Raw genomic sequence first — 68,772 nt, 5'->3', positions numbered from 1 at the left:
CAAAGCACAGCCTAACAGGGAGGCTTTGGGGCTGTTATCTCACCGGAGAGCAGTGGCGAGGGACATGGGGGCAGGTGGTCACCAGGCCAGGCCCCCACGTACCTGACCGTGGGCTCTCACAGAGGCACGTGCCTGGGGCCTTCCCTCATGCAGGGAAGGGGAGGCAGCCACCCACTGCCTCAGCTGCCCTGGTCCTCGGGGTGTTCACCAGCGCGGACTCTGGGCACCACCCCGTGGGCGTCAGCCAGATGCCCTCCGGTGCTGGGAGGCGTCAGAGCCAACAGCTCCGTGGGCTGGGAGAAGAGCCCGTGTGGCCGGGGGTTTGTGTGGAGCGTGCAGGTGTCTGAAGCAGAGATGCGGAACCCAGAGGCCAGGGCCGGGGCTCGCCCAGGGAGACACCTCTGCAGGGTCATCACGGACCTACGAGGAGGCCCCATCACCATTAGTCAGCACCGGACAGCGGCTCAGGGGCCGCTCAGGCAGGAGAGCGAATGAAGAGGCGTTAGGAGAAGGAAGAAAAGCGAGTCGCGTCCAGGGATGGGCCCCGGTGCCGGGAGCGTCCACCAGAATCAGCCAGGGGCGGGTCTGAGCACAGGAGACGTCCGCCGCGTGACCTGGTCAGAACTCACAGAGAGAAACCCGTGGCTCCCTCACAGACAAACAGCCCGCCTGAAACTACAATGCAAGAAAACGTCTGTAAAACAGCAGCCGGAAGAAAAGATGAAGTAGCCCTGGGTGACTTAGAAACATGCAGGATCTAGATGAAATTAGCCAGCCTTCCTAAATTAATCCATACAATTAATAAAAATCCCCCTAAAATAAAACACAAGGACCTGCTGTAAGCACAGGGAACTATATTTACGATCTTGTAATAACCTATATTGGAAAAGAATCTGAAAAGGAACAGATACAGATTTGTGTCTAACTGAATCACTTTGCTGTACACCTGAAAACAACACCGCATTGTAAATCAACTATACTTCCATTTAAAAAAAATTTAGTCCCCCTAAAATGTACCATGCAGCTTTTTATTGGAACCAACCAGATTCTAAAGTCCACGTGGAAAGGAAAGCGTGAACAGATGCGCACTCTGGCCCACTGGCTGGTCTCGTGAGCTAACAACCGTGATGCGTGTTTTAATGGTTGGAAACTATCGAGAGAAGAATAAGATCTCGTGACACAGGGAAATGATGAGATGCAGGTGTCCGCGTCGTAGCTGTAGTTCTCCTGGCGCACAGCCACTCTGCATGCGGACCTCTGTCTGAGGCCACCTCTGTGCCCCAACAGCAGAGTTGAGTTGTTGAGACAGAGACCTGACCCGTGAGACATAACCTCCTCCCTCTCGGGGTCACACCTGCTCTGGAGTAACACACAGCCAGGTGTGACCCAGCTGTCCAGGGCTCCTGAGTCCTGCCACTCTGTGCCAGGCCGTGCCAGGCCCTGGGAAGATGAGGGGCCTCCCTGCCCTGATGAGCTGACCTTCCAGCCAGCAAGAGAGACAGTAAAATGTGCCGTGGGGCGGCTTCTGGATGGGCAGCCGGGCAGTCTCTCTGAGGGAGAGAATCCTAACAGACTCCTAACACAGTGGCGGACGCGAGCCCAAATAGCGTCTGGAGGGTGGGTGCTTTGGGAGGCGGGAGAGGCAGGTGCAAAGGCCCCGGGGCAGGAACCTCCTGGAGAACGGTGCAGTCAGAGAGGTGACCCAGGGCTCCCCAGACACCACAGTCACCCCCCTGACAGGGATGTTCTGCGGGAGGAGGCGGGGAAGGCACAGAGCTGGACCCGCAAGAGGAGCTGCTAAGGGGCAGGACCTGGTGCAGGTCCAGGCCAGGGAGCAGGTCAGACCTGGAGAATGTGGGCTTTGTGTTGACAAAGACCCTCCTCTTGACCGAGCCCCAGACAGCCTCCCGGAGGCCTGTCCTCCCCTGGGCCTTGTCCTTGGGCCCTGCCTCCAGCCTGCTGAGCCCAGAGGCAGTGACATCCCCCGGATCAGTTAGGGGAGGGTGCCCCCGGCCCTGAGAGCTGGTCACTGTCCACACCCGGTCAGAGTCCTTCTCCCACGCCCTGACATCTGCTCCCCGGCCTGCCTTCAGCAAGAGTCCCCCTCCCCTTGACGTCTGGTCTTCTAAGCTCCCACGCCCACCCCCAGCCCCGCCCCTTGGCTGCAACCCCCTCGCCCTGCTGGGTGCGGGGGGCAGCCTGACCCCTCCCCTGCTGCAGGAGTCCTGAAGGAAGGCTTCCTTCCTCACGGTTTGAACAAGTGTCGGGGTGATATCTTCTCTAATAGCGGCCCCCCCACCGCCAGTCTCGCCCGGCCCCGCCAGGTCTCGGCGCTTTCTGACCGTCCTGAGACCACAGCCCGCGTGGAGGGGGGCCCGTGCCCCGGACAGCGCCAGGGGCCAGCCTGAGACGCGGGGCCCCCCGTCCTATGAGCTGCAGGGCCTCCGATCGTGGCACCCGGTCCACGAGGGCACCCCCTCCCCGGCAGGGCCGCTCGGCCCGACCTCATTAATCTAACGCGCGCTCACGCGTCAAAGTGCGCGGCGATTGCCTGTAAAAATGACCTGGCTGCTAATTAGGCTGTTTATAACGTGTTTCCCTGGTCGCTAATGATAATTAACATGCAAATTAGCTTGGGGAGGGGAGGCTCTGGGGCCCCCAGTTCATTACCACGTTAATTACTGTTTGCATACTTAAGCATCGCAGATATAAAGGCGGCATTTAGCCTAATGGGCAGGATGATAATTACACCAACGACATTTTGAAAAGTCATTTAGCTGTGTTATTTTTCTGTATGATTAATGATTTCGTGCCTGCTTGATAAACTTCGTTAGTTCAAACCAATATAGGCTCCTACACAAACCGGCCAGCAGGCCTGGCCCGTTAATCTCTCCCATCCCCTGATGGCTACAAAGTTTTCTGAGGAAGAGGAAAAAGGCAAAGGAGAAAGTTGGGCGGCTCTGGGTGGGGGGGAGTGAACTTCCCGAACTTCCTGCTTTTGAGGAGCTGGTTCCCCGGCAGCTGCTCTCACACCACGGCCTGTTTACCGTGCTGAACTTGCAGCGATCTGGGACGCGGGGAGCCGGCCCCACGCCTTCCTTCCTTCCTGCCGTCCCTCCTCCTCTCCTCCTTTCCCTCTCTCCTTCCCTCCTTCCTCCCCTCCCACCTGTCAGGTAGGTGCCTGCTGCCCTCCTGCAGCCAACACTCCAGCAACAAAATCCAGCAACAGACAAGTGAACGGGCAGTGAGGCGGGCAAGGGGGCAGAGGGAACAGGGGGCTGTGTTAGATGAAGGTGGTCAGAGAAGGAAGTGAGGGAGGACGTGTGGAGGAAGAAGGGCGGCAGTGCAAAGGCCCTGGGGCAGGAACGGGCTTGTCAGGTGGGGTGCCAGGGCGGGGCGGGCACAACTAGGGGGCCAGTGCGGCTTGGCCAAACGACCCTGGGTGCTGGGGCACGTCCCGGGGGCAGGAGCTGTTGATTTAGGGGAGCCCCGGAAGCCTCCCTGATAGAAAGGGGGGCTGCACATACATCAGCCTAGGACCTCAACGTCGCACACCTGCTCCTGCCCAGACGGGCGCTTCCTGCACAGCAGCGCCCCGAAGGCGGAGGCGTCCTCGGCAAGCCACAGCCCCTGTCACTGAGATTAGGAGACAGGTGGGCAGTGGGTGAGGAGCAGCGGGGACGCCTCCCCTGCTGCATTATTGATGGAGGGATGGTGCTCGGCACAGGTGCGGCCCCCGTGCCAGCCTGAGGGCTGCCGGGTCTGCAGGAAGCTCAGGGCCAGGCCAGCGGAGGGAGAGGTCCAGTCCTGCAGGGGGTCAGTGGAGAAGGGAAGGGGCCCAACGGAGGGGTCTCCCCTCCCAGGCTCCGGGCTCCAGACTCCAGAGGACGGTGCGGCCTGCAATGCCTGCCCATCTGGCAAGAGGGATGAGACGCTGAAATTTCATCTGGTGACGACCAGGCCCCGGTCCCCTGCATCCCACTGTCGTCTCCGAGGCTGTTCTGGTGTGTTCCGTCACTGCTCCACAGGTGAGCCTCCGGGGCTGGGGGTGGGGGGGGGCATGTCCTGAGCCCTGGCTGTCCGGGGGCCCTGGGTGGCTCATGTACCCTGGAAGAGGACCCTGGGGAGCCCAGGATGGTGGAGTCGCTGAGCCCAGAGAAATCCGCAGAGCTGCTCCTGGCTCCTGGGGAGAGTGGAAAGCAGCCCTGAGAGCCCAAGGTCCGCTCTGGGGGGTTGGAGCAGTCACAGGCTGCCCCCTTCCACCGGAGGTTGGTGGAGACGCAGGGGGCCCGCCTCCTGGTGCCTGGGGAGGGGGCAGGCACATTGGAGGCCGCTAGGCTGGGGGGTCCCAGGCGAGCTGCCAGGGAGACAGGCGGGGGGCTGCATGGGCCCTCCCCTCCCTCGTGTGCAGGGGGGACAAGACCGGCTCGCCTCTGGGGTCGTGCCGAGGCCCCAGCTTGGAGCCCTGCCCCACTCCTGGCAGGGGAGGTGGCTCACAGGCTTCGGGAGGCGCAGCCCCGCCCCCCGGCCCGGTGGGGGGCAGCGTCTGAGCCGCTGGTCCTCCCGGGGCCACAGTGGGGTCGGCGGGCCAGGCTACGGCAGGAGCGGGACCAGGCCTGGCACCCACCTCCCGATTTCTGGGCCCAGCGCTGGGATCAGGCCTGACCTTGGGGAGGCAGGTGCAAAGGCCGGGAGTGGGCCCGGATGGGTAAACGCACCTGCTTTTGTGGAGGTGATGGGTAACTTGATGCCCCCCAGTCCCTCGCGGAGAAGCCCAGGGGAGGGGCTCAGGAAGCTCCAGAATGAGCTTGGGACAGGCCCAGGGAGCTGGTCCCCGGGGAGCCACCCCACTGCTCTGTGACTTTCTGCATAAAGGGCCCAGGAGCGCCCAGCACACCCCACCTCAAAGGAGGTAAAAGCCACACAATGCAAGGTCGGCTCCAAGGGTATCACCAACCGTCCCCTTTCACGAACTGCTTTCATTTCCAGCTTGTCTGCTGTGCCCCTGCTCACAGGGAAGGCAGTTCTGGACACGGGGGCTCAGTGCCCTCTCCAGCTGGCGGGCCTTTCTCCCAGTCAGGGGTGTGACTAGGACGGCATCTGGAAAGGGACCACACGCTCCCGTGGGACCGTCCCTCGGGGAGGGCAGCGAGGCGCTTGAGGGGACTGGGCGGCACCCCTAAACCCACCCGGATCTGAGCAAGTACTCTGGGGCAGCTGAGCAGGCAGAACCCACGTCCTCATGGGGGAAACGGCGCTCGGGGGCTGTGGGCTCGGGGCTGCTTCTCGCCCCGGCCTGGCTCTGCAGGGCAGCCATCCAAGCGTGTTAACACTTAACACCGCTGTCACGACGACACCCCGTGTGCCCCTAAAGCTGCGGATGGGCCACAACTCCCCACAAAGGTGTGGCCTGGCCCGGCCTGGCCCGTCACGGGTTTGAGGGCACAGCACTGGGAAGGGCAGGTGCGCTGAGCCAGCTGCATCCTGACACCGGTCAGAAATGGCGAGAGCCCACCGCAACGGAGAGGAAGCGGCTTCCTTCTGAGTTCAGTTGTCACACCGGGGCCTGAAGCAACACACGTCTGCGCACAGGATACCTGCGCCTGGCCCAGCATCCTGAAGGTGCCCTGGGGTTACCTGTATCCAGGTGGGCCGCTCCCAGGTGGGGGCTGCGATCACAGCTTCCAGCCCACTGAGGCCACTGGGCTCATCTGGCCAGCGCCCAAGGGTCCGTGGGCACCGTGTGCCTGGGCCGAGGCTCGGGGGAGCCACCGGGCTGATGTGATGGTGACCGTTACACAGCAGCGCCGCCTCCACGCCCCAGGCCCTTCCCACAGCCCCTGACAGCCCCACACCATTACGGCTCTTGCCTAATTAGGGTAATAAAATGAAAGTAATCAAAGCCATGGAAATCCCTCAATAAGCTGTCACCACTGCGGGCTCACCCTTGCTCGCTCGGGTGTTGTGCCTTTGTGAATGTCAAGGAGCTAAAGAACGGGCCAGAAGCAAGACAGGGGCCGAGCCCTGCCGACCATGCCTGCCTGACCCCTGCAGACCTTGAGCCCAGACCCTGCCTCTGCCCATGGAGCCCTCCCTAACAGGCACGTGGGCCACATCCCAGGGGCTGGACCCTGGGGGGGTGGGACGTCAGAGACACAGCACAGCCCTCCCCTGCCCCTGCCCGCCCTGCCTCACAGCATCCAGTGCCCGGGGACACTCCACCGGGTTCCCTGAGCCTCACAGACGACTGGGACTTCCCTGGCGTCTGGGAACCTTGGCATCTCGAATTGGGAGGGGCGTCGCCCCCAACAGGACCACCCCTCCAGGGCCATGCAACTCACCTAGCTCCCCAGGGCCGGGCTCAGTGTCTCAGACCTCAGCGCACCAGCCCCGCCCTAGCCACGCCCACCTCGGCTGCCTCCTCCCGCGCATCCCCTGGCGGCTGGGAGGGGGTGAGTCCTCACATATCCCCCCCTACAGTCAGGTGCCCCTGGGCCAGCAGGTGCACGTCCCAGCCCCTTAGGGCCACCTTCTGGGCCGTGCCTGAGGAAGGCACAGGCCCTCCGCTCAGGAGGGGTGCTCATGCCATTGTGGGGAGGGGGGCTGGGGGGTGCTGGGGTGCAGACAAGGGTCTGGGCTGCCTGCCCAGCTGGGAGAGTAGCCTGTGGGGAGGGAGACCCAGGGCCGGTGGGAAGACCCACAGGAGCCCAGGTGGACGGGACGGCTTGGGGCCGGTTTCCTCGGAAGCAGTCTGCAGGGAGAGGGGCACAGGCCGGCAGAACAGGGCCCGGAAGCAGCCTGGCAGAGTTCTGGGGATGGCAGGGGCCTTCCTCACCTGCGAGGGCGATGGGGACGCGGGCGAGGCTAGCCCCAGCTGCAGGCAGCTCCTCCCCGGCGCCCGGCGGCCCCGTACCCCCTAGCGCCCCCGGGGCAGAGCCTGGTCCTGGGGCGGAGGCTGTCCCCGCCCCTCCCTGCGCTCCGGCGGGGGCAGGGGGGCAGGGCACAGGGGGGCAGGGGGGCAGAGGCAGGGTCGGCGGGGCCCGGGGCGGGGCGCAGGGCCCCTGGGGCGGGGTCCGGGCCGGGGCGCGCCGGGCCGCCGGGGGCGCCGCTGAGCCGCCGGGCCGCCGGGGTGTTGACGGTCTCCCGGGAAACGGAGCCGCCCCGCGGACCCCGGGCCCCCGGCGGAGCGCATCCACCGGCCCTCTACGCGGCCGCCGGCGAGGGTGGGTGGCGCGAGCCTCTCCTTCCCCGCACGCCGCGCAGCCCCGGAGCACAGGCGAGTGTGAGCGCGGGTGCGCGCTGGGGGGCACCTGCGTGTGCCGTGCGCGTGCACACGCGTGAGTGTGCGTCTGTGTCTCAGCGTGTGTCGGAGCGCATACACTAGGTGGGGCTTGTTTGCCGGCACTCTGGACCCAGGAGAGAAAGGGCCACGCGTGATGGGCTCTTCAGGTCAGAGGGTTTGGGGACAGGGAGCACGTGGCATGGCGGGTCCTGGAAGTGACCTCACCTACTGAACCCCCGGTTTGGGCCCACGTGGCTCCCCACCCCCACGCAAGAGCCAGCCAGGGGCCCCTCACCACCCTGGCAGCCCCCCCACCCCGCATTGCCCGGAGTGGGGGGTGAGCAGGGCTCCGGTCCGGAGGCTGGGTGACCAGTGGACACTCAGAGCCCTGAGAAGGCACCCGGGACGCCCGTGTGACCTGGATGATGGGAGGGGGTCCACCTTCCCGAGGGTCTCTGTGCTGGGAGGGGCAGCAGGTGGAGCGAGGGCCGGGGCTCCTGCGCCCTCAGGCCACCCAGCTCCTCCCCAGAGGGGTACTCAGGGCTCAGCTGTGCATCGAGGGCCGACCGCTGAGCAGCGTCACGGTCCCATCCTGCAGAGGGGGATGCTGAGACCTAGAGACAAGTGGTGGGCTGGGGGCTTTGCCTGGGAGGCGTGCCCCAGCCCTGTGGAGATGCCTGCATGGCAGGACCCCAGATGCCCCCTAACACTGCATTCACCTGGTCTTCACTCAGGGGTCTCAGTGGGGAGGGGCAGGGGTCCTCTCTGGAGCAGGGCTGGGGGGCCATAGGGCAGGTGGGCTGGGAGCCACCTGTGCACTAACCACGCCCCTCCCTCCAGGTGCTGCGAGGACCGGACATGGGCGCATCAGAGGTGAAGCCGTGATGTCGGCCCAGGAGCTCGCGGCCTGCCTCTGCCAGGAGGGTGACCAGCACCTGGCCCTGGGGGAGACCCAGCTGGCCACCGCCTTCTACCTGGCTGCCTTCAGCTGCCACACCCCCTCGGCCCTGCGGAGTGTCCGAGCTGCCCTGGCCGAGGCTCGGGGGTCACCTGTAGTGGCCACCCTGGAGGCCTGGTGCCGAGGTGACAGCCAGATCCCAGCCATCCACTGGGACGGCATGGCAGTGGTCTCTCTGACGGGGACCCTGGCCTGCGCCTTCCTGGCCACCCTCTGCCCCGACCACCCTGCTGCAGCCCTGCACTCACTGGCTGGCCTGCTGGCACGTGGGCAGCACGGGGAGGTGGTGCGGCGCTGCGGGACCCTGCTGGACGCTCACTCCCAGCAAAGCCTGGAGCTGCGGCTGACCCGCGCCCTGGCCTGGGTCCTGTCCGGGACACAGGGGGACGCCGGGGTGGCCGACTACCTCCAGGCCTTCGTGGCGACCACCGACCGGACCGTGGCCTTCGTTCACACGCACCAGCAGCCCTACCTCCCCGTGCTGGTCAGCACCCTCCAGGACTACATCTCGAGGTGCCAGGAGGCCGGGGACGGCGCCAGCCAGCAGGAGACCGACTGCCGGGGACTCCTGGCAGCCCTGGACCCCGGGGACACCTGGAGCAATGCCCCGTCACCCGAAGACCTGCTTCACCGTGGCAGGTATGAAGACTGCCGGGTGGCCTGCAGCCGGGCCCTGGAGGCCACCTCAGCGGGCAGCAGACCCCAAGGTAGGCGTGCCCTCCACAGCCCCTGGGGGCCAAGGCGAAGCTTGCTCCCACCATCACTTCCCTGCATGGTTAAGTCCTGCTTATGGTGGGTGTGGGGGTTGTGCTGAGGCTGGGGACACCACAGTGACAAGGCAGACGGTCCCCTGACCTTCCAGAGCACCAAGGAAAGAAGCAAAACAAAATTCATGCTTTGAAAAATGGACTATGTGAGGTGCTGCTCTAGCCTGACGGTCAGGGAGGGCTTCTTGGAGGAGGTGTCATTTGAGCTGAGACTGAAGGATTTCAGGCGGCAGAAACAGAATTTGAGAAAGAACTGGGGATGTCCGTGCCACTGAGGGGCGCCAGCATGGCTGGCGGGGGCCAGGGCAGAGGGAGACGGGCGGCACTAAAGACAGTCGCCACAGCTAAGCCTCCTGGCCTCGAAAGACTTTCGATTTTATCATCAGCTCAACAGTAAGCCACCGGAGGGTTTTAAGCTGTGGAGTGAGGTGCTGCGAGTTGCACTTTTCAGATTTGCTCTGGCTGCTGTGCGCCGAGTGTGCCACGGGGGCCAGACTGAGAACAGAACCTGCTGCAGGCTGGGACGCGGTCTGGGTCTGAGCTCTCACGGAGTCAGAAATGACAAGGCTGTGGCCAGATGTAATGATGGGGAGGGGGCATAGGGAAGGATCAGGAATGATTTTAAGAGTTCACCTTCAGCAACTGGACTGCAGGGGACAGGGAGGAGCGGATAGGAAAGAGGGCATCGGGGCTGGAGACACCCCCAGTTAGAGATGCCACTCTACCAGGCCCCTTCGCTGGGTCTTCCTTCTGGTGGGGGTGGTTGGAAGCACCCCCGGCCACACGCCAGCCTGCCACTGCACGCCCAGCTCCCTGCCACCTCCCGCCTCCCTCGCACATGTAGGGGTGGTTAGGGGCACACGGAGTGTTCACAGAGGCTGGAATTTGGCCCCCGGCTGCCCTAACTGCCCACCACGCTGCACACGCACCCCCACCCAAAGAGGACCCAGCAAAGGGGACAGGAGGACAGGAAGAAGCAGGAAACTCAGGAGCCTGCAGGGCGTTTGCAAGATAAAGAGCTGCATTGCTCAGAGCTGCCTTCCTGTGGAGGGGGCGGGGCGTGTCTGTGTCCCCTGAGAAGGCTGTTGGTGGCCCCAGGGTGAGAGGGGGACCAGAGAGAACTGAAAAGTAAGCCGGCAGATTTCTTTCTGGAAATATGCCAGACCAGATACGCTGCAATAAATTACCTTAAAATGTTCAACTGAGTCACAAAGAATCCTGAGGAGGAGGCCCTTGGTGCCTGAAGCACAAACACACGGTGGCCTGTGAGCTGGGGCTGCTCAGCAACTCCTGGGGTGGAGGGGCTCTTCCAGTTTAAGGGCCAGTAAAGTTCCTGCAGAAATCCAGAACCCCCAATGCGCTGCAGTCTCAGGAAACTGTTCTAGAAAAACTGCTCAGGATCTCCGCAGTGGTCCAGGGGTTAAGACTCTGTGCTTCCCCTGCAGGGGGCACGGGTTTGATCCCTGGTCTGGGAACTAAGATTCTGCATGCCATGCTGCGTAGCAGGGAAAAACAGAAGGAGAAGGAGAAGAGGAGAAGGAGGGGGAGGGGAAGGGGGAGGGAGGAGGAGGAGGAGGAGAGGGGAAGGAGAAGGAGAAGGAGAAGGAGAAGGAGAAGAAGAAAAGAAAAACTTTGCTCCCCGCTCCCTAGAGACTGCCATTAGCTTGTCTGTCCTGCCCGGGCTCTGAGAGCCTTCCCTACAAAGCGCTGCATTACTTAGGCCAGAGTCACTTCTGTGACTGGGAGTCTCCTTATCACCCACACTCGCACAAGCACGGCTTAGCATGTGAACAAACAGATTTTCCTATGACAAGTGCTTCTAATCCCAAGGTTACTTATCCAGAGTCCTCGGAAACATCTAACAAAGCCTTCCATATTGGAGGATATGCTCAGCTCTTCTTAGTAGGTGGACATACAGGGACACTCAGTGTATGAGGACAAGATACAGAGCAAGAGAAGCTTTAACTTACATTTCCCAGGGGCCTTGGTCTCCTGCCTGCTTATCCTCTGAAAGTTCCCAGGGCAACCGTCTCCTGTTTGTTCAAGGTTTCTCATTAAGAACGACTGGGGTAGGTAAGAGACATAGCCCTGGTTAATACAGCTCCACTCAGTGTGGAAACAGAGTTGACTTGGCTTGAGATCTGCTGGGATCAGCAGAAAACAGTGGAAGGGACGCCATGTGGTTCTGGAGGCCAAGCTCCACCTCCCTCCTCCTGGAACATCCCCAGTGCCATGCAAGGAGGCACTAGTGAACCACAAGGGCACACACAGGGAGGGCAGCTCAGCCCCTGGCCAGCACCAGGGCCCCAGACAAGTGAGTGAGGCCACCTCACACCCTCCTACCCAGTTGAGCCACCAGATGGCTGCAGCCATGGGAGTGATCCTGGTAAGACCAACAGAAGAACTGCCAGCTCACCTCAAACTGAAGAATTGTGGGCAAATAGAAACAGGTGTTGTTTGAAGTTGCTAGGTTGTGTGGCAGCTTGTTACACAGCAATAGTAGCTGATACAACTGCATCCTGAGTCAAAGCATTGGTTTTTGACACATCCTTTAGCCAAAACTGAGTTAAATAATACAGGACTTATAGTGTTATGTTTCTGTAATAATGTAATTTACTACATTCATTAATGGAAGAAAGAAGAATATAATATCATTGCAATAAAGTAGGGAAAAGTATTTTATAATATTTAACATCTCCAAAATTTAAACAACCAGGAATAGAAGAAAACTTACTTAATTGAAGAAGATAAAATCTATCAAAACCTACCAAAATAATCATACTTAATGGTGACATTTTAGAATCAAGAATGTGGTGGCTGCCCACTCCCCCATTTATCCATCATTGCACTAGACATGCTAGCCAATGCAATAAGGGGGGGGAAATGTAAGACTAGAAAGGAAGAGATAAAGCAACCACTATTTCAGACAATATGATTAGCTATGTAGAAACTCCAACAGAAACAACAAAACTGCATCAGATATAGGAATAGAATTTAACAGGAGATATAAAAGAATTTGTGTTTATAGACACAAGCAACAAAGAGAAACTTTATGGTTTTAAAATACACCATTTAGTGTAGCAAAAGAAAATAATTTATTTCAACAAGTCATATGACTTAATGGAGAACACTATAAAACTTTATTTAAAGAGAATAAATGATACCTATATAAGCAGAGAGAAAGTCAAAGTCCATTGATACAAACATTTGAGATTATAATAGAAGAGCAAAGGACCAATAATAGACAAGACAAAGAAGAATGAGCAGGAGCAGAAGGAGGGGGAGGAGGGGGGAAAGAGGGAGAGGGAGGGGGAGAAGATGGAGAAGAAGGTGACGGTATAAGGATTTTCTCTACCAGTTAATACAAAGCTAATCAATACAAAAGGATATTGTCTTGAGGGATAGATAGACTAATAAAACAAATTAGAGAGGTTAGAAATAGACCTATATTTGTCTGGAATTTATATGTGAGAGATAGCATTGCAAATCTATAGGGAAAAAGGAGGACCATTATTCAATACATGGTGCTGATTCTCTACCTCAAATCATGCAAAAAGAGTACATTCCAGGTAAATTATGTTAATAGCTAAGTTTTACAATTTCTAAAAAAAATGTGAGATAATATCTTAAGACTTCTGTGTACAACTGGGCTTCTTAAGATACAAAAAAAAAGTGGAAACACTAAAGAACAATTTGATACATTTGATTAAATTGAAAATTTTAAACTTCTGTTTTGCCCATAACTATGGAAAATGAGAGGAGAATCCACAAGAGGGAGAAAATATTTGCAAAATATTCAGTGGGCAAAAGATGAGTACCTAGAGTATTTGAAGAATTCCTATGTATCAATAAGGGAAAAAAATTCAGTACAAGAATTGGCAAAAGCATTTCCCGAAAGAGAAAACACAGATGGCTAATAGACATGTGCAAAATGTCCAGCATCAGAGTAGTGATACAAATGCACCTCAAAACAATGAGACACCACTTTCTACCCACCAGACTGGCAAGAAAGTATTTTTAAATAAATGAGCCTCACCAGCAATCAGGAAAATGAAAATCAAAACAACAATGGGGTAGCATTATAGCATTTTATATCTCCCACCACCAGACTGTCAAAAATCTTACATCTAACAATAAAAGAGTCTGGCTTTCAATATTGGTGAAGTAGCTGGACTACACTGCGTGTCCCACAGATAATTATAAAATTAGAGCTAAATATAAAATGCAAATATTTGGCAACTGAACAGTGACTAAATGCAGGCAGAAACTGGAGACTGACCCCTAAAAAATGAAGACTGTACAAGGTGAGATTTGCGGACTTGCAGCTTTTTGCTTCCTCAATCCATGTTGTATCTGTGTGGCACAGAAAGTTGCTATTTTACTGGCTTGAGATATCATATGACAGAAGTTGGAGATGAGAAAAGTGGCTGTGAAGTTAGAAGGGAAATCCTGAAAAGGAGAGAGCCACATTCAAGGGGGAAGGGAGGTAAGACCCCAAATCTGTGCATTAAATCCACTTAAATCCTCAGCTGACCACCAAACTACACACACATGGGAGAGACTGGGTGGCCTGAAAGAGCAGCAACTGGAAGCTGCAAGATCTAAATGGGGATTTCAGCTGCTGCACACTAAAGAAGACAGAGACTTTGGACCTTGATCCTGGCCAATTTAACTGCCTGCCAAAACAAAATCCAGTTCTCTTCAGAGGAACATAACTGAACCCAAAGTCTCTACAAAGAAACAACCAGAAGTCTAGTGTACAATTTTTAAAATTACTAGAGATGCAAAGAAACAGGAAAATTAAAAGTGAGCCACAGCCGGGAGAAAAAGAAGTCAACAAAAATCGACCTCAAGATGATTCCAAGGCTGAAATTAGCAGACTAAGGACTTTAAAGGATCTGTTATAAATATATTCAAGGACTAAAGGAAAATATACTCATAATGAATGAACAGATGTGTCATCTCAGTAGATAAGTGGGAACTATTAGAAGGAGAAGGAGAAGAAGGGGAAGAAGGAGGAGGAGAGGGAGAAGAAGAAGGAGAGGAAGAAGGAGAACCACCAAAGGGAGATTCTAGAATTGAAAAACACAACTGAAATGAAAAACGCAGAACATATTGGAGACAGCAGAAGAGCCAGTGAACTTGAGATAGAACAGAAATGATTCAATAGGAAGAACAGAAGGAAAATGAGCAGAACCTTGGTGACCTGTGAGACAATATCTGGAAGTTTAAGGTGTGCAGTTGAGGTCTCAGAAACAGAGCAGAGAACACACTTCCATGTGGGGAAATAATACCTAGTCCCCCAGACCCCATGGGCTCTCCATCTGCTGCACCTCCCTAGGATCCGTGACCTAGTGCAAAAACCAGGGATACAGTTGTTTTCTTCAGGACTTAGTCACAGACAGGAAAGGCTCAAAGTGTGTTTAACTTTGGCCACCAGAACTAGACTGGGTGACCTTGCTGTTGGTTGGCTGGTTGGTAGGTCGGTCTCAGGGTGGACGATGCCTCTTTTACTTGGCTGTGGGCTGTGATATGACACTTACCCACAACGGCAACAGGGCAGGGCAGCAGCAATTTTGCTTCCACGCAGACATGAAGGTTATTTGCCCTCTCCTGTTTCAATGTCAAGGACTGTTACTGTCGTGGCTATTGAGTTAGGTTGTAAGGAGAAGTTCTGAAGGCGTCTGTGAATAGGCACTGAAGTGGAGTTTACTGCCACAGCACTGTGACTTGCCATGCCCTGAGAACTCCCCTCCCCTGCGGCACTTTCCTGACCTATCATACAATAAGGGTGGGCACCCGTGACCTTGAGCTCCTACCAGCACTGAGATTTCTGTGATTCTCTCAATGGTGTGCCCCTGCCTGTTGGGGATGGGGTGGCTTGGCTTCCTTTTCCAGCCAGAAAGCCCCCCCTTCACGCAAGCACGTTTACGTTGCTCATAGTATAAGGACGTGGAGGTGAGGCGGTGGCTGACGGGAAACCTCACTGAGTAGCACACCCACTGGTCCCGGTTCCAGGCCTGCACACACAACTCCACGTAACCCTTGAAGCCCCGTGAATGAAGACCGCCATCACTCCCACGATAAAGCAGAAAAGAAAACCGAGGCGTGGCAGGATGCAGTAAACCCCCACGTCCGCCACTCTTTAGGCAGCATTGGGTGCCTCATCCCTCTGGGCTGGAGCTGATGGGGTGACCTCATCTCAAAGAGGGAAGCATTGGGTCCCCCTGCAGCCAAAGAAGGCATGAAACAAAGATGCTGTGGTGACAACTGGCCCCTAAGAGGTCACAGGCTCAGAACCTCAGCTGTGACCTGCTGTGTGTGGCGGGGGCGGTTCTCAGAAGAGGGAACTCAGTCCTAGAATCCATCACTGAAACTGTCTGTCGGGGATGTTGTGACCACATGTGCAGGTGGGCTGGGCTGGCTCTGAGCCCACGTGGAGCGCAGCGCTGGGGCGGCAGGCAGGGAAGCTGCCCTCCCTGCTTGCCCCCCCCACTTCTGAGCCTGCTCTGTCACTGATGGGCTCGGGGCCTCCTGCCAGCTCCCATCCTTCCGGTGCCATGTCCTGCGCTACTGGGAGGCTCGAGGGAGTAACCATGAGCTGCTTCAGAGGGTACCAGCACCGGAGGGTGGGGGTCTACAGGCGGCTCCCCTGGAAGATGTGGCCCAACGGCAGGACCGACGCCTCTGTTCTCTGCGCAGGTGAGCGTCTGGCCACTCTGCTGGTCACCCGCGCTGCTGCGACCTTCTTCCTGGACAGCGGGGCCCAGGACCTGCTTCGGGACCTGCACGAGGCCTTCCGTGAGAGCCCCTCAGGGGCACGGAGGCAGTTCGAGGCGGTTCTCTCCGCCGGGGACCGGGAGCGCTTGCGGGCCCTGGTGCAGGAGGTCGCGGACGTAGGCTTCGCCCACTTCCAGGAGACCGTGCGGAGCCGCCCCGAGCTCCGCGAGGACTCGGGCCGCGAGCTGCTGGCCCCGGTGACCCGCGCGCTCCGGGTCCTGCGGCGCGTGGCACCGCCGGGGGCGCGCCCAGCACTGGGCGCCCGGCTGGCCGAGTGCCTGCTGCTGGCCGGGGACGCGGCGGGCGCCCGGGCGCTGTGCGAGCGCTTGCTGCGGCCCTCGCGCACCGGGGACTCTGCGGGGGACCGCGCGGGAGACGGTGCCGGGGACCGCGCGGCCCTGCGGGCGCTGCACGGCTTCTGCGCGCTGCACGCCGGCGACGCGGGGCGCGCGCAGGAGGACTTCCAGGCGGTGGTGGAGCTGGGGCCGCCGCACCCAGGGGGCTGCGTGCGAGCCCTGTGCGGCCGCGGCCTGCTGCGTGTGCTGGCGGGCAGCGCCTTCCTGGGCGCGCTGGACTATGTCACCGCCTGCCGCCTGCGGCCGGAGGAAGTTCTCCTCGTCACCAAGGCCTACGTGCCCTGGAACCAGCGGGGACTGCTGCGGACCGTGCTGCGGGAGGAGGGCCGCAGGATGCTGCAGCGGAGGCCGGAGCCGAGGTCCAAGAGCGGGCCGGGCCGCCGGAGTCAGGCCGCGGAGACGGAGAGCCGCGCTGCGCAGGAAGGGTAAAAACTAGCCCCGCGCGCATGCCTGGGGCAGCTGCTCCGCTCCGGTCTCCTCCAAGGTAGCGGGGGGGTGTTTCTCACTACTTTACAGATGAGTAAACGGAGGCAGGCAGCTGCTAGGTGATTTCCCTAAAGCACTGGTGGCAGTTTAGCGCTGGGGCCCAGAGCTTAGGACTCTCGGTCCCAGGCAGTTGGATGCATTATGGACTTAGCTGTCAAAGAAAATTAGAAACAAAAAATGCGCATGAAAAAATAGAGCTTACCCATCAGCTTACCATTAGCATTTCCTTGTTGTTGTTTCTCTTTGTGCGTATAAAATAGTTCACAAAACTGCATCTGTGCTCTATGTGCACATATGCCCCGCCTCTTTTACTCACTAGATCATGAAATTTCTTTTGCTGCTACACGTGTTTCACGCGCAGCCCAAGAGCTCATCCTGTGAACGAGCTGTGAGCCCTTCCCAGAACATCTGCTCTCAGTTGTAACGCATCCCGGGTACCATCCAGTCTGTGCAATGTTCTGCCCCAAAGATGGAGACAGAGGTGGAGCTCCTGGGTCAGAGAGCACAGTCCCCTGTGAGGCCCTTGACTTCGGAGCTGCCCACCTGCCCGTCAGGCCATACGCTCCAGCCCTGATGCTCCTTTTGCAAAATTCTTCGCCAGCCCAGCAGACGAACTTGCAGCTGTTTTGATTTGCATTTCTCTGTGGTTGCTGGGAGGTGGCAGGAAGGTGTTTCAGCAAAGCTAAAAGCACTGAGCTGGGGGGGTGGGGGCCTGGGGGGCGTGTTTGATGTCAGCCCCTCGCCTACACACACACACACACACACACACACACACACACACACACACACACACACACGCTTCTTCAGCCTCCCGGTTCTTTAGTTTGCATTGCTTTGATTAGATGGTGAGGGGGACCTTTCTTGTAGGAGGATTGGGGCCCTTTACACCTGTTTTCTCCCGGAACTGTCAAATTTGAGGCTCTGGCCCCTTTTCCCAGTAGGAGCTGATTCTCATTCCCGAGGGGGTACCGGGATCCTTCCAAGGGCAGCCTGTGTGTCACCCAGCTCCGCCTACAGCACACCTGAGCCCTGCAAGGCCAGCGTTGTTATCCTGTTTTTGCAGAAAATAAAACTAGGGCAGAATTGACTGGAGGGTCAGCATACAGCCTCGATTCCCCATCTGTAAAATGCCTGCCCCACAGGGTGGGGGAGGATGGGGGGTGAGGGCCGAGGGCTGTATGTCGGAAAGGGCCGCCATGGGCTCTGGGGACAGCGTGCGCAGGGGTCCTCTCAGCAGGGACCTGGTCTCTGAAATCCAGCGCTGCCTGGACCAGGTGCAGGGGGATAGGATGTGCCCACAGCCTGCCTCCTTGGGCAGGTGAAAGGGGTTAGGGAGGGGTCAGCTCTCAGCCCGCTGCTCTCTCCACAGGGATGCCCACGGTGTGTACCAGCTGGCCACGCTCCTGATGGAGCTGGACACGGAGGATGAGGCTTCGCGCCTTCTGGCGGCCGATGCCCTGTACCGCCTGGGCCGCCTGGACGACACCCACAAGGCCCTGCTGGTGGCCCTCTCCCAGAGGCCTCAGGCGGCCCCTGTGCTGGTGCGGCTGGCCCTGCTGCAGCTCCGGAGGGGCTTCTCCTACGACGCCAACCAGGTGAGGGGGCCCCAGTGGGCCATGGCTGGGCAGGTGGAAACAGGGCACAGCTCTGTGGAGGGCACCAGACCTCCACTGGCCCTCACTCAGCGCCCCACCGTCAGACTCGGAAGCAGGCGAGCTTGTCCTAGCCCTGGTTCTGCCACCTCCAACAGGTGCCTCGCCGCTCTGACCCTCAGTCTCCTCCTCTGTGCCCTGGTCTCTCAGGTTCTCATGAGGATGAGCCGTGGCAGGCACCCCAGGGCCCAGCAGGGCTCCAGCAGCAGGGCTCTGTATCTGCTTTTCTTATGTTATGAAGTAAAAGGGCCATGGGTTGAGGGTAAGCAGAGCTCAGTCCCAAATCTCCCAAGTAAACTAGGCTTAGAGGGGACCCCGTCCTGGGGTGGGGGGCCAGCAGGGGAGCCCCAAGGCTTACGAGGGCTCCCTGTTGGAATCTGAGCAGAAGATCGTGTTCCAGGGGGACATTCAGGCTTTGGAGCAGGGCTGTCGGGGGTTCTGGGCTCCCTATGCTGGGCCGTAGGGGAGGATGCTCTGGGACCTGCCTGTCCTGCCCTGGGACCGGCGTCCACACGGGTGCAGCCGGCAGGGGCAGCATCGGGTGGGCCTCTGTGAAGTTATGTCTCCCCAGGGGTCTCACTCCGCCCAGAGCAGGGCTTTTGCTCAGCGCCTTCTGAAGGACTCCCTGGGCCCTTTGTCACTTGAAACCCCGCCTTCCCCAAACTTCTGAGACCTGCGGTGCGTGGGTCCCTGAGGCAAGATCTCAGCCTCCAGGTGACAAAGGAGGCAAGGTTCAGTGACACTGGGACCGCCCCCCGCCCCACAGCTCCCGACACGCAGCAGAGGAGCAGCCCAGAGGGGGCCCCACACCTCCTGACCCTTGCTCATGGGCGACCCGCAGTCCCTGCCCCCTGTGAGCCATGCCCTGGCGTGCCACGCCTCTACCAACAGCATCCCTGAGCCACACCCCTGCGCTAAGGATGAGGGTGGACCTGTCTGCGGGTAGGGGGGAGGACAGGGAGGACTGGTAGTGACACCCCCGCCCCTGCAGCTGGTGAAGAAGGTGGTCCAGTCCGGGGACACAGCCTGCCTCCAGCCCACCCTGGATGTCTTCCGCCACGAGGACAGGCAGCTGCTGCAGGGCCACTGCCACGCGAGGGCCCTGGCCATCCTGCAGGCACGACCGGGTGGGGCCGAGGGCGGGGCCCACACCAGGGAGGCCATCGCGTACCTCTCTCTGGCCATCTTTGCCGCAGGTAGGAGCCACCCGCGTGTGACCAAGAATATGGGGCAAGGGGAGCCTCTGCCATGCGGGGAGGGGGGTGTGGTCAGGCGCCAGGGGTCTGAGCATGTGCCTGGTTCACGGGTGTCGTGCGCTCCCTGGTCGCCCGCTGCAGGCGAGCATGCGAACACCAAGAGAGTGCCCAGCAGGCTGGGACCCGAGCTGGGACCCTCCCTGCAGCCCGGGCTGCCACCCCACACAGCCAGGGCCCTGAGGGAGGGAGGGCCAGACTCAGCTCAGGCCCTTCTGCAAGCCCAGCCGCTCTCCCTCCATGCAGGGAGGTGAGGGCCCACTCCCCTAAGGCCTTCCTAGGAATAGTGGGGGCGGCTCTACGTGTGAGCGCCTGGTCTCCCCACTCGCCCAGCCAACCTGCCGTGCCCCTGCCCCCCCGGGCACAGGAGGGTCGAAGGGTCAGGCCTTCTCCGCCTGGCACCTGCACGCCTGCAGCCACTCCGCAACCGGCCCTGTGGACCCCCCCACGGCTCGCCCCTCCCCTGGCCTCACCTCTGATGCAGCTGCAGTGCCCCCTCCTCGCAGAAGCCCCCTCTGACGGTCCACCAGCCCTCCCAGACACCACCGCTCCTGGCTGGGCTCCCTGTGTCCCTCAGCCGGGCCCCAGGTCACTGCAGACTGCTCCCTGGTGTGTCCTGGTGCCCAGCGGTCTGTGAGCTCCCTAGGTGACCCCAAAGCTGGTATACCCCCTGCCCCCACACGTTTCACACCGGGACAGGTGCAGTAACTGCTGGATGAGGGCAGACACACTGAACCTGGCTGCGCCCAGCCGAGGTCACATCCTGACCCCACACACCCTTCCTCCAGGGGGTCGGGCAAGTGAGTCCCTGCTCACCCGCGCCCGCTGTTACGGGTTCCTGGGCCAGAAGAAGACGGCCATGTTCGACTTCACCTCTGTGCTCAGGGCTGAGCCGGGGAACGTGCAGGCGCTGTGCGGACGGGCACTCCTGCACCTGGCCCTGGACCAGCAGCAGGTACCGGCCCCACCCTCCCCACCTGGAGCTGGGCAAGTGGGGTGCTTAGGGGAGGCGCTGCCCTCCTTCTCAGCCCCCCAGGAGAGAGGAAGCAGGGCCAGGCCACCTGGGCGAGAGACAGCCCTCAAAACCCCACACCTGCCGGGGCTCACGGGAGACTTGCCGTCACAGCCCCAGTTTCAGGGAGTCTTTTCCTTTCATCTGAAGAGTCCCCGTGCCTCCCAGCTTCAGTCAGCGTGGATGGATGTGCAAAGTCTCCGGGTTGCTACGGAGAGTAATGAGACCTCCGCTGCCCTCTTGGGGGCCACGCTGAGCTGTCTACACAGGGCCCGTGGACTCGGGTGGGCAGCACGCGGGGGCGGGGGTGGGGGGCAGTCCATGGCCAAGCCCGGGGCAGGTACTTTCCACAGAGATGTGCCCAGAGGCAGCCACAGCCAAACAGCCCTGGACAAGGGCACTTCCCAGCCAAGAGCAAGGTCATTGGTGAGTCATTGAAATCGATTGTCTGCCCTGTTTGCTGGGTCAAAGTACAGCCCAGAGGTAACCAGCCTGCCAGGTTTCTGAGTTTCTTAAGGGTGGGAGTCCCAGGAGACAAGGAAACAGGATCCAAGATTCTACTGGAATGAGAGCATCTCAGGATGGGGCTGCTGCGCGTCAGAGGGCCTGTGTTTCCCCCAGAGGCACTGGCAGCCTGATTTCTGTTCCAGCCTGAGCGCACACATGTGGCTGGGAGCTCAGCCCTCTGCAGGTCCCTTCCTGTGCTGGGAAAGCACCTGTGGTTCTCAGGGACAAGCCTGTTTAGCAGAGATGGGATTGAGCAAGGAGGGCCCGGCGGCAGGAGGCGAACTCCTGGAAACTTGCCTCTGGGGGCTCTTGACATGCCAGCAGCTGCTCTGAGAGGAGCCTTGAAAACATGTCTCCTGCCATTCTGTCCAGGGCAGCTGGGCACGTGGCTGGGCACGTCCGCCTGGATGTCCGAGAGTCGGCACGCGGGAGCAGGGGCAAGCCCACCCCATCATACCCATGAACTTCCTCCTCCTGGAGATGGGATGAGGCCAAGTGCTACGTGCCCTCTGGCCCATCACCAAGAGAGGAGCTCTGAGCCAGCCTGGTGGGGCCCAGAATCCAGAACCCTGCTCTCCCACCTCTAACTTTCTGAGCAAGTCCTGTAACATCTTTGAGCCTTATTTCAACATCAGTAAAATGGGGCGGGGCGGGGGGTGGTTCAAGGCCATCAGATGCTCAGCCTTGAGAGGGGAGGGTGCTTACTCAAGGCTGTCAGATACTCAGCCTGCTGCCTGGTCCCTAATGAGGGCTCTGTAGGTGGCAGCTGGAATTCCCATGAGCCAGGACAGAATTGGGCTTTTTCCCTGCAAAGGTACCCAGCTGATCAGGGTTACCACTGGCCAGCACCAGGGTCAGGTAGGGCCCAGGCCATGCTGCAGGAAGGATCAGAGAAGACCATCCTTCCTTCCACCCATTTAAGGGCTCCGTCTCTCCAAGACCCTCATCCCCTACACACCTGTGCCAGGAGAACCCCATCCCTGGACTTTAAAAGTATCTGAGCAAACTTCCAGTTCTGGCTAGGAGACTGTAACTGGTATTGGGCTGCTGAAAACAAATATCTGAATAAAATACATGACAACTGTCTTCAGACCCTGAACAACAGGCAGCAGAGAACTGCCATCCCTGAGAGTAGGGAAACCTCACAAGGGGAGCCCCACGATAACCTGACTTTCTGCCTGGGGATCCTTTCCTGTTACTGCACAAGTTGGTGAGGCAGTCAGCTTGCTGAGCTCAGGAGGCAGAGACAGGGGTTCCAGTAGCTGGAATGTGCAAGGAAGGACAATGGAGAAGATGGGGCTGTGCAGAACAGTCTTCATGGGGTTCCAAGTGGGTTCTTCTCTGAGCCTGGGCTGCACACGCAGGGGCCCAGCAGAGCTCATGCATGGCAGGAGATGTTGGAATTCTGACCCTGCCAGAGCAGAGACCTTTCTGAACACCTTGAGCACTCAGCTGAGCCCACGCCCTAAGTAAAGTTCACATCTCAGGACTAAGTTCAAACTGAAATGGACCTGCCCTCACAAGGAACAAAGCCAAGTCTAGCAGAACCCAAATGACCCACCAGAATGAAACACGACCTCCTTTATGAGACGGTGACAGTCCAGACTCCCTACAGTGTACCGTCCACAATGTCCAGCCCCAAACCAAAAACCACTAGACACACAGAGAACCAGGAAACGTGACCAGCAATCAGGAAACTAAGTTCTCAATAGAAGCAGACCTTGAGGTGGCGCAGATGTTGGAATTAGCAGACAAGGGTGTTGAAACAGTGATTGTCAACACGTAAAGAACGTGAAGGAAAATCTCTTCAGAATGGGTGGATAGATGGGGAATCCTAGCAGAGAAATGGAAACTATAGAGAAGAACCAAGTGGAAATTCTGGAGCTGAAAAACATACCTAAAATTTTAAATTTACTGCATGGGCTGAACAGCTGGTTGGAAACTGCCAGAGAAAAGGTTAGTACAATTGAGGGTGGACCAATAGAAATGATCCAATCTGAAGAACAACATGGGGGAGTGGATTTTTTTTAATGAAGGGAGTGTCAGTGACCTCTGAGATGATTACACGCAGTCAAGCATATGTATAACTGTAGTCCCAGAGAAGAAACAATGGGTCAAATATATATGCACATATGTATGTATAAGTATTTGAAGAAATAATGGCCAAAAATTTTCCAAGAAGCTCAACAAATCTCAAGACGATAAACAGAAAGAGAACCACACCTAGGCACACCTTGATCAAATTTCTGAAAACAAAAGATAAAAAGAAGGGGCTTCCCTGGTGGTGCAGAGGTTTAGAACCCACCTGCTATTGCAGGGGACACGGGTTCGAGCCCTGCTCATTAAAAAAAAAAAAGAAGAAAAAAAAAGATAAAAAGAACACATTCAGGGCAGCCAGAGGGAAAAAGAAATATTCCATACAGTAGAACAGCAGTATAAGCAACGACTGACTTGCTTTAGAAACGATGGAGCCAGAAGACAATGGAATGGCATTTTTAAAGATACATTTTGTAACTTATAGGACAACAGCTAAAAAAATGGTAAAGAGAGGCAGGGGGTTTTTTGTTTTACTTTGCTTTTGTTTTTTGTTTTTGCCGCAGCACAGCATGTAGGATCTTAGTTCCCTGACCAGGAGTCAAACCCATGCCCCCTGAAGTGGAAGCATGGAATCCTAGGAGAGGCAGAGTTAAAAGGCCAATGGAGGAACTAAAATAAAGTACTAAAACAATTCAGTTAACCAAAAAGAAGGTAGAAAGGGAGGAACAAACACAAAACAAAGACAACGAGAGAACCAATGGGAGGGGGACCTGAGGATGACTCCATGGCTCCCATCGGGTGGCCAGGTCAGATGCAAATGCCCCACCACAGTCAGGGCTCTCCTAAAGGAGACCAGCCTCCCCCCGACCTCATGTGCTTCCACGGCCCGGTCGGGGCCTCCAGACTCCTCCCTCCCACCCACTCCAAGCGTCAGACTTAGCCCCTGGCCCTCGACCCTTCTGGTGCCAGCCCAAGCCCCTCTGTGCCATCGTGGGTTCCCTATCAGTGTGGCCCTTCTGGGGCTCCAGACCGTCTCCCCATCCAGAGCTCTGATGTGCCTCTGCCACAGCTCCACCACACCCCCTGCTTTGATGGCCCTCATGTTGGCTGACCTCAACTCCCACCCCGCGGCGGGAGGGCAGGAGCTGGGTCCTTCTGGTGTCCCCAACACCCGGGCACCGAGAGGAACAGGACACATACCCAGCTGGGACAACTTCTGCCACCCACCCTGCCCTCCTCCCCTTGCAGGAGGCTGTGGACGACATCCTCTCGGCTCTGAAGCTCAGCCCCAAAACGGCAGTCCCTGAGATCCGCTCTCTGAAGCCAGAGGCCCAGGCCCTCCTCACGCAGGGCCTCTCCTCCCACTGCCGGGCCCTCCTGAGCCAGCTGCCAGACACGGGGGCCCGCCTGAGCCACGAGGACGCCCAGAGCCTCCTGGCTGCGGGGGAAGCGCTGATCAGAATCGACGCCGGGCAGCCCAGCTGGCACATCCTGCTGGCGGACGTGCTGGCTGCAGCGGGTACGTGTCAGCCCGGATGTGGAGAACGTGGGCGTCTGTCCCCTCTCCTCCCGCCCCGGATTCTTTTCTGTAAAATGGGAGAAAGAGACTCTGGACTCAGGTCCCTTCCACCCCAAATCCCGGGACCTGTGACCTGGTCCCCGTGTGGGTCCCCCGTGCGGCTCTGCCCACCGGGAGGTGAGACGAAGGCGCTCAGGCATCCTCATTAGCACGTGCATTTATTCAGCAGATGTTTACTGAGCACCCTGTTCTAGGTGAGACTGTCTTAGGCCCACATGTGCCAAAATGTCGGTCTTTCCTGCAAAATCTTGAGAATATTTCACCACTAATTTGAACGGGGAGATCCCTCTGCAGCCTGCATTTCCCAGGCCTGTCATCAACACTTCAAGCCTGTGAGGTGCCCCCAGCAAGGCCTTTGGGACCCCCAGGGCCGCTCTGATCCCACGCAGCCCTGCTCGGGAGAGAAACAGGTCCTTGCAGTGGCCATGGTGAGGGGGCTCAGAGTCCTGCTATTCCACCTGCGGGTCGTAGAGTTTAGTGACCCCCCCCACACACACCACGTCCAGAGGCTGGGTCATCAGGTGAGTCCAGGTGACCGACATGGTGTCACTGCGCCCCTCTGCTCCCTGCTCCTTCCTTCTGGGGCTGAGCTCCTTGGTCGGACAGCCACTCCGGAGCCAGCGCCGAGCAAGAAGGGTGGTAATGGGCTTCCCGGTGGCCCCAATGCCCAGCCCCACCCTGACTGTCCTCCCCCAATCCCTGACAGGCAGCTTTGAGGAGGCCGGCGCCCGCCTGCAAAAGGTCCTGCACCCCACCCCTCCATCCGAGGCGGCCCGGGCCCGACGCGGCCTGCTCTGGCTCAAGAAGGGGTGTGTGCTGGCCGCTGCACGGGACCTGCAGTGCCTGGCGGAAACGGACACCCAGGACCTCGGCTTCCTGCTGCGTCTCCTGGAGGCCTCAGAGCGGCAGAACCTCAGCCAGGTGGGCACAGCACCCCACAGAGCCCCCAGCCCAGCCCTCTCCAGCACCTCGGGTGTGAGACCCCCCAGGCCCTAGGCTTAGGGCAGTTTTGCACCCTCCCTGTGCGCCTCATCTAAGCAGGAGGCACCTGGGTCTGGCCAGCTCAAGCCCTGACACCCCCAGAGACTTCCTGGCTTCTTTGCACGAGGTGTATTAGCCACAGCTGTCCCGGGGTCAGGGAGGGAGCGGACCCCCTCCTCAGAGCCAGATTGAGCCGGGTAGGAACACGTGGCCCTCGCTGGAAGCCCACCCCACCCCCAGGTCAGGCCAGGAGAGGCCTGTCCCTCCCAGTAAACAAGCAGGTGGGGGGGGGGGGGGGCGGGCTCCTGCCCCTGTGACCTGAGAGGGACCCTGAAGGGATGTTGGGCCTGGGCTGCTGCCTCTCTGCGTGGATGATTTTTTGTCCCACTGCTTATTTGACAAGAACGTAAGAGCAGCTTCCACCGGGAGCTGGGTGGAGCCACTGTCGGCACTGTGGCCCTCACATCTCAGGGGTACCATGGGTGCGCGGGGTGGAGTTCACTTCAGACACTTCAGAGGGTGACCCTGAGACAGGGCAGTGGGGTTGCGAGGTGGCCCTGGAGGCGAGACCACTTTGACAACAGACAGGCCAAGGCAAAGGCCTGGAGGCAGGAAAGAGCGCGCAGTGTTCAAGAAACCGGGTCAACATGCAGCTGGTGCGGCGTGCGGGAGGAGGGGGGCGCGGCGCGGGGGCAGAGCGGAGGGCGTCCCCCACGCTGGTCTGGCCGCCGGACTCCCTTCCCCTCTGGAGGCAGGAGCCGGGCAGGCCGGCAGAGGAGGCGGGGCTGGGGGAGTGGCACCTGCGAGGCGGGTTCCCCCGCAGTGGCCGCATCTCACCTTGTTGCCGCTGCTGTGGTCGAGGGGGCCGGGAGGGGGTGGGCAGGGCGGCGGCCGGCAGGGGCGGGAGGGGCTGCCGCGGGCTCCGGCGCTCAGGGTCCATCAGGGCAACAGAACGCGCACGGGCTGTGTCAGCCAGGGCCCACGGGGGAGCTGGCTACGTGAGCAGCAGGGACGGGCAGAGCCGAGGGAGCCGTGGGCACCGCGGGGGCACAGCCCCCGGAGGGCTGGGGGGCCAAGGGGCGCGCCCTCAGGACCCGGAAGGCAGGGCCGCGGCCGCGGGGCCCGGGGGCGTCGCAGGCGGGGCCTGGCCGGGGTCTCAGAGCCGGGAGAAGGGGCGGGAGGCGCCGGGTTCACAGGGCGCGGCCCGGCAGGGCTCTGTCCCCGAGCCCACGGCGGGGTCCGGGCCGCCTGCAGGCCGGTCTCGCGGCCGCAAGAATTCGCGCGACGCCGGGCAGTCGCCGGGCGGTCGCCGGGCGACGCGGGCCGACCCGGAAGTGGGGCGGAAGTCGCGGCGCCCCGTTTCCGGCGGCGCGACGCCTGCGCGGCCGGCGGCCTCGCCCCCCTCGCCCCGCGCGGTCCGGCCGGAGGGCAGACGGGCCCGCGCGCTCTCCCGGTCGGGCGCTGGGTGCCCGCTTCTCCCTGGGGGCCGGCGGGGCGGCGGCGGGGGGACCAGCGCGCTGCGGGAGCAGGGAGGGGCGGGCCTGGGAGGTGCGCGTGCGGGCCCGGGGGCTCCTGAGAGCCGGCGGGGCGAGGGAGGCCAGCGGGCTCCTCCGGGGCGGCTGCGGAGGCGGGGTCAGGCCTGGGGAGGGGGCTCCGGCCGCACTCGGGAGAGGAGAGCGAGCCCGGGGGGCCGCGCGCCAGCAGCCCCCGGGGACAGAAGCGCTGGGGTGCACAGCGCCCTCTGACCTCCGGCCCTGCCCTGCCGCATCCACGGGGGCGGAGGCCGAGGCTGAGCCCGCCACCGCCCTCCCGGACGCTCGCCCTGCCCGCCCCGGCGGGGCACACGGTGCGCCCCAGCCCCGGGTCACGCTGGCAGGCGCTGGCAGTGCCCGGGGCGCCCGGTGGGCAGAGGCTCCCCGGCCTTGACTCTGGCCCCACGGGGTCTCCGGGAGCAGCTCGTTGCTTAGCAAAGCGAGAAGCACGATAGGGGAAAGCAGAGCCTGCTTCTCTGAGCTGGGGCCCAGGAGGCGGCTCAAGGAGCAGGCTGGGCGGAGGCGGTGCTACTGTCCTCGGGGCCCAGGGCAGCCTCGGGAGGGTGGGCAGGGTGGGAGGCCGGGGCGGCCCCATCAGAGGGGCCTGCTGGGGAGGTGACTTTGCTGGGAAGAGCAGAGGGAGGGGCAGGGAAGGCAGGAGGTCTCCCAGGTATGAGGAGCTGGGCCTGCAGGCGGGGCAGTAGGGCTGTGAGAAGGGGCAGGACAGCTCTGAGCAGAGTCTGCCTGCGGGAGAGCCCGCAGGGTGGAGGGATGGCAGGGGGTGGCCTGTGGCCTGTGCCTCCTCCCCGTGCAGAGGAAGCGGGCAGCTTCTGCATAGGAACAAGCAGCAGCCGGCTATGTGGGGCCCGAGAGGGGCCTTCAGTGTCCTGGGCTGACCTGACCTGCCTCCCTCCATCCATCCCCTCTGTACAGGCTGCAGCCCGTGAAGCTGACGCCCTCCTGAACTCGGGGCAGCCCAGCCAGGCGCTGGGCTACTGCTCGCTGGCCGTCCTGGCAGGTGGCGGTAGCGCCTGTCACCTGCGCCGGCGGGCCACCTGCCTGGCCGAGCTGCAGGAGTTTGGCCGGGCACTCAGGGACCTGGACCACGTGCTCCAAGAGGGTTCGGGGGACAGTGACCTCCAGACGCGGGCGGAGGACTTCTGCTTCCAGGGCCGCCTGCTGCTGAGCCTGAGGGACGAGGCCGGGGCTGCTGGGGCCTTCGCCCGGGCCCTCACGCTGGCACCCACCCGAGCCCAGAGCAGTCTGCGGGAGCGGCCAGGCCGGACCCTCGCGGCCCACGCACTCCTGTGCCGCGCACAGCACTGCCTGGACGAGCAGTGCTACACAGAGGCCTGGACGGCGGCTGAGGGCGGCCTCCTGGTGGACCCGGAGCACGGTGGCCTGAAGAGGCTGAAGGCGAGGATCCGGAGGGAGGCCTCCTCCAGCTGCCGGCTCCACTGACCAGCACCCCAGGCCCAGCCGCGGGGCCACCCTGTCATGGTCCTGGCTCAGCCAGACCCTGGGGTGCACCCCTCCCTCCCCCTCCTCCCAGTCTTGGGGTGGGTTGGCGTCGGACAACCGGCCTCAGGAAGCAGAGGGGAGAGCTCCCTGCTTGCCTGCAGTGACCCTCCCAGGAGGCTCAGAGCCCCTTCCCTCAACACCAACCCGGTCCCCAAAGCTGGGGCCTTCTCGGCCCACACGTGGGGCTCCGGCCTCAGAGAGCCGCCCCCGTCCTGTCCCTGGCTGGGGACCTGCAGGTTGCATGGGGTTCAGGCCGGTCCCTCGTGGCCCTGGGGAGATGCTGCCAGCCCCAGAAGCCCTCCTCCAGGCGTGAAGCGGCCCTCAACCCTGGCCTGACCTTCGGGCCAGCCTCCTGCAGGGCCCGGGCCCCCTCAAGGACAAAAGTCCCAGGCTGGGCCCCAAACCCATACTTTCACGGAGGTTGTTCTCCAGGGAACCCTGTGCCTTGGGAGGGTGCTGTGGCCTCGCTCCCCCACCAAGCAGAGACACCCCCCGAGGGACCCGCGATGAGCAGAACAGCCAGGCGTCTACTTGTCAGGTCCTGGCAGAGCTGCCTGTTGGAAAGGTGCTTCCCACGAGGATTAAATCTACCCAGCCCCACCACAGCTGGCTTAGAAAACCTCTCCTGGAGGGAGTGGAGAAGCCCACCCTTGTCCCGTTGAGGTGGGTTTCAAAGAAGGCAGGTCCAATACGCAGTTCTTCTCTCTGGTTCACGAACGCAGCTGCTGGACAGGTCATGGGGTAGAGTGGGGGCAGGGTGCATTCGCTCGCGCTGTCCTCCCCCCAGACGTCCTGCCCCCGTCTGTCCACTCAAGGCCAGAGCACATCAGGCCGAGCGTGCGGGGCCCCACTCGCCGCAGCTTTCCAGGAGCTGATGCTGTTTGCAGAACCCCCGACCTGCCTGCCACCCCGGCCCCTCACTGCTGAGCTGGAAGCTGTGGAGCCAGGCCTGGACGTGTCCTGACCGAGGGGCAGCCCTCTCCCTGCGGCCTGGCCGCCCGGCCTCACCTCAGGCTGACACTGCTGGGCACCAGGACTGCTCACGGGGGGGCCTCAGCCCGCGGCTTCCTCTCCCGCCCCCCACCTTTGGGCCAAAGCTGGGAAGGTGGAGCTGAAAGCTGTCAACTCCCCGCCCCCCGAGCACACCTCCCAGAAGGTCGTCACGTGTATTACTGCTGTCTTTTTCTTCCTGGAGACTGAAGTACTCTCTTCCCGTTCTGAAAGCTGAGGCTGGGAAGTCCAAAGATTTGCACGTGGTCACCGTCAGGTTAGCTGGGGTGTCTGATGACCACTCCCGAGCTCCCGGCTCTCTGGGCGGCTTCAGCAGAAGACAGGCCCGGGGCACCTGCAGAGAGGCGCTCATCCTCCCAGCTCCCCGGGCGAAGTCTGCCCTGCCCCAGTCCTCCTGCCCACCTCCGCCTGGGCGGGAGGCCGTTCTCACATCTGCAGGCACACGTGAGGCCATTTTCCCAGCCCCCTCCCCGCCGTACACTCAAGTGGACAAGGACTCGTGGGCGCACGACAGCCTCCGTAGTAGCGTGGCCAGATGGAGCCGATGTAAATCAGACTCTCCCCGAGAACGGAGGCTGCCCCTTGTTTTCTCAAGATCACATTTCAGGTTACCAAGAAGATGTTTACGATGTGGCATAGAGAGCATTACCTACTCTCAGAACAATAAAGCTATAAATTAATTTTTAAAAATTCCCTGCGGGTGAAACAGCTCTGGATCCAAGAGGAACTCAAGTCTGGAACTGCAGAATATAGGGGAAAAAAATAGTAAAAAAAAAAAAAAACCAGTCCAGGGAAACCCCATGGGATACAGTGTCCAGAGGGAAGTTCATGCCCTGAGTATATTACTAACCAATGAAAGGGAAGCACATCCTCAACTTGGGAAGTTAAGAAAAGACAGCAAAATAGAGAAAATCAGCAGGTGGGAATTAATAACAATAAGGACAGAAATTAATGAATTCGGAATAGGAAAAAGGGAAGAATTCAAATCCAAAATACAGTTCTTCAAAAATCCAATAGATGAACCAGTAGCTAACTTAATCTAGAAAGATGGGAAAAGCACAAAGACACAAAATTTTTTAAGGTGACAAGGGCAAAATAACAGGAAATTTAAAGAATCATAAGGCGTTACGTTTCTCAACTCTGCAAATAAATTTGAAGGCCTGGATGAAAGGTGTAGGTTCCTAGGAAAACAGTATTTAACTAAATTGACTCACGGGTAGACGTAAAAGTCACACAGGACAGTTCGGTGGAGGGAAAGAAGGTTGTTAGGGAGCTTCCCGCAGAGCATCTCCCGTTCCAGATGGCGTCGGGAGGGTCTGCCAGCCTTTGAAGAACAGTCAGCGTGTAATTGCGTTAAACTCCTTCATAGCCAAGAAAAAGGAGAAAAGCTTCCAAGTTATTTTTTTTCAGTTGAAGTATCGTTGATTTACAGTGTTGTGTGAGTTTCTGGTGTACAGCAAAGTGATTCAGTTACACATATATATGTATATATCTATATTCTTTTTCTGATTTTTTTCCATTATAGTTTATTACACGATGTTGAATATAGTTCCCTTCCAAGTTCTGTTTTGAAGAAAGCATAATCTCAACTAAATGAAAGCCACACACCAGTTCCATTTACAAATGCCCAGTTCCGAAACCCTAAATGAAATAGCAACAAACCTGCATCCAACGGCACATAGAATAAAAGGATAACACACCGCGAGCCAGGCACACAGGAATGCAAGGATGGTTCACAGTTAGGACAGGTGTTCCTACAGTTTATCACAGAAATCGAGCTCAGGAGAACGTCAGTCCCATGACCCTTCCTGGGACTGTAGCAGGGGTGCAGGGCACGCGTGATAAATCCACTCCAGCATGTCACCCCCCTGTGCCTTTGGGTTCCTTCCTCTACGTGATGGGAGGGAGGACCTGGCATCTCATCTTCGTGAGCTGCAGACTACCGCTGAGTCCAGTCCACAAGCACAGTGACCCGTCAGAGTCCCTCCCCGCAGCTGGCGGGAGCCGACACACAAGATCAGAACCTCTGGCCGCGGCACCACAGGAATGGAGGCGGCCCAGCCCACGCTGCACTCCCTGCGCGGTGGTCCAACACCCCTAGACCCGATCCCCAGGGTTCTCAGTGTCCGTCAGCTGTATCTTGGCATCGTTTGGGTGGATGTGCAGTTTCCTTCTGGGTCAGACTTTGTGCTTGTCCCTGCCCTGAGCGTGCTGAGAGTGGATCCTGCTTATGGGTCTGGGGTCAGGGGGACTGGGCGGCCGAACAGAATGAGCACCCTCTTTCTAGGCACCTGACCCGCGTGAGGTTCTCGCGGGGTTTTTAGTGAAAAGGGGCTCATCTCCTCGGACACTGGAGGGGCTCAGAGGATCCCAAAGAGTCACGTTCTCAGCTTCATCTGAGCCCAACCAGACATCCCATTCCTAGTTTCACGGCCCCGTTCCTTCCTAATCAGGAACCAAACTTTCTCGTGAGAAACTTGGTGAGGCTGTGAAAGCACCAACACTCCTGGAATGGTACTACTCACAGGATCAAACGCTGTCTTTGACTTTTAGCCACGTCAGCCCTGTGCTTGTGAGAAATGAGGGACTCTCGGGGCCGTGGCTGGAGCTGAGTACAGACCTGAGCCCGCGGCGTCTTCCCACGAGAGCCCAAGCCACCAGGGGCCTCGCAGCCGCCGTCACTACATCCCCAGCCCTCGGCTCCCGAGGCCCAGATTCAGCTGTCACATCACAGCCAAGCTCGGTGGCAGCTCAGTCCCTCCTGAAGCCACCTCGCGCCACGAGTCACATCTCCCACGGCGCTCAGCCCCGCAGTCAGGCCAACCCCCAACCCCATCTTCCGAGGCGCCTCCTGGGGCCACTCCTGGTGCGGTTTGTGTGTCATCAGGGTCCACTCAGGAGGCAGAAACCACGCCAGTGACCCACACAGCGAGAATTTAATATAAAGAAGAGTTACAAGGTGTTAATTACGTAACGGGGGTAAAATAACTCCAGGGATCATGGAAGTAGCAGCCCGCGTTCCAAGACAGACCACCAGCCCCTCCACATGGGCTGGCAACTGTCACCCACACCCCTCAGTTCCCCTGCACGTGCCCCTTGCCGCCACCCCCCCCCCCCCAGGTGTTTCCCAAGCACACTGTTGTGCCAGGCGCCGCACACCTGTCCTCTCATCTGGCTCTGTGACACATCTCACAGGGGAGGGGACTGATGTTCCAGCTACCGGACTGGGTTGGGGGCTCAGTGACGGAGACCTGGGGCAGGGTCAGACCGCCCTGGCCCCTTCCCTCCTGTCCAGGACGCCCACAGCCTGACCTCAGGAGGCAGCGAGCGGGGAGGGCGTGCGGGGGCCCCCCGAGGCCTGGCTCTCATCCCAGCTCTCCAGTCGCCTCGAGAATATTTAACCTCTTCCAGCCTGTCTGTCTCCCCCAAGCGGGGCACCTCGTGCCTGCCTGGAGTGTGGGTGGGCCGCCCCGGGAGGGCTCTGGTTCCTGCCGTGCTGAGGCCCCTGGCTCCCAGGAAGGGCGTTTCCAGCTTCTCCGTCCCCTGACCTTGACCTCATCCCCATTCAGGCCAGCAGCCCAAGCAGCTTCCCGGCCAGGCTGCCAGCTCCTTGCTCTGGTTGGGTTTCTGGGACTTTGGTCGGGGCAGGGGCTGGAAGGGCAGCCAGGGGGCTGAGGAGAGCCTTGCCTGGGGACCAGGGGTCGTTTCTGGGATCTGAGGCCCCAATGTGGTGCCCTCCTCCCAGGGCGGGGGCCAACCTAAGAGGCCACCTGAGCGTGAGCTGGAATATTCCAACGGGACCCGGGGCGGGCCTTCTGCTGAGGGGATGCGTGCGCGGCTGTTTACCCCCTGACCCCTGGCTCTGTGGTCTGGCCTTGGACACCCTTACAGAGTCCAAGGAGCAAGAGAGTCCCTTTGTCCATGGGATTCTGAAACAGAAGCAAAACCACGCTGGTGACAGTCAGGCCTGAAGAAGGGACATCTGGGTTCCGACTGGGGCCTGCTCCCCCCAACTCCGGCCCCCACCAGCGGGCTGGGCTGCCTGACCGCACTCTGAAGCCCTGGGGTGCCACTGCCAAGCCCAGAAGGCCGTCTCCTCTTCCCCCAGCCGGAGCCGCCGCCTGGGGGTCAGGGTGGAGGGAAGTAGCTGAGCCTCATGCCAGCTGAATGCGGGTGTCTGCATGGGGACCCTCCCTAGCCACCCCGCCCCACCCCCATCATGATGAGCAGGGATGCCTCGTCCCCCTACGCCTCGGCAAGGCCCCCAGGACCCCCCACCCTCACTGGAGACAGAAGTGAAAGGAACCCTGCAGCCGCGGTGGTTCTCTGGTTCCGCGCTCTTGGGCAAGGCGGGCAGCGTGAGGAGAGGGGTCTGGCCTTCCTTCCCAGGAGCCTTGCGGCCCCTTTGGACCCAGGGGCCAAGAAGGAGAGAGGAGGGGCAGGAGGCAGGGCCACCCACCTCCGAGGGACGCCACCCAGCAGGGAGCCGGGTGCCTCCTCCCCCCACGCCAGACCTGGATGGAACTTGCCAACTATGAGCAGGAGGGGGTCCCCGCCTCCAGGGAACCCGCACCCGCATCACAAAGGAGGCCCAGAAGCCGCGGCCCTGCCTGGAGCCACTGCCTCCCGCCCCTGGGAGCCCTCCTGACGCAGACTCCCAAGACCTGCCTGTGGGTGGCAGCCGTTCCTCAGTGACCCAAGGTGAGCTGAGTGAGGGGCCTGCCTGCCGGCCGCCTTCCTGAGCAGTACGTCCGAGGGAACACCCTCCAAGCGCCAGCCCGTTTCCCAGGCCGTGGGGCAGGCAGCCCAGCACAGTCCACCCCCCCATCCCCACCCCCATAAGGACCCCGGTCTGTGCAGCCGGCCAAAGAGGCCTGGAGCGGCCACAGGGGTGTCTCCAGGGAGGCAGGGACCTCGGCTTCTCCCCCTCTCAGCACTTGGCTTTGTCCTCAACCCTCGATGTGAGCGTTTTTACTGTGTTCCCATCTTTTGCCACGTGAGTCCCCAGAAGCGAGCAGGACAGAGTGAAGTGGATTCCCTGGGTGAAGAGTGGACGCTTTAGCTCTGATCAGAGAAAGAAGATGCTGGTGACCCCAGAGCCACGAGTGCCAGGCGAGGCTCAGACCCGGCCGTTCACGCCCACCCTCGTTCAGCAGACGGCAGTGGACGTCTCCGGAGTTGTGGGCGCCCGTCGAGGGCCCGGGGACCAGGCGGAAGGAGCCCCCCCGCCCCCTGATGCTCCCGAGGGGGTGTGGGCGACAGAAACAGAACGACGGGCCGCAGAGGCTGAACCGGAGGTGAGGTGGGTCTGGGGGCAGATGGGGGCTGGACCCGGGGAAGGCCCGGCTGAGGGGACCTTGAGCATGGACTTGCAGGGTATGAGGGGGAAAGGCGGGGATCCAGGGTGAGAGGTGCAGAGAGCGGTGATGGGGGCCGAGGAGGCACCTGAGATCAGAATGGGCCTGGCTTCGCCTCTCTAGCTGGGTCACACGGCAGGTGATGCCAGAGGGTTGAGAGACCCTCCCCCCCCAACCCCCAGTGAGTCAGGACAGGTGTTGGTGGGTGAGAACAGCTAACCCAGCCCCGGGCGAGCTCCGGGCCGTGCTTACCTGCCTGAGGGCGGGACCGCGTCCGTCCTCTGTCCTGCAGGACTGGGCTCTGGCCCCAACATCGCAGTGTGAGGACTGAAGCTCAGCAGGGCAGCCAGCTGCCCCCCGGGGCCCGGGCACCTTTCTAGGTCAGGGCTCTGAGTGCCAACAAAGGAGGCGTACACACAAGCGCACACACATTCCCCCAGGAGCACGTGCCCTTGTACACATGCACACATGCACGCACACACGCACACGTGTGCCCTCACACGCACGCTCACACGGACAAGGGCTGCTGTCCTCACCCGACCCAGGCAGCGCCCCGCCCCCCTGCCCACAGCTGCAGCCCCAGGGGGCCTCCGCCACCACTCACCGCCTGGCTGGAATGCCTGGCTGACTGCAGAAGGCGTCTCCTCTGTAGTGACAGGGTGGGGGGAAGGCGGGAACTGCACGCCAGCCAGGTGACTGTCTTGGCCTGCGTGGTGACCGCAGCATGGGTCCTGGTCACTCTCGCCTCCCCCTTGCCCCTTGGGCTCCAGGCAGGAATGGTGAGCAGGAAGCCCAGTGGCCCAAGCCACCGGCCAGAGAGTGTCCCTGACACACCCAGGCCCACAGCTCCAGGACCCCCGCTCGGCACGGAAGCCCCAGGCAGGCTCCGCTGCACGAGCCCCTCTGCAAGTCCGGGAGCTGGGCCTCCGGGGTCCCGCGTGCCCACCCCAAGCTGCGAGCAGAGCTGCCCGGGACCACCCCCTGCCAAAGAGCAGGCTTGCAGCGGCCACCTCGAGAAGGGACTGCCACCGGGGCCAGCAGGCCGGGCCTGCCCCGCCCCCGGCACCCCGGCCCTGGGAAAAGGAGAGGAGCCCCGAGGGGCAGGCCGGGTGCGTACTTGGGACGGAGAGGGGGCTGAGCACCCGCCAGCCTCGCGCAGGGCTCCGGAGCGCCACACCGCGTCCCCCCTGCCCCGGCGCCCCACCCTGGGTGGACGCCGCCCCTGCCCTTGGCCTTGGGGCTTCTCAGCCGTGCGCCTTCCCGTCTAGAGACGTGCGATGGGAAAGCCCGAGAGCCCGGCGGGGACGGTGGAGATCGCCGGCCGCTCGGGGCAGGAGCACCGAGGCGCCCTGGAGCGGGGGCTGGTGCTGCTGCTGCTGCTGGTGACCGGCGCCCTGGTCGCCCTGGGCCTGCTCTACGCCGACAGCCGAGGTGAGCGGGGCGGCGCGCCCCCGGACCCCCGCGCGCCCGGACGCCCCGCCTGGGGAGCGGCCGGGGGGCTGCGCGCGGCCCGGGGGCGGCCGGGCGGCAGCCCGCGAGCGGGGGCACTGACCTGCGGGGGCCGGCGCCCTTCCAGAAGGCCCTGCCCGGGCACGCGCGGGCCCGAGGCTGCTTCCGCCGACCCCGAGCCTCCGCTGGCCTCCCGAGATGCGGGCGCCGCCCCCGCCCCTCCGCGCCCGCCGGCCCGGCGGCAGGAGCCCGCGCCCCAGCGCCCGGCCGGCGCCCGCACGGGGCGGCTGGGATCCTCCTCCCGCCCCTGCAGGCCTGGGTGCCGGGGCCTCCCGGCTGCCCGGGCTCTGCTTTTCGCCCAGCGGCGGGTGGGGGCCCGGCTGGGGTCCTAGGGAGACGGGGATGCCGGGCCGCCCCGCAGGGACGCCCCTACTCACGGTCCCTTCCCGTGCCCCCCAAGGCCAATGTGGAGGCGCCGGGACTGTTCCCCTCTCGGGTCAGAAGGCGGGGGAGGGGAGGCAGGGGGAGGCGCTCCCGTGCCTGCACCTGGGCACCAGGTGGCCCAGGTCAGACCTCAGCATCACTTGCTGCGGACAGGCACAACCTCGGGGCGAGTGCATCGGGTGTACACCAGCCTGGAGGTGCGGCGCCCCCCTCCTGCGGCAGGGTGGGTGGGTCGGTGGGTGGGCTCAGGGCTCGGGAGGATCTGCGGGAGAAGCCCTCCCCGCGGCACCCTCCACAATGGGCAGCACAGCCTTTGTTGCTAGAATGTTCCCTCACTGGCCGGAGCCGCCTGCACTGGGGTGGGACCCTCCGTCCATCTCTGGGCAAGGCTGTTTCTGTGAACCAGAAGCGGGTCCTGCCTGCAGATGCAGCGGGCAGCCCCCGCCCAGGGCTGCTCCCACCAGGACAAGTGCTGGCCGGACCCTGCCAGCGCTGTGATCTCTGGCCCCTCCGGGTCTCCAGTCAGGGTAGACGGGCATTGCACCTCCAAGGGCATGGGGCGGGGTGAGGGACCGCTCCCTGCTCAGAGAGCGCTGGAGAGCCCAGACCCCAGGGAACCTCTGTTCAGGCTGCTGGGCTGCAAACATCTGGTTAAGAGGCTTCCAGGGGACAGGGCTGACCCCCACCCCAGTCCTCATCTAGGTGGTACTGAGACGTGGGAGCCCACCCTAACAGCAGGGACCTCCGCCGCCCAGCCCGCCTCCTCCTCGTGTTCCCCTAAATGCAAGTGGGGTCTCTGCCAGGGCCCCTCAGGCAGGACTCCTGTGCCCCCATCCCCCGAAACGACCCACAGCCCATCTCTGCCTCAGGTCCTGATGGAGCCCTTGGAAGGGTTTATATGCTGTATCGTGATTTATTTCTAAAAGTACTTTCTCATCCACCATGGGTTTTTTTTTCCCACTGATTTATGAGTTATTTAGAAATCTCTCTTTTTAAAATTTCTAGGTGCATGGAGACTTTTTCTTAGTTACCTTTTTAAATTGGTTTCTAACGTGTGTTGTGGTCAGCAACGATGGTTTATGTGATATTGATTCTCTGGTGTTTGCTGAGGCTTGCTTGAGGGCCAAGTCACAGTAGTTTTACAAATAATGCATGGGTGCATGTGGAATGCACGCAGTCCTGTTCGGTGAAAGTGGAGATACAGACAGCGTTAGATAGGCCCGTTCAGTCAATCAAATTGTCTATATGTTTGCTTTTTTCCATTTTCTTGATCTTTCAATTATCGAAAGATGTGTGTGCTAAAACCCTGCCCTAGAGAACTATCAATTTTCCTTGTAGCTATGCCAAGTATTAATTTGCCTATTTTAAGGTTACATTATGGGAATTCCCTGGCGGTCCAGTGGTTAGGACTCCACACTCTCACTGCCGAGAGCACAGCACAAAAAAACAAAAACAAAAACAAAACACACACACAGAAAAACACAAAGCAAAACAAAACAAACAAACAAAAACCACCACATTATTATGTGAATGCAAATTTAGAATCCGTGTATCTTCACCCAGTGTGATCATGTAGTACCCGTTATATCTTAACCATGCCTTTTGCCTTAGTATGTTTTGTTTTAAATTCTGTTTTGTCTGATATGAATTAGCATTTGCTTCCTATTTCTTTTTTAAGTCATTCTTTTTTTCAAATAAATTTATTTGCTTATTAGCCGTGTTGGATCTTCGCTGCTGCACAGGCTTTCCGTAGTTGTGGCGAGTAGGGGCTACTCTTTATTGCTGTACGTGGGCGCCTCATTGTGGTGGCTTCTCTTGTTTCAGAGCACAGCCTCTAGGCACACGGGCTTCAGTAGTTGCAGCACACGGGCTCAGTAGTTGTGGCACATAGGCTTAGTTGTTCTGCGGCATGTGGGATCTTCCTGGAGCAGGGCTCAAACCGCATCCCCCGCATTGGCAGGCGGATTCTTAACCACTGCGCCACCAGGGAAGTTAACCCTGCTCTCTATTTTTTCCATTCTCTTTCTTTGAGGTTATTTTGTCTCTTTAGCTTTAGGTGTGTCTTTTGGAACCGTGTAGAGCTGGGCTGTGGTCTCTGTCTTCCAGCTGGAGGACTTAGTCTACGTGTATTCACACAGGTTTTTCTGTTGTGTTCTTTGGTGTTTCTGATGGCCCTTTCTCTTCTCTTGCCTTCTTTTGGATTGACCTAGTATTTTTCACTCTGTTTTCCTGCAAATAGCTTAAAAGTTTTATATTTCTGATCCTTTTAATGATTATCTTAGGTTTTTTGTTTTAATATTTATTTCAAAAGTTATAGGTAAACCTTTTACCAAAAATTGAGGGTTTTTTTTTTAAATAAAATGTATAGTGGGAAATACGGTCCCGCGCCCGCACTCCTGCCCATGCTGGAATTCTGCTTCTCAGAAACAGCCATGTTCATTGTCTAGTGCAGAGGTCTGCAACCCAGGGGCCAAATGTGGCCCACGGCCTGTTTTTTTAAATAAAGTTTTATTGGAACACAGCTGTGTCCACTCACCTGTGTGTTGTCCATGGATGTTATAAGTGAGGCAGAGTCTGTATATGGCTCACAAAGGCAGAAATATTTATGGTCTGGCCTTTTACAGAAGAATATTGCCAACCCCTGGACCAGAGTGTCTAAGCCTCATCTTTGGACCCTTCTCTCTTTCCTGTCAGTGTTGGATCACAGGGAGGCATTATAAGGCTGTGTTCATACCCAGGCTCCTGAATCGGACAGTCTGGTGGGGCTTGCCAGCCCCTGAAACCCCAGATGTGTGACCTTGAGAGGTTTTCTTCACACCTCTGTGCCTCAGTGTCCTTATCTGTAAAATGGAATCTAATATAGAGGCTTACTTGAGGCTTCAATGATTTAATACATCACTAGCACTTAGAAAAATGTCTGTCGTGCTATTTACGATCATGGTTAATAATAAAATATTAGATTTATCATTGACCCACTATCAAGATTGTTGTTGACATCCCAAGTGGGAGGCGGATGTAAGCCACTCAGGCTTCCACTGTCCCCGTGTAGGTGCGTCATCACCATAGCTCTACTTAGTATTTCTCACAGCTGAGCTATGAAGAGTAGTTGGGTTATGTTCTCTTGCTATTATTCAGTTTTCTTATCACTAACAGCTATCTTGTTTAAGGAGTTTCACTTTTCTCCTGCCCCTTTCTGTCTCTACCCCCCCGCACCCCCCCAACTCTACATACATGTCTGTGGGATGCTTTGATATCATCCCACAGTATTTGGATGCCCTGTTCAGATTTCATTCATTCTTTTACTCTTTGTGGTACAGTTTGAAGAGTTTGACCTAGTTAGCCTTCAGGGTCACTGGTTCCTTCCCCAGCTGCATCCATGGTGCTGGGCAGCGAGGCAAAGAAATTCTTCATCTCTAACAGCTGCTTTTTCTTTCTGATAGTTCCACGTTCCTCTCTTTCACGGTTTCCTTCTCTTTGCTGAAATTTCTTATCTGTTCACACATGTTGTCCACCTTTTCCATTAGATCCTTTAATGTATTAACTGTAGTTCTTTTGCAGTCCTTCTCTGATGGTGCCAATATTCCAGCTCTCCCTGAGTCTGGTTCTGTTGATTACTTTATCGCATGGCAATGGATTGCCTTTTCTTGCCTCTGTGTGTGTGTGTCTGTGTGTGTGTGTCTCATACATTTTTACCAAATGCTGAACATCCTGAGAGAAAAAGCAGAGACTGAGATAAACAGCATTTGCAGCCAGAAATAGGCGCTCCTGTTCTTCTGTCCGTCTGTTAGTGTGAGAGACTGAATCCATCAGCCAGCAGTCGGCTGACTTGGGGTTTTCACTGCTGTCCCTCCCCTCCGGGTGCACCGCAGACTTCACCTCCCCCCAGCTGTGAGTGATGATGACGTGTGCTTAAAGCAGTGGGCCTGGGGGCCAGAGGCTCCCCTTTATTCCTGTTCCAGCCTCAGCTCTCAGCAGTCCCTGGATGTGTGCAACACAGAGGGTTCTCTCCAAACCCCTCCCCTCCACCGGTGGGGGGCTGCCCTTGCTTTTCAGTGCTCGGCTCATGCTGGGGTGGGGGTCTCTGGTGTCCTGACCCAGTCTCAGTCTCGGAGTGGAGCTGTCTCAGTGTCCCTGCCCGCATCCCCATGACCATCAATCTTTGCCTTATGCCTGAATCCCCTGCCCCTCTCCTAGTGACAGCAGACCTCAGCTTGATGTCAGTCCAGAGTCCTGGGCCCACAGGGGTCTCCTGGGCCTCTCCCATGGGCAGAGGATTTTTACATCTGAGTCTCCTCCAGACCAGTAGATTATCACCTGGTCCCTGGGGGTGAGAGGGTTTACTATCCTTCCTCCAGCAGCTTAAACCTCTTGCTTCCCACAAGAGGAGGGTCCAGACAAGCAGGGGATGCCTTGTGCTGACACTTCGGCAGAAGCAGATACCATCCCACATGCCTGTGCCCTGAGGAGAACTCGGGGCTTCTGAGACCTGTCCCGCTCTTTCTCATTGGCAGCTGGTAGGTCTCCGTGGAAATAGCTCGTAAGAGGGTGCAAAATCCCTGTGCGCTGAGGCTCCAGCTGTGCCCCACTCACGTGCTCACTCACACTTACCTTCAAGAGTTCATTCAAATGTTCGCTGATTTCTTCTCACCTGCTTGTGTGCGACCATCTCTTACTCCTGGGTCCTGTCAAAGGTGAAACGGTCTCATCATTGCTTGGTGGCACTTGTCACTCTGTTTTCCTGGTAACCTCCTGACCTCAGGTCCTAGATGGCTCCAGAAAAGTTGTGATTTCTGTAGACTATCTGGATTTTTCCTGTTGTTAGAAAGGGAATGATGCTCTCGTGTGGCATTTGATGTAGTAAGCAGAAAGCAGAACTAATATACCTTAGTATTCAGCTAGCCAATATCTTCACATTTCTTCCAAACAATACAACATCGAGAAGAGTTTACTCTTCTCATGCTCGGTGCTGATCACATATTACTGTGGATAAGTCCGGGGTTTCTACCTTGTTTAATGTAGCCTTTCCCACGTCCTCACCAGCCCTTCATTCTCCCTGCTTCCCAGGCAGCTCTTATGAAATCGTTTTCCTTCTTCCTGAAGTACATGCTTTTGGAGCCTCCTATTCAAAGTGTGTCCACAGACCAGTTGTGTCGGCCTCACCTGAGAGCTTGTTAGAAATTCAGAAACACTGCCCCCCTCTGCCACCCCCCAGGCCTTCTGGGCTAGGAGCTGCATCTAACCCCCAAGGAATTCATCTGCACTAAAGTTTGGGAAGCACTGATTAGGACACAGCATTTGCTTGTTAACCAGAATAGCCTGGGGCAGCTGTTAAAAACTCAGACCTTGGGACTTCCCTGGTGGTCCAGTGGTTAAGATTCCACCTTCCAATGCAGGGGACATGGATTCCATCCCTGGTCGGGGAACTAAGACCCCACATGCCATGGGGCAACTAAGCCCAGGAGCTCTAGAGCCTGCACACCACAACTAAATAAATGTATTTGTACCGATGCAGCCAAATAAATAATGAATAAATAAATAGTAAATAAAATAATCCAGACCTTGGTCCCTGTCTCAGTCTGCTTGGGCCACCGTAATAAAATACCTGTAGAGGTGACTTAAGCAACAGAAATTTATTTCCCCTTAGTTCTGGAGCCTAGAAGTCCAAGGTCAGTGTACTGGCCAGTTTGCTTCCTGGTGAGGACTCTCTTCTTGGCTTGCAGACGCCAACTTCCCACCGTGTCCTCTTATGGCAGAGAGAGTGCGCTCTGGTGTCTCTTCCTCTCCATATAAGGCACCAGCCCTACTGGATCAGGGCCCCACCCATATGATCTCATTTAACCCTCATCACCTCCTCACAGGGGCCATCACCAAATGCAGTCACGCTAGGGTTTTGGGCTTCAACATAGGAACGGGAGGTGGGGGAGAAGACACATTTAGTGCATAACAGGCCTCAACCTGGGCAGAACCAGGAAATCTTATAGGCTAAGACCTCCGAATCTGTGCTATAACCAGCATGTTAGGCCTTTCTTGTGATCAGGCAGGTTTGGGGAGCATGGCTTTAAAATAATCTTTCAGTAGTAAACCTTCACTTTTGCTTGCTTGAAAATGATTTTATTTGGTACTCATCCTTCAGTGTTAGTTTACGTGGTTGCACAAATCTCGACTTAGTGATGCTCTCAATATCTCGAAGACTTAGTTTCACCATCTCTGGCTTCCATTCCGGCTGTTCAGAAATCTGGTTCAATCCAATTGTCCTTCTTGTCAGATGAACTTTTCCCTCTCTGAGCTATTTTCTCCCAGGTTTTGTACATTTTTACCATGAGGCATCTAACTATGAAGCTTTTTGTTTATTCTGCTTTGAATCTGTTGTGAGTCTTGAATCTGAGTATTAATAATATTTATTGATTTTGGAAACTTGTAGCAACTGTCTTTTCAGTGCTGTGTCTCCCACTTTATCTGTTTTCTCCCCCTTCTAACATTCTAATTACATGCACATTCACTTTTCCTCACTCTATCTTCCATGTCTTTTAGGGAAAAGTTTCCATTTCTTTGACTTTGTGTTACATTCTGGGTAAATTCTTTAGAGCTATGTTCTAATTCACTGCATCTCTCTTCAGCTTTGTTGTATCTGCCTCTTAACCCATCCATTTTGCGTATTTTCTAAAAAAAAAATTAATGTCAACAATTTCATTTTTTTTATTTCTAGAATTTCCAAGTGATTCTTTTCCAAATTGATTTTTTTTTTCAATTTTTTTGCCCTTGTTTTTAACTTTTATTCCTTTCAATTATTCAAACATACTTGGGCAATTTCTGCATCAGCTAGCTACTGCTGCCTAACAAATCACCCCAACACTCGGGGGCTTAAAACAACAATTACTTATGTTGACACACATCCATTGGTGGGCTGGGGGGCAGCTCAGCTGAGGTAGGTCAGGCTCAGCTGGGGCAGCTTTGTCCCATGAATTTTGTCCTCCTATGAGGACCAGCGAGCTCACCCCTCTCCATGCAGAATTTCATGGGGACAAGTGGAAACACACTTAGGGCCTAGGCTCAGAGCTGGAGTACGTCATTTCCACCTCATTCTGTTACCAAAGCTGCAGGGCTGGAAATATTCTCTGGCCCTTCAGGGGAGCCACTACAAAGGCATGTGCAAAGGCACAGATGCAGAGAGATGTTGAGGTTTGGGGCCCATGATGCCAGCTTCCACACATTATGGGTCAGATAATCCCAAAATATGACTGCCTGGGGTTCTAGTCCTGCTGTTTGCTGTTTCTCACTCATGGAAGCTGATCTTTGCATAAACATCAGCCCTTCTTCAAGTCAGCTTTGTCTAGGAGAATCCTTTGTCACTTGGGCTAAGTTTCCCTCCACAGAATATGTGTGTTTGTTTCCATCAGGCACCTGGGGAAGCTACCAGCCTAAAATTAATTTCTCAGCTTGAGGTTTCCTTGACCACAGGGTCACGTAAACTCACACCCCACACCTGCATGACAACCAGCCTGTGATTATCCATTTTCCAGGGAGGATGGTTATTTTCCACCCAATAAAGTTCATAGCCCTCTTTTGTTAGGGAGAGAGAGACAGAGACAGAGACAGGAAGAGGATAGAGACTGAAAAAGGAAGCAAATTATTCACATCATGGCCAACCTTTAGGAGAATAGATCTTTCAAAGGAAATATCAGGTTTTTTTTAATATAGAGAGTCTATTTGAAAATAATCAGCATATTAGAGAGGTTATTCAAGCAAATATTTTAAAAAACAAGCAAATATTAAAAAAAAAAAAAAGGGTAGACACATGTCGACTGGCTGCAAGGAAGGCTACTCCCTTCTGGACTCATGAAGGGGAGAAATATCCCTGTCTGGGGTCTGTGTGCTGTGTGTCCTGTTGATCCTATTTTAGCATTAGAATCATTTTTATTCCCTTTGTGTTAAAGGCTTGCTATTTTGCTTTTTCTCTTGCTTCTCTTCAGAAGAACGGATTGTGAATGAGAACGTGGGGGCTGGAAGTCCAGCCTCCGCCACTCACTGGTGACTGCCCATGGGCACATCACCCCGTGTGCCTGTTGGTTTCCTCATCAGGAAAATGGAGGTGGTGACCCTAACAAACGAGGTGGTGTAAGTTAAAGGGTGACATACACAAACATGGTGGCCTCATCTCATTCAGTTTTGGAAATGTTTTCTCAAGAGCCCTCTGCATCCTTGGGCAAATCTTGAGCTGTAGCATCAGATGAACTTACCCCAGGGGTTTCCCCCAACCAGAAGGTTACAGCAGCCCATGCTGGGAATGCCACAGAGGAAATGGGGGGAACATGAGCATGGAGAAGGACTGAACCTGCCTCCCCAGCGCCGGGCATTCATTCTGATTTTGTCTGACTAGATGGGAAGCAGATCAATCAGACACTGTTTGGGTCCCCACATGCCCATTCATCCTTGATCCTGTGCTTCCCTTTCTGGTCTTGGTCTCCATTCCTTTCCAGCAACATGGGCTTCCGACTGGTTGGTTACCTGTTCTTTCTGTGGGAAGACTTTCTTTAGGATTTGTTGTAGGGAGTGCCTGTGTAATGGAGACAAGTTCTCTCAGCTTTTACATGAAATGTCTATTTCACTTTCACTCTTTAACTGTATTTTTGCTGGATAGAGAATTCTAAGTGGGTAGCTTGTTTTCTTCAGGCGTCCATGCAAGGGTTTGTTCCATCGTCTTCTGACTGCCACTGTTTGTGATGAGAAGCCAGCCGTAACTCTCATTGCAGCTCCCATGAATTAACGTCTTTTTTCTCCTCTGACTGCTTTTATGAATGTCTTTTTCTCTGTAGTTCTCAGTAGTTTCACTTGATGCTGCTACGTGCTTGGGTTTCTTTGTATTCATCCTGTTTGGGATACACTGCATTTCCTGGCTCTGTAGACTTATGTCTTTCATCATTTTTGAAAAATTCTTAGCCATTATCTATTAAAGATTGTTCTGACTCATACCATCCTCTTGTGGGGCTCTAGCTACCTGGATGTTAGACCATTTACTACTGTTCCACAGACCTCAGATCCACTGCTCAGGTTTTTTCAAAAGCAATTTTTCTTTCTTTTTTTTTTTCCCTACCACACTGCATGTGGGATCTTACTTCCCTGACCAGGGATCAAACCCAAACCGCTTGAGTTGAAAGTGTGACATCTAAACCACTTGACCACCAGAGAAGTCCAGCTTTTCTAAATTTTAAAACAGCTTTAGGTTTACAGAATTATTGCAAAGAAGGTACAAAACTCATGTATACTCCACACCACAGTTTATATCATACAAGTGCAATACATCTGTCACAAGCAATGAACCAGTGTTTATATGTTGCTAGTAACCAAGTCCATATACCTTATTCATATTTCCCCAGTTTCCCCTCAGGTCCTTTTCTGTCCCAGAACCACACGTGACTTAGTTGGCAAATCTCCTTGGGCTCTTGGCTGTGATGGTTTCTCAGCCTTTTCTTGTTTTTATGATGTTGACAGTTTTGGGCTGGCCAGGTTATTGTAGAATGTCTCTCACTTGGGATTTGTCTGATGTTCAGACTGGGGTGATGTGTTGGGGAGGAAGCTGACAGACCAAGGGTACATACTTTCAGAGACTTAGCACATTGATGTCAACCTTGATCACATGGCTTGAGGCAGTGTGTCAGGTTTTTCCACTGTAAAGGTACTTTTTACACCTCCCTTTCCACACTGTCCTCTTTGGAAGGAAGGCACCATATGCAGCCCACACTTAAGGGGTGGGGAGTTACGCTACATATCCTTAGGGGAGGAGTATCTGTGTAATCTATCTAGAATTCTTCTGCTTGAAAGACTTGTCTATTCTCCCTGTTTTCTATTTATTCAACAATTTAGTTGTCAGTGTGGACTCATGGATATTTATTTTATACTTTGAGTTATAATCCAATACTACTTTATTTTGTTGCTCAAATAGTTCCAACTTTGGCCATCAGGAGCTCTGTCAACTGGTTTCTGTGCCCCTTCAGAAGTGGCACATACCCCATCTTTGTGTGTTTGGGAGTTTGGGGGAAGAGTAACAGTGTCTTACTTTGTGGCAGTGTAAGATGTTCTGGGTTCATCTTGTGTGTTTCCTGCCCAAGTTATAGAATCAATCACTTCTCCAAAGATCCCTGGTTCCTTTTTTTGGACAATGGTGTTAGAAATCAAGATCTGGGTATCTATGTGCCCATTGCTTTGGGGTTGTTTTTGCTTCTAGTCACTCTCAGCTGATGGAGTGAAGGGTGTGTGTGTGTGTGCATGCACACGTGTGTGCTAACCCATGTGTATGCACATTATCTGTAAATATTTGTATATGTATCCATCTGTGTCTATAAGCTAAACATGAGTTTATACTGACCTCTAATCCATGACCACACGGATCATTCTGCCTCCTCCCCTTGCTTAACTGCAATTCCCCTTGCAGCAGCGATGTGCCTGGCCTTCCGCTAGCCATTTGTCTACATATTCAATTCCAGCATACACATATCAGAATTGATTTCAGAATTGTTAACCTGTATTCCCATGGGGGACAGCTTTATCAGCTGGAGTCCAGCACTGTGTTTTTACAGACTCTACTCACTTCCAAAGTGACTTACACAGCACCTGTGCCCCTACTCCTTTCAGTGAGGCTACTGCACACACTGTGATATATTTAAATTCTCATGCTGCATTTCATCCTGGGATCCTCTGACCTCCTAAATGATTTTTTAAATTTTGCATACATTAAGGTTTACCTTCTCTGCCATGAAGTTCTGTGGGTTTTGACAAATGCTTAATATATTCTATTCACCATCACAGCATTAGACAGAATAGTTTCACTGCCCTAAATATCTCTGTGTTTCACCTCTTCTACATCCACTAGCACCACCCCCACCTCACGTCCCCCAGCAAACTCCTGGCAATCAGTGTTTACTCTCTCTGTGGTTTTGTTTTTCCAGAATGTCATATAATTGGAATCAATGTATGTCACTTTTTCTGCCTGGCTTCTTTCACTTAGTAACATACGCTTAAGATTCATCCATGTCTTTTTGTGGCATGATGGCTTTTTTCTTTTTATTGCTGAGTAAATAATTCCTTTCAATAAATGTAATACAGTTTATTCATTACCCTATTGAAGGGATTATGGTTGTTTCTAGTTTTTTTCAGTTATAAATAAAGCTATAAACATTCACATTCAGGTTTTTGTGTAGACATAAGTTTTCAAGTTAGTTGGGTAGACACCTAGGAGTGGAGTGGCTGGATTGTATTGTAAGTCTGTGTTCGGTTTTGTAAGAAACTGACAAACTGTCTTCCAAGACAACAAATGGTTCCAACTGTACCATTTTTCTTTCCCACCAGCAAGGATTGAGTTCCCAGGGCTCTGCCCCCTTCACCAGCAGTTGACATTGTCAGTTTTTTATTTTGTCCATTCAAATAGGCGTATCATGGTATCTCACTGTTGTTTTAATTCGACAATTTTATTTTGACAATTCCCTTATGAAAAATGATGTTAAGCATCTTTTCATACCCGTACTTTTCAACTGCATATTTTCTTTGGTGAGGTGTCTTCCAATCTTGTGCCCATTTTTTTTCCTTTTGCTCATTTTTTTAATTGGGGTTACATTCTCTTACTTTTGAGTTTTAAGAGTTCTGTGTCCTTTTTGGATACCAGTGTTTCCTCAGATATGTGTTTGCAAATATTGTCTCTCAGTTTGTGGCTCATCTTTTCATCTCTTAGCAAGACTTTCACAGAGCAGAAGTTTTTCACTTTAATGAAGTCTCACTTGTCGATTTTTTCTTTCGTGAATCATGCTATTTGTGTCACATTTTAAAAGTCATCACCAAAACTAAGGTCATGTAGATTTTCGCTTGTCTTCTTCAAGAAGTTTTATACTAGTGCATGTTATATTTATGTCTGTGGTTTGAGTTAATTTTTGTGTAAGGTGTAAGGCCTGTGTCTAATTTAGGGGGTTTTTGGTTTGTTTGGGTTTTTTTGCATTTGAATATCCAATTTTCCTTTTGGAACATTTATTGAATGGCTATGCTTTCTCCATCAAATTGCCTTTGCTCCTCTGTCAAAGGTCAGCCGACTATATTGGTGTGGGTCCATTTCTGGGCCGTCTCTTCTGTTGCACTGGTCTACGTGTCTCTTCTTTCACCAATACTATGCCATCTTGATTGCTTGTAGCCTCATTGTATGTCTTGAAATCAAGCCGTGTGTCTCTCCAACTTCATTCTCCTTCATCACTGTTGTCTGTTCTCGCTACTTTAGTCTTTCTACACAAACTTTAGAATCAGTTGGTCAATAAATACAAAATAGCTTGCTGGGATTTTGATTGGAATTATTTTGAATCTGTAGATCAAGTTGGGAAGAATCGACATCTTAATAATATTATCTTCCAGTCCGTGAACACAGAATAGCTCTCCATTTCTTTACATATTTGATTTTTTTTTCATCAGAATGTTATAGTTTTCCACATATAGGTCCTGTACATATTTTGTTAGATTTATACCTAAGTTTTTCACTTTTTAGGTGCTATTGTAAATGGTATTGCTTTGATAGTTTCAAATTCCAGTTGCTCGTTGGTGACATATAGGAAAGCAATTGAATTTTGTATACTAATCTTGTATCATGCCACCTGCTACAGTCTCTTATTAGTTCCAGGAGGGTTTTTGTTTGTTTGTTTTGTTTGTTTATTGTTTCATTTCTTTTCTTTTTTTTTTATCTTTTTTTTTTTTTTGCTTGATTTTTTGGGATTTTCTACATAGATGATCATGTCATTTGCAAATAGAGTTTTATTACTTCCTTTCCCATGTGTACCTTTATTTCCTTTTCTTGTTGTATTGAACCAGTAGGACCTCCCATGTGTTATTGGATAGGAGAGATGAGAGAGGACAGTGTTGCCTGTCCCCAGTCTTAGGGGACATCACCCAGTCTCTCACCGTTAACTCCCATGTCATCTCTAGATGTTTTTTAGATGTTTTTCTCTGTCTGATTCTCTCATCTTTTTCCTTTGTGCTTCAGGTCAGATCATTGATGTTGGCCTACATATGCTGACACTAATTCTTTCTTTTGCTATATTCATTGTGTTGTTAAACCTAAAAATGAATTCTTCACTCCTTGTATTGCATTTCCATTTACTTGTTTTTTTAGAGTCTCCATTTATCTGGTAAAAATCACCATCTATCTACATATTTTTCCATCTTTTGCACAAGACCCTTTATCTTAATTATCATAGTGATTTTACAGACTTTGTCTGCTAACACTGACATCTGGTCATCGACGAATCCACTGTAGGCTGTTTGGGGTTTTTTCCTTGGTTATGGGTCACATGTGCCCCGTTCTTCACGCAGGAGGATTTCTCCCAGCTTCCCAGCCTTGGCCCTGCCTTCACCTGCATCACTGCCATGCATCAGGAGAGGCCCCAGAGAAAGAACCAGAGCCTCGTGTGGTGGCGGCTCCTAGGAACCCGGATGCCCCCCCCTTCCACTAGCCCACGGACAGGAGCAAAGGGCTTGTTAAAAACCCCTCCCCTCCATGCTCCTCCTGGAGGAGGCCTGCCCCTCCTCCTGCCCCGAAACAGCCACAGGTCACTCTGGCCCTGGGAGGGCTCCGTCCTTTCTGGAATTCGGTTCCTCTGGGTTTCTTGATGTCTTCAGCGTTCACGTTGCTTCTCCAGCTTGCTGTCCCTGTTAGGTGGGAGCCACAGTCTGCTTAGACTTTGAGCGTCCTGATCAGAAGCAAAGACCCCTCTCCCCGCCATCTCTTTGGCTAGAGCTCAGATGCCAAGTCCACTCTCCCACGGAGGGCATGGCCCTGGCCCAGAGGCCCTGGGTTGCTGAGACGGGCAGACGCCCATGGGGCAAACAGACACAGAACCCACTTAGCACTGCGTTTTTGTTTCCGATCTGTGGGACTGTCCATGGTTTGCCTCAGTCTAGGCACCATTTTTCTCATTTCCACCAAACCCGGGAGCCCTGAAGGGCAGGGCCCATGTGGGGCTCAGATCTGAATCTCCAGTGCCCAGCACTGGGGCTGGTTGATAATATTAACAAATGTTGGATTCATGGACGAATAAATGGATGGGTGGAAAAAGCAGCCACCAACAGGTGGAGCAGAAACACCTCCCCCACCCCCACACCCCCAGATCACACCTCTCATAAACGTTGCTGCGAATGGCCAGGCCCCCCGGGGACACCCAGCATGTGCAGGGCCTCCTGACCCTCCGCAGTCTTGGTGGCCAGACTGAACTGGGCCCCAGGCCTGCCCACAGCCCTGACCTAGACGGAGCCCTGTTCCCTCCTGCCGCCATGTCTCCATGGATCTCTCCGGTGGGCCCTCTCCCTGGACCTGGCCCTCCCTCCTCCCCTCCTCTCACCCCTCCTTCCCACACCCCCTCCAGGCCAGTGCTGACTGGGCAGTGCCCCTCCCCACCACTCAGTGGGCAGACGAGGGGGGGCAGCTTTGCACTTTCAGCTGCCCATGCAGGCGGAGGAGCTGGAGCTGAAGCCAGTGGGTCAGAAAGTGCCCCCCCACCCAGAGGACATCCTTTCCCCTAAAGGGGCCTCTCGTCCCTGCCTTGGTAGACCCCAGGTGTGGCCCACCCTGATCTGGTGAGGCCCATGACCCCGCAGTAGAGGAGGATGTCAGAGGGCACCGCTTAGAGGAAGAAGTCCTGCCTCAGGACCCGTCTGGGCCCAGCAGCTGGGGGCCCCAGGGCAGGTGGGCTTGGAGAGAGGCTGACCAGCCAGAGGAGCCCCCTCCCCCTCCTCTCGGATTTGAGTTCTGCTGCAACCCCTGTGTCTTGGTTGTGGGTAGAGGCCGCAGACCCACAGAGGGAGCCCCCAGAGCCCCCAGGACACCCCCTGTCACAGGAGAATGCCAGTGCTGCCCAGGCAGGGCCCAAGGCACCTGGGAAGAAGCAGCTGCAGACAGAGAGCTGAGTGCTGGGAGATGAGTGCTGAGAGCTGAGTGCTGGGAGCTGAGTCTGGGAGCTGAGTGCTGAGAGCTGAGTGCTGGGAGCTGAGTGCTGAGAGCTGAGTGCTGGGGGCTGAGTGCTGGGAGCTGAGTGCTATGTTTCTCCCCAGGCAAGCAGCTGCCACTCTTTACTAGCCGGCTTTGCTTCTCAAAGGAAGAGAAGACCATTGTAAAACGAACACCCCGAGGTAGCCCTGCCTTCCCTCCCGACACAGCAGGAGGGGGTGTCTAGGAAACGGCACCCGCGCCCCCTTCCCGCCCCCCGTGGCCTGGCCGGGTTCCACTGCGGGCTGGGGTGTGCGGCAGGGTGGGGCACCAGGGTCCCGTGGGAAGAGCGGGCTGTGGCAAGGATGCAGCCATGCGCACCTGCACCCGGGCTCGGGGAGCTGCTCCTGAGGGTTGGCAGGTGCTCACTGATACAACCAGCTGGTGGGGGGGTAGAGGGTTGGGGGAGCGTGAGGGCGGCACAGGCAGCCTGCCTGGAGGAGGTGACGCCTGATGGGTGAGAGCTGGCTGGGCCGACAGGCAGGAAGCAGAAGGCTAGCTTCAGCCCTCAGCTATGGGGAGTCAGAGGGTGTAAAGGGGCTCCCAGGTCACTGCGGGGATCGAGCCAGAATGGGTTCACTTAAGGGCCCAGGCCTGGGCCACCTGAGGAGGATGCGGACTGGCCTCCAGATGCCCTCAGGGCCCAGGCTGGACCGCCCGCGGGGGCGGGGGGGACTGAGGCTTGACCCTGCCCACACCATCCCTCCCCACCCCCTCTGTGCCCCGCCCACCCCTGCCAGCCCCACCTGCACCGGTCACGCTGCTCCTTGCCTGCAGACATCCGGAGCCCCAGGCATGCGGGCGGAACCTGCACCACCCCCGGCTGCGTGATGGCAGGTAAGCCCCCCTCCACAGCCCTGCCCCCCGCGTGCCGGCGTTGGGCTGGTGGGCAGACCCTGGCTGTGCCTGCGGGCAGGGACTCAGCTGCGGGTGTCTCACCCCGCCCCCTGCCCCCCGGGAGGTCACTCCCCTGCCCACGGGACGGCACAGGGCACAGCGAAGCTGGCACAGGGACCCAGGTGCTCTTTTTTGCATTTACAGAAAGAAGGTCATGCAAACACACACACTCTCTCAAGTTTTCTCCTGGGAGTTTGTCTTAACATTGGGTGCCATGTGCCGTTATTTGCAGATAAAACACGGTGAAAAAACACCAGTGAGAAACACCAGTGTAAAAACCCAGAAATGTGATTTTTCTGACCATATTGGGGTCGCAGCTGGACTCCTCTGGTGCTGCCTCCTGCGAGGTCTCAGCCAAGTGGAAGAGAAGGCGAGGGAGGGTCCTGGGTGGGGCGTCCAGCCCGGCCACCTCGGCTGAAAGCACCCCACTGGGGCCCCGGGGCCCTGCTGTCACTGCACTCTTGGGGTCCTGGGGGACAAAGCCATCCCCTCCAACAGAAAGCAAAGCCCTGTGGTGGGTGAGGAGGGCCGCCCAGCCCCGCAGGCACGCTGACCGGTAAGGCGGCTCCAGGCGCAGGGCCAGCGCTGAGCGCTTGCTGTGGGCCGGGCGGGTTCAGCCATCGCCTGGCCGTCTGTGGGACCACTGGCACCCCAGATTCTCAGATGTGTGAGTGGAGGATCGGCGAGGCCACAGGGTCCAAGGTCGTGCGGCTGATAAGTGGGGTCCTTAGAACTGGAGCCCCTGCTTCCGACCCCCCGAGGCCCGGGGCGGCTAATGCTCCCAAGGGCGCACGGCCGTGACTGAACACCCGACAGCCCATCGGGCCGTCCACACTGGGTCTCCCCTCTTCCTCTGCACCCCCTGGGGACAAGCAGCCGCCAGGATCCTCCAGAACATGGACCCATCCAGGGAGCCGTGTGATGACTTCTACCAGTACGCGTGCGGGGGCTGGCTGCAGCGTCACGTGATCCCCGAGACCAACTCGCGCTACAGCGTCTTCGACATCCTTCGGGATGAGCTGGAGATCATCCTCAAAGGTGAGCGCAGCCTCACCGCGGGGTGGGGACCGCCCGCCGCGCCCTCCTGTATCAGCAGGCACAGGGGAGAGCACGCCCCCTGGGATGAAGGCCTCACCCTGGCTGCGGCGGGGGCACGGGGACCTCCGACCTGCCCCCCCCAGCGGCCTCCTCAGGCCTCTGTCCAGCTTTCTCCTCTGCCCACAGGGGTGCTCGAGAATCCAACCACCAAGGACCGGCCGGCCGTGCAGAAGGCCAAGATGCTGTACCGCTCCTGCATGAATGAGAGTGAGTGGCCGGTGGGGCTGCCCCGCCAGGACCCTGTTCCAGGACCCCAAGGCCCTGCAACAGAGCAGGGTAGAGCGGGCGCCACTCCAAGCTCATGCCAGAGGGGCTGCATTCTCCCCACACCCGCCCACTGGGCCCAGGCGCCCTGTGGGGCACGGACAGACTGCCAGCCGCCCAGGACCGCCGCACACCCTGACCCCAGCTAGCCGGCCGCGCTGTGTCCAGGCCAGAGGAGGATAGCGAGGGGCCTGCCTGGGAGCCCCAGGGAAAGTGCATATGCACGTGTGTATGCGCGCGTGTGCATGTGTGTGTGAGTGTGTGTACACGTGTTTGCATGTGTGTGTACACACGTGTGCGTGTGTGTGCATGTGTGTACATGCGTGTGCATGTGTGTCTGTGAGTGTGTGTACACACGTGTGTTTGTGTGTGTGTGAGCGTGTGTACACGCGTACGTCTGAGCACGCGCGTGTGTGTCTATTGTGAAGGGTGCTGGGGGTTTCCCAGTGCTTTGGCTCCTGTTAAGAGGATTACACACACGGCCCCCTCTGGCCCACCTCCCCTTAGGCGCCTGCCTGGGGGCCTGCACCCAACCTTGGTCCCAGCTGCTCTGGGGGACAGCGTCCCCTCCTCAGCACCAGGGTTCAAGGCTGGCTGTTTCCCTGGGGGTCTCCTGGAGGGCGGGGTGTACCTGACAGCAGGACTCGTGGGGACCCCAGCACTATCGGGGTGTCTCGTGGGATCTCCAGCTGGCACGCGCCTCTCCTCCCCGTGGAAGCAGGAGGTCATGTGATCCGGTCTGGCCAGCCCCTGCCACGTGAAGGAGACGCCCTGCGTTCCCACCTTTATAGAATTTCTGTCCTGAAAGGCTTAATATACAAGAAGACAATGGCCAGACCGTGTATAAAAATACAACTCTGACCCACAGTCTGCAGCCAGGTGGCCAGTCCATCACCTATGGGAACCAGCCCAGAAAGCCAAACAGTACCTCCCATGAGAATCGGCCCGAGACGGCCAGGACTTGACCTGTCACAGGCAGCTCCCTGCTCCCAACATAGAACCCAAGAAAGAGAGCCCAGTTGCCGCAGCCATGTGGGACACCCCGCTTCCTGCTCCCCCAGCCCCCGGCCCCCATCAGGGCCTCCTGGAGCCAGCCTCCCCCCAACGCCGGGAACCGTTCCCCTCCCAGCCCGCCTCTACGTGTGTATGTGTGTATATGCGTGTCTGTGTCTGGAGTCCCTCCAGATCAAGGGGCCCCACCAGGCCCTCCCTGGCCCAAGCCTCTGCCCTCTCGGCGGGCCAGCTCTATTCCCACCTTCGCTCAGCTCTTGACCCACGTTCAAGTTCTCCCAGGCTTCCTGGGTCCCCGCAATGGGAGGTGGCGTTTTGTGCTCTGTCCAGCAGTTCAGCCCACCCGCTGCTGGAGCTGGAGGGCTCGAGGGCCTCCCCACCGGGCTGGCCCCCAGCCCCGCCTGTTCCTGTGCCTCGCGGACTGTTGCCAGGGCTGCTCTGAGCTGCACCTGCTCCCCGTCCCGGGGCCTGCCCTCCCGCAGCCTCGTCCTGGTGGCACCTGTGGGCTCATCAACCCCAGGCCCCTTTCCCGCCCGTGTCCCGTCTCTGCTCCTTCGAGGCCCCTGCGTGTCCCGCGCTGCAGCGTCTGTGTCAGGAGGGTCAGGCTCTGCCCTGGGCGTCAGCACCCCGGGCTCCCTCAGGCCCCCCACCTCCCCCCGCGGGGCACCGGTGAGCGACGGCTCCCTCCTCGCTCAGGTGAGATAGAGAAGCGCGGCTCGCAGCCCCTGCTGGACGTCCTGGAGGTGGTAGGAGGCTGGCCGGTGGCCACGGACAAGTGGAACGAGCGCACAGGTAAGGCAGGGCCTGGAGGCAGCGTCGCACGGGCGGGTGGCCCTGGCCTGAGGCTCCTTGGAGCCGAGGCCTCCCGGGCCCGAGCCAGGGAGTTTGCAGCAGCTGCTGGCGGCTCTGGGCGGCTGGTGCCCTCCAGCGGTGCAGAGGGGCGTCCCTTCCAGAGCCCTGGGGAGGGACCCAGCCCTCTGGCTCTCAGCACAGCTCTGCTCCCACGGACTATGTGGGGAAGCGTGCCCCCGAGTGCCCCAGCCCCCAAAGGCCAATAGTGTGCTGGCCCCCATGAGCCAGGCAAGGGTCCCCTACACCCCCAAGTGCTGGGCTTCCCCGTAGAACAAGGGGCAGGGACCAGAGCCTGGGGCCCGGCGGGTGTCCAGCGTGGGGCGCTGACCGCCAGGCCCCCGGTGGGAGCTGGAACAGCAGCTGGCCGTGATGAACGCGCGCTTCAACCGGCGGGTCCTCATCGACCTCTTCATCTGGAACGACGACCAGAACTCCAGCCGGCACATCATCTACGTACGAGCCGCGCCGGGGGGGCCGGGTAGGCCAGGTGCCCTGGGCCTGGCCGGGGGTTCCCGCAGGGCAGCAGGGAGACGGCCACGGGGCGGGTGGCCCGGGCGTGCTCGCAGGGCGCGGCTCTCATCCGCACCTGCAGTCCGGGGACCTGTGCCGGCTCCGGGTTTGTGTTGGGCCTTCTGGGGCCCGCATCCTGACCAGAGGGGCAGCCCAGGTGCCAAGCTGGTCCTCGGGATGGTCTGTCCAGGCCTCTGGCGCTAGCGCACAAAGCCCAACCTCAAGGAGCCACCACTGGCCACCGCTAGAAGGCCACAGAGGACCCCACGTGGAATGTACACTCTGCTCTGGGGGGGCTGGTGCCCAAGGCCGTGTGGGTGGCCCGCACCCCCCAGCCACCCCTCAGCCCACCCAGAGTCCAGCCCCGGGGCGGGGCTCGGGGCCCAGCAGCTGCATGCACGTGGATGGAGCTCACGTCCCCGCCGGGCACTGCCTCGGGGAGGGAGAGGGCTGGGCCCGCTTGGGCCAGGCTGGGGGCCCCCTGCTCCATGCCCAGGTTCCCACACTCTGTGTCTCCAGATAGACCAGCCCACCCTGGGCATGCCATCCCGAGACTACTACTTCAAGGAGGGCGACAACCAAAAGGTGAGTCGGGGCCGCCTCATGCAGGACCCACCCCACCCGGCACTCTCCTGCCAGCCCCTCCGCCCGGGGCACCCTCCACCCATCACCGCAGGGCCCGCCTGCGGCCCAGCTCCCTGCGTGTCCGGCCGGCCCTAGCCCCCACAAGTAGCCTTTGTGGGCACTTGCGTGGCTCAAGCCCGGCACCGAGGGCTGGACACGCAGACGCGGACCCCTGCCTCGGTCACCATCCGAGGGCTGTCCCTGAGCCTCCCGAGTCAGGATCGGGGACCAGCTCAGCCCTGCAGCCCCGACGGGCACAGCCTGCCCTCCCCGCCTCTCCAGGCCAGGGCTGTGGTCCACCCCGCCGACTCACTGCACAGGCCACCCGGGCCCCGAGCCTGCTCTCCGAGCCGTGCTGCTCCCGCACCCAGGAGGAGAGAAATGGGGAACCACACAGCGGCAGGGCGGGCAGGACAGGGCCAGAGGGGGTGGAGGGAGGACTCGGGGAGGAAGGATGGGGAGCAGACTGCGAGGCAGGAGGTGACATGACCCACGGCTGGGAAGCAGTAGGGCGGGCCTCCTGGAGGAGGTGGGCTGTGAGCGAGGCTGTGAAGGATGCATCCGGCCAAGAGAAAAGACAAGTGTGGCCAAAAGAAGGAGCCACGGAGCAGGCCGTGGGGCTGGGAGAACAGACCGAGGAGCCCGGCGCAGCGTCGCAGGGACTGGGGCCCTGGACGGGCTCAGGCCTGGCAGCCTTGGGTCAGACCTGGCAGCTGCCGGCCAAGACTGGCCTGGGGGCATCAGCCCAGCCCGGTGCCACGTACCCGGGAGGAGGTGGCCTCTGTGGTTCCTGCCTGCAAATGAGGAAAGCCCTTCCCAGGTGGGCCACAAAGAAGGCGGGTCCAAGAGGGGCGTACACCCTCAGGACCCAGTTCCCGACGCCCGGCCGAGGACAGCCTGGCTAGGGCAGGCCGCCGGAGCCCTGGCACCCGACGGCCTGGGCCCTTACGCGCCCCTACCGTGTGCCCCGCCCTTTACATGCAGCCGTGCAGCCCGCTGGAGTAGGTGTCCGGTCCCGTGGAAGCTCAGGCACGGGCTCTCGCGCAGAAGGGATGGAGCAGGGGCCCGGCCCCGAGTGTCCGGGCGGGGGTCAGGAGCAGCCCACCGCGTGCGTCTGGGGAGCAGGCGCCGTCCCCCCGCGGAGCTCGCAGCCGCCCCCCAGCTCGTCAGGGAGCCTGAGCCCCAGCGCGGAGGGCCCCTGTCTGGGAGGCTCGGGCCGTCCGGACCCCCCCGTCCTGATGAGGGCGGCTCTGTCATATGACCGCCCCGCCCCCACAGCGAGCTTCATGGGGGCCAAGGTGGCCGAGGCAGCCAGACTGTGTCCCGCGTCCTCCGGCCCAGGTGCGGGAAGCCTACCTGCAGTTCATGGTGTCGGTGGTCACGATGCTGCGAGCGGACAGGAACCTCCCCGACGACAGCGACCTGGTGCGCACGGACATGGCCCTGGTGCTGGAGCTGGAGACGCATCTGGCCAACGTGAGGCCACGGCCCGGGGGGGCGGGGAGGGGGGACCGGGCCCGCCGCCCGCCCCCGGTGACCACCGCCCGCTGCAGGCCACGGCGCCCCAGGAGCAGCGGCACGACGTCACGGCCCTGTACCACAGGATGGACCTGGACCAGCTCCAGAACAAGTTCAGTCTGAAGGTGAGCCCCGGCCCCCCTGCCTCTCCCCTCTAGGCCTCCCACATGTCCCCCCCCCAAGCAGAGGCCACGGGACTGGTCCCCGTGGACGCAGGGACCCTTCCACGCGGGGGCCGCTGGCCGTCTGGGGATGCGGAGCCACCTGTCTGTGCGGTGGCTGCCGCGCCGTCCCCCGTTTCTGAGCAGGAAACTGAGCCTGGGAGGGGTGGCTGACTCGCCCGCCCACGTGGGGCAGACCCCCCCTCCCCAGGGCGTCCTGTCCCCGGGCCCAGCTCGGGACCCCAACACAACTCTGCTCCTGATGAAGGGCCCCCACGGCCAGACCCTCGGACCCTCCCCTCCCCACTGGCCAGGCCTTAGGCTCAAGGGTGGGGACTGGGGCGGGGCAGCCCAGCCCGGGAAGGGGGGAGCTCGGCCCTGCGCCCCCCAGCCCCCCACACTCACTCAGCCTGCTCTGACCACCCTGAGGAGTCAGAGGGGCCTCCTCCCGTGGAAGGAGGGACAGGAAGGCCTGGGGGGGGTGATCACCGCCACCACCAGCGGACTGCAGCGACGGAGGCCCAAGCCAGAGGGAGGAGGGCGCAGCGGGGGACAGAACGTCAGAGGGAGGAAGGCAGGGGCAGAGGCAGGGCCCCGAGCTCCTTCTCTGACCAGAAAACTTAAGTGTCTGGGGCCATGGAGCAAGACAGGAGGACTCGGGGCGGGGCTCCTGCGCCGGGCACCGCGGAAGGCCTCGTGGTCCCCGGAGCCTGCTCTTCCTGCCCGGCTCCCGGCGGAGGCCGGTGACACCCTCCCCCGCGGCAGGTCCCGGGGCCAGCCCGGCTCCGGCACCGGCTCCACCCGTGAGCGAAGCAGGCAGCCCCCGCCCGGAGCTCGGGTCAGGAAACAGAGAAGTGGGTGCAGAGCCTGTCAGAGGGCAGGTGGCGGGGGGGGGGCCCATTGCCTCGACTCAGCCTGTCTGTGGATGTGCTGTGGAATTTCATCCGGGTCAGGTTTCACTTTCCCTGAGCCCTGCCCCCTGCTCACTGCCAACGGGGCCCCTGTTGTGAAGTGTCTGCTCTGCTCTCGGGATATCCTCCTTCTTCTCACCGATTTTTAGTTCTTTGTATACGTTGGATGTGACCCCATGGTCCGTTTCTGTGTAGCAAATGTCCTCTCCACAACACAGCCTGTTGTTACACTCTCACCCTGGTTCTTTTGTTGTTGTTGTTGTTCTTTTTTTTTAAAGGAGGTTTTAAAATAGTCCAGTTTATCAACTTACCAAAGACAGATCGGTACTTTCTGTATGGCTAGCGATCTTTGTGTTCTGCTTAAGAAATCTTCACCTGCCATGGTTGTTGACGTCAACAGTCTACCTTGAGTTGATTCTTTTATACACAGCGAGAAGGAATTGTCTCGTGTCCTCCTTGTGGCTGTCCAGATTCTCTCTCACCATTTATTGAAGAGATTCCCCCATTAGCCATTGTGCTGTGTGCCGCCCTTGTTAAAGACAGAGTGTCTTTGTGTGGGTGTGTGCCTCTGTGTGCGTGTCTGTGTGTTTGTACCTGTGTGTATTTCTGAACTCTCTTCTGTTCCATTGGTCTCTCTCTCTGTCTATTCACGTGCCAGAACTTATTGTCTCCATTGCTGTAGCTCTGTGATAAGTTTTGATGTCTACCAATCTGTTCTTCAAGATCAAAGTGATTATTCTTGATATTTTTCATTTTCTTACGAGACTCAGAGTCAGCTAGTCAATTACACACACACACACACACACACACACACACACACACACACACACACACAAATTCTGCTGAGATTTTAACAGAGATTGTTTTGAATCTAAGCATCCATTTGGGGAAGATCCACAGCTTTGCAAGGTTGTCTTCTGACCCATGAACCTTCCATATATTTACTTCCATATATATGGGGGTTTTTTCATTTCTCTCAATAAGTTTTATAGTTTTGCATTTCAAGGCCTTACATGTCTTTCATTACATTTGTTCCTAGGTGTTTGGGTTTTTAATAGTAATGTAAATGGTATCATTTTGCAATTTTTTATTGTTTATTGCTAGTACACAGAAATACTTTGTATACAGCAATTTTAGTCAAAGCATGTAGGAGTTCTAATAATTTATCCTTTCATATTTTATAGACACAGAATCATGTGCTTTGTGAAAAATAAGTTTTATTTCTTCCCTTTTCAGTCCTTATTGATTTCATTTTTTCTTGTCTTATTGAAGTGGCTAGGACTTCCAGCTTAATGCTGAAGTCATGACAGTAGATAACTTGTTTCCTTCCTGATCTCTGAAGAAAAGCTTGCAACGGTTTGCAAGCTTTCATTTAATTGCTTGCTGTAGAGTGGGGTTTTGTTTATTGTCACTGCTGCTGTTGTATAGATCATTTTATTAGATTATGGAACTTATTTTCTATTTCTAATTTGCTAAGAGTCTTTATCATGAATAGTCAATTTTTAATATGCCTTTTCTGCATCTATTGAAATTACTATGTGATTTTCCTTTTGTATTCAGTTGTCATAGTGAATTATGTTGATTTGATTTTCAAATGTTATACCACACCTGTATTCCTTGAGTAAATCTAATTTGGCTGTGTTGCACTACCCATTTTATATAGGTATGGATGCATTCCAATTGCTAATATTTTGCTTAGAATTTTTGTCTCAGTTATCATAAATGAGACTGGCCTATTGTTATCTTTTCTTGTAATATCCTTATTTTGGTATTAAGGTTATTCTTGGCCTTATAAATCAAGTTGATAGAGTTTTCTCTTTTTCTTCCTTCTCTGGAAAGTTTAAGATTGGCAGTATGTCTTCCTTAAATGTCCAATAGTATCCACTGGAAATTTCTATGTGGAAATATTATAAATTAAATATTTAATTCCTTAAATGTCCAATAGTATCCTCTGGAAATTTCTATGTGGAAATATTTTAAATTAAATATCTAGTTTCTTACATACACAACTATTTATATTTTCTATTTCTTCTTCCATTTTTTGCTAAGGTGTGTTTTTCCAGAAATTCTTCCATTACCATTGAGTTTTCAAATATATTGGCATAATCTCTTTTCACCATTTGTTGGCTCTGTAGTAATGTCACCCACCTTTTCCCTGATTCTGATTACCTGTGCCTTCTCTCGTATTTCTTGAATATTCTTTGGTGGGGGCTGGGTTTCTTGGATACCCAAGAACTGTGTCTGCCTCTCCATCTCTCCCTCTTCCTCCCTTCTCCCTCCTTCCCCAGGGATTTAACTGGACTCTCTTCATACAATCCGTGCTATCCTCTGTCAAAATCGAGCTGCTGCCAGATGAAGAAGTGGTGGTCTACGGCATCCCCTACCTCCAGAATCTTGAAGAAATCATTGATGTCTACTCACCCAGGTGAGGCCCAAGGAAGGTCCCAAGAGGCCTCGGCATCCTTCCCCTGCCCTCTGCTAAACCCCAGCAGCTCGTCCTCTCGGGACGAGAAACATCACTCTGCGGCGCAAGGGACGTGCTGCAGGTAAATGTTCGTGGCCAACGGAAACTTCCATTAGAGATGCGAACCCCCCCTTGAGGCTGCAGGTGCAGGCAGGATGTACCTGGGGCTCATCCTGGAGGTTTTCTCCACCACCCCTGAACTCCCTGCTTGGTGGGGAGCCTGCTGTCTAAGAGCCCATAAAACTCATCCTCTCCCTGGTCAAACAGCACCCACCTGTTCTATCCGCTGCCCTCTGCCTCCTGCCCAGGACCATGCAGAACTACCTGGTCTGGCGCCTGGTGCTGGACCGCATCAGCAGCCTGAGCCAGCGATTCAAGGACGCACGTGCAAACTACCGCAAGGTGAGTGACACCCGCCCAAGCGGCTCTCGGCCCCGCGCCGAGCCTGGCTTCGATGACACGGACCGCCGGTTGTGGGCCAAGCACCGAGGTCCACCCTGGGGTCAGAGCCGTGATCAAGGCTCATGAGGAACCTGCCCTCTTGGGGCAGTTGGACAGTAAGCCATCGACAAGCTTCGATCCGCTCTTTCAAAACCAGCAAGTAGATGGGAGGGGAGGGGACGAGGGCAGGGAGAGCGTCTCTGTGAATGTGACAGTGGAGCCCTTAAGGCACACATGACCCGGGCATGAAGCCCAAGGCCAGGAGCAGAAACAGCTAGCGCAGAGGTCCTGGGGCCGGGACCCCGGGGCCACACAGGGGAAGGAAGGAGGTGCGAGGGGGACAGGGCCGGCGATGGTGGGTCACAGCAGCACACGGAGCCCACGTGCGCTGAGAGCCACTGAGGTGTTAACAGTGGGAACCGCGTCTGAGGTCCTGCTCGTGCGGTCACTCTGCCTGCTGCGGGGACACAGGCCGAGTGGACACAGGTGCCCTCATCCAGGCGGGGGTAGGACCAGGGCATCAGCGGTCGATGGGGGTGCTGACAACAGACAGTTGAGATGTGAATGGGGGTGAGGAACCAGGGAGTCGGGGGGCCTCTGAGGTTCTTCACCGGAGACATCGGGTGGGCAGAGGTCCGGCCCTGTCGGGGAAATGGGGGCAGAGCAGGTTGGGGCAGTCAGGCCTCCTGCTTTGCCCTCTTGGGCTGGAGACACTGCCAGCCAAGCGTGGGGAAGGAAGCTGAGTCCCAGGGCTCAGAAGACAGAGAATGAGTCACACGGAGTTCCTAGGAGGCAGGAGACCCCACAGCCCCGGAAATTGTGGCCAGATGCTGGCAGAGCTCCGAGCTGGCCGAGATTTGGGGCCAGAAATCTGACAGGGGACGTGTTTCCATCTTGTGCCCTGTGTCCCCAGGGACACACTGGCAGACATTCTCATCTGGGAAAACCAGGGCAGAGAGAGCTGGCCACTCATGGATGAGTTAGACAAGGCCCCCAAGGTCAATGCCAGCCTGTGTTTCGGGGTGAGGTTAGAGTCCTTGAGAGTAGAGTCGGCCAGACAGCCAGGCCAGGGTGGCAGGGACAGGGGACAAGAGGGAGCTCGGGGCCGGGCAGCCCCGACCCTGGGGTCGGCCTGGGCTTGGAGCCCAGCCCTCCAAGCTGCACACCCTGTCCTCCCACACCCGGGGCCGGTGTTCAAAGGGCGTGTTTGAGTTCAGCCATGTCCCCCACTGGCCCCTGGGCAGGCTGGGGCCGAGGCCAGGGAAGTAGATGTTGGTAAACATGGCGAAATGCACCGTGCCAGGCGCTGTACGGCACAACGGCGGAGGAGGTGCGCTGGCGGGAGTGCGTCAACTACGTTGGCAGCAACATGGAGGGCGCCGTGGGCTCGCTCTACGTCAAGGAGGCCTTCCCCGGGGACAGCAAGAACCTGGTGGGTGCTCAGCGACCGCGCCCGGGCCTTGGGGACACCAGCCCGTGGCACCTCCCGGCCCCAGGCGAGGGGGCCCTGCTCGCCCAGCAGCTCCCGTATGCTCCGCAGTACGGAGAGCAAGCGTTTGTCGCGGTGCCCCATCACACAGCAGGAGGAGGGGAAGCCCTGCCCGCCCCTGGCCTCTGGCCCCCAGCAGCCATCCGCCCCCACCCCCAGTCCTGCAGGCCTGCCTGGGAAGAAGACAAGTTGTACGAGGTGTGAGTCCAGGGCCTGGCAGGCCCTAGGCCCACCCAGGACAAAGTGCAGCCGTGGGGACCCTGTCCAGGGGCTCCGATCCCGCCCCCAACCCCCCACCACGTGTGGAGTGGCCACACGGGGCTTTGGGCCAGCCCCCGGCAGAGACCCCAATGCTGGGCAGCCAGGCACCAGGGCCGTGCGCTCTCCCAGGTCAGAGAGCTCATCGACAAGGTGCGGGCAGTGTTCGTGGAGACCCTGGACGAGCTGAGCTGGATGGACGAGTCGTCCAAGAAGAAGGCCCGGGAGAAGGTGGGCAGGAGGCGGGGGTCGGCCGCAGTGCGAGGGGTGCAGGGTGATCATCACCACCCCCTCCCCAGAGAGGAGGAGGAGGAGCCAGGGGGGACTCGCTCAGGAGGGGCTGTGGGCCGAGGTGAGACCCCCAGCAGCCCCGGCAACGGGTGGGGGCGGCCTCGGCCACAGGGAGCAGGAGCCCCTCTGGGCTGGTGTGACAGGTGGCAGCCAAGCAGCTCTGCCCGGCCCCCACCCCAGACCCCTGGCTGGCGGCCGGGTGGGAAGGTCGGTCTCCGGTCGAGCCCTTCCACCTTCTGTCCCCATTAGCCTCCCCACAGCCTGCAAGGAGGGCGAGTCCCTCAGCCCCTAACCCACGTGGCGGGGGCAGAGCCGGGATGCCCATGGTGGGGCAGACACGGACCGGCCCCCCTCCTCCCCAGGCCATGAGCATCCGGGAGCAGATTGGGTACCCGGACTACATCCTGGAGGAAGGCAACAAACACCTGGATGAGGAGTATTCCCACGTGCGCCCCACTCCCTGGGCCGGGGGCCCCCAGAGGCCCACCTGTCCCCTCACCCCAACCCAACCGACCCTTGAACCAGCCCCCATGGACCTTGGGCCCTCAACTACCAGGGGCAGATTCCGTCCATAACTCAGCCACCTGGCCACGTGCTGGGGCTCTAGCATCACTTTCCATTACCAGTGGGGAAACCAAGGCTAGGCGGAACTCAGATCTTGCCCAGTAAATGCACAGAGCCAGGGCTGGCCCCTAGTCCACCTGCACCCAGAGCCTGTCCCCCGCCGCCCTTGACCTTCCTTCTCCCCGGGCCCCTCGAGGGCCCCGCACGCATGCCCAGAAGTGACGGCCCCTTTCCTGTAGCTGAACTTCTCGGAGCACCTGTACTTTGAGAACGGACTGCAGAATCTCAAGGCTGGCGCCCAGCGGAGCCTCAAGAAGCTTCGGGAGAAGGTGGACCAGAACCTGTGAGTGAGACGGCATGGGGGGAGGGGAGAATGGGGGGGGGGGGGCCAGGTGCCAGGCCAGCTGAGGAGGGCGGTGGGTCTGACTCGGAGCCCTGCTGCGCCCGCCCTCTGCTTGTGGGGCCCCAGGGAGAAGCCAGGTCTTTGGACCGGCCTAGACCCTGCCCTGGCCGTTGGCAGTGCTGGCCCCATGGCCTGACCACTGTGCACGGGTCAGGGTGGGCTCTGGTCAGCAGAGCAGGGGGGCCTGGAGCCTGGGCTCGGAATGACCCGCTTGTCTATACCAGCTGGATCATCGGGGCCGCCGTGGTGAACGCGTTCTACTCCCCAAACCGAAACCAGATTGGTACGTTCACCCCGCCCCCCACGAGCCGGCCCTCTCGCCTTCTGAGCCTCGGTTTTCTCCTCTGTAAAATGGGGGGGCAGGGGTCATAACCTCTGCCTCCCAGACTGTGAGTTAAAGAACAGGAGCCCTAGATGCGCCCACCCCGAGCCAGGCACACAGGAGTGGGCGCCCACAGCCTACGCTCCCCGCCCCGCCCCCGCAGTGTTTCCCGCCGGGATCCTGCAGCCCCCTTTCTTCAGCAAGGAGCAGCCACAGGCCTTGAACTTCGGGGGCATCGGCATGGTGATCGGGCACGAGATCACCCACGGGTTTGACGACAACGGTAGGGCGCTGCCTGGGGGTCAGCGCTGCACCTCCAGTCACAGACGCACCCCTCCTGCCACCGGGCAGGGGCCCCCTCCCTGGCTCCTGCCTGGTTCCGGGGGCCTCCAGCTGCCACCCAGAAAGGCTGGCTTTCCCACAGGGCTCGACCGCCGAGATCTTCCGAGCGCCGTGTCCCCAGGGTCCATGTGCTCCCCTCCCCTGGGGTTTAGAGAGCTTGGACATCATAGCAAGGGTCCTTAGTCCACAGTGCCTCCGGGGTCCTGTGACCCGAGGCCCCAGGCCCTGACCTCGGGTGTGGCAATGGACACCCAGGGCCCGAGCAGCCCCGTGACGGGAACCCCTTCTCCGCTCGCCTGAGCTCTAGACACGGGGGCTCCCGGGAGGACGTGGGGGGAGGCTGGCGCTGGGCAGGCCGGGCCTCGTGGGCAGCCCCCCGCCCCTGTCCAGGCCGGAACTTCGACAAGAACGGGAACATGCTGGACTGGTGGAGTAACTTCTCCGCCCAGCGCTTCCGGGAGCAGTCGGAGTGCATGGTCTACCAGTACGGCAACTACTCCTGGGACCTGGCCGACGACCAGAACGTGAGCGGCCACCGCCCAGACGCACCGCAGCCCTGGCCTGGGTGGGGAGGGCAGGGGAGGGGAGCCCGGGCGGCCCCCATCCTGTCTCCACCTGCAGGTGAACGGCTTCACCACGCTCGGGGAGAACATCGCCGACAACGGAGGGGTGCGGCAGGCGTACAAGGTGCGTCCAAGGGGGAGCACCCCCCAAGAAGGTGAGGGAGGGGAGCAACCAGGCCCAGGCCAGGCGGGTTCGGGCCCCTCAGCGTGGCAGGGACTGACCCCCTCCCAAGCCCAGGCATATGCTGGGACCCTTCTCCACCTGACGGGGAGGCAGCAGAGCCCTGGGGGAGCCTGCCAGCCGCAGGTGGGTGGGGCCCATGGCCCCTCGGCCCACACTTCACCCCAACATTAGCTCAGGCCTCCGCACTCGGGGGAGACCACTGTCCGTGGCCAGGTAAGACAGTGACAGTCACTGCACACCCGCCGGCCTCAGCCACACCCCTGCACCTGCAGCCTCGGGCCCTGGCTGTCAGGCACTCATTTGTGCGGCGGGCAGCTGGGGAAGTGAGCCCCCAGAGCCCAGCTTAGGTCGGTGCTCAGATGGTCCCTGGGGTGCTCTGAGGCTCCACGCTGCAGAGGCAGGACCCCCACTGGGGGAGGCTCCGGAGCCAGACTTCCGTTCTGCCCCGAGCCAAGAACTCCAGAGCCCTGGCCAGGCCGGTGCTGCCCCCAGGGGGGCGGCCACAGCCCAGCACCTGTTTGGTACCTGCAGGCTTACCTCAAGTGGATGGCAGAAGGCGGCAAGGACCAGCAGCTGCCAGGACTGGAAATGACCTACAAGCAGCTGTTCTTTATCAACTATGCACAGGTGGGAATCATTCCCCCCCACCTTTCCCCACACCCACCAGCTGGAAACTGGCTCCCCACTGGTATCCCTGGGGAGCCCCCACTGCGGGGGTGCCTCCGGGGACACCGGGGGCGATCCAGCCAGGCAGAACCAGAACTAATGGGCCACAAAGGCTTCCTGGAGAGAAAGGATGGCAGGGTCATTGGAGCTGGGGAGGATTCAGATGTAGCTGTGCAGGGAGGGGGGAACCTGCTGGCTTCCCTCTCCCCCCGCCCAAGAAGGAGCAGGGGGGCTCCTGAAAGGACTCCTTTGTGCCTAGAGGAACCAGACCACATTCCCTCTTGACCACAGCCCCAGGGGCGCTCACCTGCCCAGGCCAGCGCAGCCCCCTCCAGGATCCCCTCTGGTCCTCCTCGCCCCTGCATCCCATCCTCCGCGCCCCCCCCCCAAGTCCCGCAGCCACGTGCCACGTCCCACGTCCCTCGTCCCTCGTGCGCCCGCAGGTGTGGTGCGGGTCCTACCGGCCCGAGTTCGCCGTCCAGTCCATCAAGACTGACGTCCACAGTCCCCTGAAGTTCAGGCAAGTGGCCCCCGTGCCCCGCGCCCCCGCGCCCAGGCCGGCGACGTCTCAGGCCCCTCCGTCCACCCGCAGGGTGCTGGGCTCGCTGCAGAACCTGGCCGCCTTCTCGGACGCGTTCCACTGCGCGCGGGGCTCGCCCATGCACCCGAAGGTGCGATGCCGCGTCTGGTAGCCAAGGCCGAGCCGCGCTGAGCGACCCACGCGCACCCGCCGCCCCGAGGCCGCTGGCGGGGACCGGCGTGCGCCCCGCTCCAGGCGGCCCACCCGCCCGCGCCGCTCCCAGCCTGGAGCGCGGTCGCCGCCCCGGACACCCGGGGGTGAGCGCGGCCCGGCCCGTGCCCCCTCCGCGCGCGCCCGCGAGGGCCTACGCCGCCCACCGCAGCCCTGTAGACGCGGTTATCAGGCTTCCGCCCGCTCTCCAAAGCGCGTCCTCCTCCGATGTCCCCGA

The 68,772-nt window shown here is 58.1% G+C and overlaps 2 protein-coding genes across 2 annotated transcripts; both read left to right on the top strand.

The window, feature by feature from the left end:
- Window positions 1-8,166: 8,166 nt before the first annotated feature.
- On the top strand, window positions 8,167-31,233 carry TTC34 (tetratricopeptide repeat domain 34). Its single transcript, XM_057706356.1, has 8 exons — window positions 8,167-8,947; window positions 15,710-16,568; window positions 17,999-18,224; window positions 19,273-19,477; window positions 20,323-20,489; window positions 24,339-24,609; window positions 25,376-25,590; window positions 28,116-31,233. Exons 1-8 carry the CDS (start codon window positions 8,167-8,169, stop codon window positions 28,641-28,643), a joined length of 3,252 nt encoding a protein of 1,083 aa, XP_057562339.1. The 3' UTR covers window positions 28,644-31,233.
- Window positions 31,234-36,348: 5,115 nt separating this feature from the next.
- Window positions 36,349-68,496, top strand: MMEL1 (membrane metalloendopeptidase like 1). The gene is made up of 23 exons (XM_057711023.1): window positions 36,349-36,502; window positions 52,037-52,114; window positions 52,749-52,808; window positions 53,745-53,906; window positions 54,093-54,173; window positions 55,938-56,033; window positions 56,428-56,546; window positions 57,123-57,188; window positions 58,569-58,703; window positions 58,781-58,870; window positions 62,106-62,242; window positions 62,590-62,683; window positions 64,026-64,154; window positions 64,602-64,700; window positions 65,123-65,206; window positions 65,564-65,667; window positions 65,952-66,010; window positions 66,213-66,332; window positions 66,782-66,915; window positions 67,013-67,078; window positions 67,670-67,765; window positions 68,248-68,324; window positions 68,397-68,496. Exons 1-23 carry the CDS (start codon window positions 36,349-36,351, stop codon window positions 68,494-68,496), a joined length of 2,340 nt encoding a protein of 779 aa, XP_057567006.1.
- The last annotated feature ends 276 nt before the right edge of the window (window positions 68,497-68,772 follow it).

This window comes from Hippopotamus amphibius, chromosome 1, assembly GCF_030028045.1.
Source record: "Hippopotamus amphibius kiboko isolate mHipAmp2 chromosome 1, mHipAmp2.hap2, whole genome shotgun sequence".
In the NCBI taxonomy this organism is placed as follows: Eukaryota; Metazoa; Chordata; class Mammalia; order Artiodactyla; family Hippopotamidae; genus Hippopotamus; species Hippopotamus amphibius.
The sequence above is the reverse complement of the archived record's forward strand: the minus strand, read 5'-3'. Positions and strand labels throughout refer to the sequence as shown.

Bases quoted from the DNA above. Each gene is read 5' to 3' on its own strand.
- TTC34 (XM_057706356.1), top strand. From the start codon at position 8,167: ATGTCGGCCCAGGAGCTCGCGGCCTGCCTCTGCCAGGAGGGTGACCAG. The intron at 16,569-17,998 runs GTAAAAACTAGC...CTCTCTCCACAG, and splicing joins AGCCGCGCTGCGCAGGAAGG to GGATGCCCACGGTGTGTACC. The intron at 18,225-19,272 runs GTGAGGGGGCCC...CCGCCCCTGCAG, and splicing joins TCTCCTACGACGCCAACCAG to CTGGTGAAGAAGGTGGTCCA.
- MMEL1 (XM_057711023.1), top strand. From the start codon at position 36,349: ATGGGAAAGCCCGAGAGCCCGGCGGGGACGGTGGAGATCGCCGGCCGC. The intron at 56,547-57,122 runs GTACGAGCCGCG...CTGTGTCTCCAG, and splicing joins CCAGCCGGCACATCATCTAC to ATAGACCAGCCCACCCTGGG. The intron at 67,766-68,247 runs GTGGGAATCATT...GTGCGCCCGCAG, and splicing joins TCTTTATCAACTATGCACAG to GTGTGGTGCGGGTCCTACCG.